The sequence below is a fragment of the Eubalaena glacialis genome, chromosome 3 (genome assembly GCF_028564815.1).
Source record: "Eubalaena glacialis isolate mEubGla1 chromosome 3, mEubGla1.1.hap2.+ XY, whole genome shotgun sequence".
NCBI classification, from domain to species: Eukaryota; Metazoa; Chordata; class Mammalia; order Artiodactyla; family Balaenidae; genus Eubalaena; species Eubalaena glacialis.
This window is the reverse complement of record NC_083718.1, coordinates 78,387,739-78,459,827: the sequence shown is the minus strand read 5'-3', so window position 1 is coordinate 78,459,827 and position 72,089 is coordinate 78,387,739. Positions and strand designations below refer to the sequence as shown.

The following is a 72,089-nucleotide window of genomic DNA, read 5'->3' as shown; positions in this document are numbered from 1 at the left end:
CCGTGTGCTACTTCAGCTGCTGACTTTCAACACCCCCCTGAAAGAAGCAGATATGAGGCACCAGTTAAGTGCTACAAGAATAAAATCTAACTTTGTTGATTGCTATTATTAGTAGCATTATAGTTACATGTCTAATATACCTAATAGAACCAAGGAGATGACTCCTAAATCCACAAGAGGAATTCAACAAAGAGCTGAAATCCCAGTCTTAGTTCTGTAGTCACAGTGTCCCTTCAAAAGCCCTGCAACCACTCATAGACCAAGCTGCTTAAAAGTGGTCAGAACCACTTCAGACACTTACTCAGACTTAGTTATCTTTGAGGATTTGAACTCTTCTTCTAATAAAGGGCAAGCAGACCAGAATGTGGTTGTAAACATGATGGTGGGAGAGATGGAAAAGGAATCTTTCTATGAATAAGTAGAATTGTTTAGGATGAATTTGATTAGGAGTTGTCTGCTGGATACAAGAATCCCTGCACCGTATACAAGTTGCCTCTCTCCCTTTCAAATTATTTCCCAGTATTTCCTACTCCTGAATAACAGGAGATCATTGATTCATTCATTAGTTCATCCATCCAGTATTTATTGAGCACCTACTATGTGTTAGATACTTACTGACTATGTGTAGGTACTAGTAAAACTGGCCATTTTTACATAATAAATATTTTCTAATTATTTAAGTTGCGCTTGAGAAGAGGTTATAAATGTTGGATTCAAAACATCATAGGTCAAATAAAGTTTAAGTTGTTAACTGTGTTAGTCAGTCTTCTGAATCTTAATCATAACTATTTTTTTTAGCCTTGTTTCAACAATTGAGAGAGATATGATGAAATCTCCAGCTGTAATGGTAGTTTTGTCAATTTCTCATTGTAGTTCTTTTGAATTCTTCCATATATTTTTATATAGTTTACATATATACAGGTTTCCCCCACTATCTGAGATGTTGCTATGAAACCTTTCATAAGCCAAAATGGCGTAAAGCAAAGACCGTCTCCCACTTTCCAAAAGTTTGCCTTTCACCACTGCACTTTTACCAAAGACCTATATTAGTACCTTTTTTGCTAACTGAAAAAAATCCAAAGAGGATTTTCACTTTTACAAAAAAAGCCGTTACCGCACTAATGTAGGTCTTTGGTAAAAGTGAAGTGGCATAATGTGAACTTTTGGAAAGCAGAGGATACCTGTAAATACAAGTATATATACTATGTAAATAAAGGGAAAGAAAAATTACTATATGTTGCCATATTGAGCAATGTAAAGTAATAACAAGTTTTGTATATGTGTGTGTATATATATATACACACATATATATATAATGTAAATACATAAATTATATTTTCTCAAGGGTTGAATATGTTGTCATTATGTAGTGAAACTCTATCTGTACTGATATTTTTGTCTAAAAATCTATTTAAAGCTACACTATTATATCTAGTTATTCAACTTTTAAGTGACTGTGCTTTATGTTTATTTTGTCAACAACATATAGCTAGATTTATTTTTAATCCAAATTGAAAAAATTTGTCTCTTGTCCATTTATGTACCTACTTTATGTATATATTTTAACTTAATTCTTCCATCAGAGTTTATTAAAATTTGTAACACTTATCCTATGCTTTTTTCTTCTCCTTTCTTGTCAAGTTTCTTTAAAAGCGTTTATCTTCTTGGGCTTCCCTGGTGGCGCAGTGGTTGAGAATCTGCCTGCCAATGCAGGGGACACGGGTTTGAGCCCTGGTCTGGGAAGATCCCACATGCCGCAGAGCAACTAGGCCCGTGAGCCACAACTACTGAGCCTGCGCGTCTGGAGCCTGTGCTCTGCAACAAGAGAGGCCACGATAGTGAGAGGCCCGCGCACCGCGATGAAGAGTGGCCCCCGCTTGCCGCAACTAGAGAAAGCCCTAGCACAGAAACGAAGACCCAACATAGCAATCAATCAATCAATCAATCAATCTTTAAAAAAAAAAAAAAGTGTTTATCTTCTTTTTAAGGACAAGTGTCTTAGAGAATTCTCATATCCTCTGGTCCCCCAACCTCCAAACCTACCATGTTGACATACTTCCTGTTTTCTTCTCTTTTGTTCTGGCTTTACTTATTTGTAAGACATCTAATGAAGACATTTGCTTACCCTTACTTTTCTTTTGGCTGCCAACATTTCTTTTCTTATTGAATAGTTCTTCCCAAAGGGTTGTTGATGAGGGTCTTTGTGTTGCAAAACTTGGGAAGCTTTGAATATGAGAACAGTTTTGCTTTGTTTAATTGTGTTAAGATACACATACTATAAAATTTACCATTTTAACCATTTTTAAATACAGGCATATCTCATTTTATTGTGCTTCACTTTACTGCACTTGGAAGATATTGTGTTTTTACAAATTGCAGGTTTGTGGCGACCCCGTATCCAGCAAGTCTAATCAGCACCATTTCTCAATAACATTATATTTAAATTAATGTATGTACACTGTTTTTTTAAAGATATAATGCTATTGTATACAATAGACTACAGTATAGTAAACATAACTCTTATATGCACTGGGAAACCAAAAAAAATCATGTGACTTGCTTTGTTGCAATATTTGCTCGCAGTGGTCTGAAACCAAACACACGATATCTTTGGGGTACGCCTGTACATAATTCAACAGTGTTAAGTACATTTACATTGTTGTACAGCCAATCTCCAGAACTCTTTTCATCTTGCAAAAGTGAAACTCTGTACCCATTAAACAACAATTTCGCCATTCTCCCTCCCCCCATCTTCTGGCAAACACCAGAAACACTACTTTCTGTCTCTATGAATTTGAATACTCTAAGTACCTCATATAAGTATAATCATACAGTATTTGTCTTTTTGTGACTGACTTATATCACTTAACATAATGCTTTCAAAGTTCATCCATGCTGTAGCGTGTATCAGAATTTCCTTTCTTTTTAAGGTAAAATAATTTTCCATTGTATGTGTATACCACATTTTGCTTATTAATTCATCTATCGATGGACACTTTATTACTTTAACCTTTTGGTTATTGTGAATAATACATCAATGAATGTGGGTGTGTAAATATTTCTTTAAGATCCTGTTTTTACTTTTTGTGATATATACCTAGAAGTGGAATTACTGGATCATAATATTATTTTTAATTTTTTTGAGGAATCCCTATATTGTTTTCCATAACAACTGTACATTTTTACATTCCCACTGACAGTGCACAAGTGTTCCAATTTCTCCACATCCTCACCAAACTTGTTATCTTCTGTTTCCTTTATTTATATATATATAATAGCCAACCTAATGGATGTAATGTGGTATTTCATTGTGTTTTATTTGAATTTCCATAATGATTATTGATATTAAATACTTTCTCATGTGCTTATTGATCATTCATATATCAACTTTGGAGAAATGTCTACTTCAAATTTTTCATATATTTTCTAATTAAGTTGTTTGACTTTGTTTTTCATTGAGTTGTAGAAATTTTTACATATCATAGATATTAATCCCTTTGCAGATATATAATTTGCAAATGATTTTTTAGTCCATATGTTTCCTTTTCACTCTGTTGATTGTTTACTTTGAACCATAGAAGTTATTAATTTTGATGTCCTCCGATGTATCTATTTTGTTGTTGTTGACTATACATTGGATGTCACATCAAAGAAACCATTGCCAAATCCAATGTCATGAAGTTTCCCCTGATGTTTTCTTCTGAGAGTTTTATAGATTTAGCTCATATGTTTAGATCTTTGATCAGTTTGAGTTAATTTTTGTATATGATGCAGGTAAGGGTTCAATTTAATTCTTTTGCATGTGAATATCCTTATTACTCAACACCATTTTAAAAAACTATCCTTTCTTAATTCAATGGTCTTGATACCTGTGTCAAAAATAATTTGACCATATATGTGAGGATTTTATTTTTGTGCCCTCTATTCTATTCCATTGGCCTTTTCCATGTCTGTCTTTATGCCAGTACCACACTGTTTTGATTGAAATCAGGAAGTTTGAGACCTCCAAATTTGTTATTCCTTTCCAAAATTGTCTTGGTTACTTGGAGTCTGTTGATATTTCATATAAATCTTAGGACGAATATTTCTGTATCTGCAAAAAAAAAAATGGCATTGGGATTTTGATAGGGATTACACTGACTCTGTAGATCACTTTGGGTAGTATTGACACGTTAACAATATGAAGTCTTCCAATCAATGAATACATGATGTCTTTCCATGTATTTGTGTCTTTGATTCCTTTTTAGAAACATTTTGTAGCTATCATTATATAAGTCTTTTGCCTTCTAGGCTAAGTTTATTTCTAAGTATTTCATTATTTTTTAAGCCATCATAAATTGAATTGTTTCTGAATTTACTTTTCAGATTGTTAGTGTATAAAACATAACTGATTCATGTGTGTTGACTTTCTTGTCCTGCAAATTTGCTGAATTCATTTATTAATTCTAACAGGAAAATCTTTAGGGTTTTCTGCATATAAGATCATATTGCTTTGAGTTGATTTTTGTGTATGGTGTAAGGTAGTGTCCACTTTCATTTTTTTGCATGTGGGTGTGTAGAATCCCCAACACAATTTGTTAAAGAGTCTATGCTTTACCCAGTGCTTATTCTTGGCACTCTTGTCAAAAGTCAGTTGACTGTATATTCATGGGTTTATTTCTGTGTTCTCTATTCTGTTCCATTGTTCTTTATGTCTGTTTTATGCCAGTACCATACTGTTTTAATTAGTATAGCTTTGTAATATATTTTGAAATCTGACAGAGTGATGCTTCCAGCTTTATTCTTCTTTTTCAAAATATTTTTTTAAAAACTATAGGTTTTGTTTGTTTGTTTGTTTGTTTGTTTCAAAACTATCTCTGGGTCTTTTGAGATTCATATACATTTTAGGATTTTTTTTCAATTTTTGTAAAAGATGCCATTGAGATTTTGATGTAGATATCATTGAATCTGTAGGTAATTTTGAGTAGTATGGACATTTTAACAGTATTAAATATTTCAATCCATGAACACAGGATATCTTTCCCACTGTTTCTCCTTTAATTTCTTTCTTCAATGTTTTGCAGTTTTTCGTGTACAAGTCTTTTGTATACTTGGTTAAGTTTATTCCTAAGTATTTTATTCTTTTTGATGCTATTGTACTGAGATTGTTTTCTTAATTTCCTTTTGGGATGGTTCATTGTTAGTGTATAAAAAAGCAACTAATATTTGTATGTTAATTTTGTATCCTTCAACTTTACTGAATTTGTTTATTAGTGCTAAGTTTTGGTGGAGTCTTTAAGTTTCCTACGTATAGCATCATGTCATCTGAAAACACAAGTAATCTTCTGTCTTCCTTTTCAATATTCATGTCTTCTATTTCTCTTTCTGGCTAGGACTTCCAGTAATATATTGAAGGGAAATGGTAAGAATGGTCAGCCTTCTCTTGTTCCTGAACTTATAGACATGCTTTCAGCTTTTGAACATTGAGTATGACATTAGCTGTGGGATGGTAATATATGCCTTTATTGTATTGAAGTAGTTTTCTTCCATACCCAGTTTGTTGAGAGTTCATGAAGGGTGTTTAATTTTATCAAATGCTTTTCTGTATCTATTGAGATGATGATATGATTTTTGTCCTTTTTTCTGTTAATGCAGGTTATCACATTTATTGATTTTCATATGGTAAAACTTCCTTGCATTCTTGGCATAAATCCCACTTAGTCATGGTGTATCCTACTTTCAATGTGCTATTGTATTCTGTTTACTATATTATTGAGGATTTTTGCATCAATATTTATCAGAGATATTGATGTGTTGTTTTCTTTTCTGGTAGTGTCTCTGTCTGGCTTTTGTATCAGGGTAATACTGGCTTCCAAATTCCTAAAGAATTTGGAAGTATTCTCTCCTCTTCAATTCTTTGGAAATGGATTGTTGTTAATTCTTTAAATGTCTGGTGGATTTCACTAGTAAAAGCATCTGGCCCTGGGCTTTCTTTATTAAGAGATTTTTATTTTTGATTCAATCTCCTTATCTGTCATTGATCTGTTCAGATTTTCTAATTTTTCATGATTCAGTCTGGGATGGTTATATACTTCTAGGAATTTATCCTTTCACCTATGTTATCCAATTTGTTGGTGTACAATTGTTTATATTAGTCTCATAATCTTTTTTATTTCTGTGACATTGGTTGTAATGTCCCTTTTTCATTGATAGTTTTATTTATTTGTGTCTTCTCTCATTTTTTCTTAGTCTAGCTAAAGTTTTGTGGATTTTATCTTTTCAGAAATATAACTTATTTTCATTAATTTTGTCTATTTTTTCTAATATTTATTTTATTTATCTTAATCATTTTTTTTCTCTTCTGTTAGCTTTGGATTTTGGATAGTTTATTCTTCTTTTTCTAGTTCCTTGAGGTGTAAAGTTAGGTTGTTGATTTGAGAGGTTTCTTATTTCTAAATGGTAAGGGTTTACAGATATAATTTTTTCTCTTAGAACTGCTTTCATTGCATCCAGTGAAATGATATTTTGTGCTTTCATTTCATTTCTCTAAATATTTTATAATTTTTCCAGTGATTTCTTTTCTGACTGATTGCTTGTTTGAAAGCATGCTCTTTAATTCTATGTAGTCATGGATCTTCCAATTTTCTTTCTGCTACTGAATTCTAGTTTTATTCCCTTTTGATTGGAAACTATACTTTATATGACTTCAAACTTTTAAAGTTTATTAATACTTATTTTGTGGTCTAATTTATGGTATATTCTGGACAGTGTTCTATGTATACTTGAGAAAAATGTTTATTCTGCTGTTGTTGGGAGGAGTGTTCTGTGTATATTTCTTAGGTCTAATTTGTCTATAGTGTTGTTCAAGATCTCTATTTCCTTAATGATCTTCTGTCTGGTGGTGTAATTAATTATTGAAAGTGCGGTATTAAAATCTGGTACTATTATTGTAGAGCAGTCTATTGCTCTCTTCCATTCTGTCAACGTTTGCTCCCTATGTTTAAGAATTCTGATGTTTGGAGCATACATTTTATAATTGTTACATCTTCTTGGTGAATTGACCCGTTTATCACTATACAATGTCTTTCTTTATCTCTTGTAACAGTTTTTTTCTTAAACTTTATCTTTTCTGATATTAATATAGCTCTTCTCTTTTTTGCTTATTATTGCATGGAATATCTTTTTCCATCCTTTCAATTTTGACCTATGCATGCCCTCAGATCTAAATTGGATCTCTTGTAGACTGCATAGTTGAATCCTCATTTATAAAAATTCATTCTGCCAATAATGCCTTTTAATTATTTAAAGAATTTAATTTAATCCATTAGTTTAATATATTTATATTTAAAGAAATCACTTATAAAGAAGGACTTAAAATTGTCATTTTGTTATTTGCTTTCTGTATGTCTTAAAATTTCTTTGAACCTCATTTAGTACTCCCTTGTCACTTTCCTTTGTGTTTAGATGATTTTTCATAGTGACATATTTTGATTCTTTTCTCATTTCCTTTTGTGTATATTCAATAGTTATTTTCTTTATAGTCATCATGTGGATTACATAAAACAACCCCAAAGTTATAACAATATATTTTTAACTGATAACACCTTAACTTCAATCACATACAAAATCTCTGCACTTTTAGAGCTCCACCTCACTCATATATTTATGTAATTGATGTCACAAATTACATCTTTATATACTGTGTGCATATTAATACAGATTTGTAATTTTTATGCTTCTATCTTTTAAATCCTAAAAATAATAAAATATAGAGTTATAGACTTAAATTGTTATAACACAAGTTTTTATATTTGTCCATATAGTTACCTTCAGCAGAGAACTTTATATTTTTGTATGGGTTTGAGTAACTGTGTAGCACCCTATGTTTCAATTTGAAGAACTCCCTTTTGCATTTTTTTGTAAGGTAGGTCTAGTGGTAATGAATTCCTTCAGCTTACATTTATCCGGATATGCCTTAATTTCTCCATCATTTATGACGGACCAACTTGTAAGACATAGTATTCTTGAGTGACAGATTTTTCCTTCAGCACTTTAAATATATCATCTCACTACCATCTGGCCTGCAAGGCTTGTGCTGAGAAATCTGCTGATGATAATTTTATTTAAGCTCTCTGTAAGTGATAAGTTGCTTTTTGCTTGCTGCTATCAAGATTCTCTTTGTCATTGACTTTTTTATTATATGTTTCAGTTGTACAGATTGTAATTCAAAATTTATATCTACCACAAAGTGATCACAGCCACAGATCTACTTACCATCATCACAGTACAGTTGACTCCCAATTTTACCCACCCCACAATCCATTTTCCCTCTGGTAACCACTAAACTCTTCTCCTTATTTATATGTTTGTTTTTGTTTTTTTTTGTTTAGATTTCACATATGAGTGAGATCATACAATATTTCTCTTTTTCAGTCTGATGTAATGCACTTAGAATAATACCTTCAAGATTCATCCTTGTTGTCACAAATGGCAGGATTCTATTCTTTTTATGGCTGAGTAGAATTCCACTGTGTATATATAACACATCTTTTTATTTTTATCCATACATCATTAGAAACCTAAATTGTTTCATATCTTGGCTTTTGTAAATAATGCTGCAGTGAACATAGGATTGCATATATCTTTTCAAATTAGCTTTTTGATTGTCCTTTGGATTATACCAAGAAGTGGAATACCTGGGTCATGTGGTTGCTCTGTTCTTATATTTTGAGGAATTTTCACAATGTTTTCCAGAGTATATGCACCATTTACAGAGCCAACAACAGTGTATTAGGATTCTCTTTTCTCCCCACACTCTCCAATATTATTTAACTCATCTTTTTTATAATAGTTATTCTAACAAATAACTGTGAAGTGATAAGTTATTGTGGTTTTGATTTGCATTTCTCTTATAATTAGTGATGTGGAACATCTTTTCACATGCCTGATGGCCATCTGTATGTCTTCTTTTGAAAAATGTCCATTCAGATTCTTTGCCTGTTCTTTAATCAAGTTGTTTGCTTTTTTGTTGTTGAGCTGTATGAGTTCATTAAATATTTGGGATATTAACTGCTTATTGGTTATATGATTTACAAATATCTTCTCCCACTCAGTATGTGGCCTTTTTGTTGTGATGATGATTTCTTTCACTGTGCAGAAACATTTTAGTGTTGTGTAGTCCCATTTGTTTATTTTTGTTTTTATTTCCCTTGCCTTTCCAGTCAGATGCATAAAAACATTGCTAAGACCAATGTCAATGAGGTTACTTCCTATATTTTCTTCTAGGATTTTTATGGTTTCAGGTCTTACACTTAAGTCTTTAATCCATATTGAGTTGATTTTTATATATAGTGTGAGAAAATAGTCCAGTTTGATTCTTTTGCATGTAGCTGTCCAGTTTTCCCAACACCACTTGTTAAAGAGGTTATCTTTACACCATTGTACATTCTTGCCTCCTTTGTCACAGATTAAATGACCATATAAGTGTGGATTTATTTCTTGGCTCTCTATTCTGTTTCGTTGATCTATGTGTCTCTGTTTGTGCCAGTACCATTCTGTTTTGATTAGTGTAGCTTTGCAGTATAATCTGAAGTCAGGGCACATAATACCTCCAGGTCCCCCTGGATATTTTAACTCTCAGATTTGTCCACACTGAGCGTCCAGCAATTGGTCAATTATAGTTCAGGCTTTTCTACCCAAGTACTGGTTCTTATAACAGTTGCCACCCCTGGGAGCCTTACTTGCCAGGCAGCAAGCTGTGACTCCCTGTATTTTGTATTTCTGTCTCTTCAGTCTTGGGGGCAATAGTTTGCCCTGTATCCTCATCTCTTAGGGATCCTAGAAGAGTTGTTGATTTTCAGTCTGTTCAGCCTTTTACTTGTTGTTAGGATGGAGTGGTGACTTTCAAGCTCCTTACATGCAGAAGCAGAAGCATAAAATCCCAATTACTTTATTCTCATTTGAATAATGAATTCCCATCCAAGCTTGGGTTATGGTTAGGACATCATCAGAGTAAGAAATTGATTGGTTGCTATTTGCTGGGATAGAAATACATTCAAAAGTTATGCATATGATTTAAACATTATTTCTACCTACTTTTGTTAGAACAAGGTTTTTAACTCCATTAAACCATCTACATGTTGCTATGAACTCAAGTAACTTCTTATATGACCAAAACTTTGTAACTCCATTATATTTGTCTTCTAGGATAGCCCCTTAATTTTATCTCTATTACGTTCCTACACTCTCTTTGAGAAGCTTTATTTACAAATTCAATTGTAGAACTGATGAGAGATAGCCTTGCTTTGCAAAGAAAACTGAAGAATTTTAGCTGGCAAACCAGAGTCCAGGAAAGAAACAGATATTGGGGAAGACTCCATACATTGAGATAGAATGAAAAATTAGTTGGTTACTAGAAGCATGCATGTTACACAGATTTTTCATAGTTTATTGAATGAATAGTTGTAGCAGGTATCAACTCTTTCTGACATAAATCCCTTCCAAGACATTTGATATCTTTGTATCCAAGTACTCTAACAAGCTCAGCTGCCCTGGGCGCGGAAGCAGGAGAAAACAGGAACATATCTCATTGCTCCAGAAATGTCAAGCAAAGAACTACCTAGTACAAGAGAAGCTTAAATATTGTTTCCTAAAAGGAGGGCTCTGTAAGAAGAGTTAGCCTAAGATACATGTATATCTGTACCTGTAATTGTTGTCCTATATCTTCTATTTATACTTTCACAAACATCTTTCCTTATAAGAGGTAGTTATTATTTTCTCAAAATATGTAAAAATGTATGTGGGTCTTCTGTTGCAGAAACAATGAATAGGAAGGCCACAATCTCTGAAATTAAGGATAATATACAAAACATAAATATAGTGTGGAATGGAAAATGACACAATATCATATCATTAAGGATAATATACAAAACATAAATATAGTGTGGAAGGAGATGAATTTTGTTTCCCTGGTTCAACTGAGAACAACAGACAAGAGGTCAAAGCTGATACCTGAAATTTTATAATTTCACTGAGGTAGAAAATGGATAGACAGTTTACTTTAGATAGGTTAGCTTTTCAGAAAGGCAAATAATTTGGTTTAGACTTTGGGAAACTAGATTCCTGTTTTACACATACATCATACACCAGGAAGCATAAGAATTTAAACAATTCTATAGTACTCATGTTTTAAGTGGGATTTTTTTTTTATTTTTTGGCCATGCAGCATAGCATGTGGGATCTTAGTTCCCTGACCAGGGATTGAACCCATGTACCCTGCACAGAGTCTTAACCACTGGACCACTAGGGAAGTCCCAGTGGGAGATTTTTTTTAAATAAATTAAGAAAATCACATTCATATAAGCTTTAAAGGATATTAAACCTTTGTTAAATGAGAAAAGATTTGTAGAAATTAGCATGACAAGGAAGTGATGTCACCTAGTGTTCAAAAGTGAAGGCATGGAGTAAATCAGACCTGGTTTGATTCTCAGCTTTTGCTCACTAGTCACATGATATTGAGGAAATAGTTTAAAAGGATCTCTCTAAAATAGGGGAACTCTCTACTTCATAGAGATTATTTGAGAGTTAAATGAGATAATGTATATACATTACTTATTACAGTTCTGGAACATTTTGAGAAGTCAATCTATGGTAGACAGTATTATTCTTAACAAAATAAAGAAATTGAGAGACTCTACAAAGAGGAAATATCACATGTAAATACTCAAAAGTGTGAAACAGCCTAATGAGCTCTGTACAAATTAAATTTTGGTAGGTAGAGAAGTGTGCAGAAAAATGAGGCTAGAGAGGAATAAATGGAGCCAACATACCCAGAGCTCCACTTCTCTGAGATTCTGGAGAGAAGGAAGGTATACAGAGGTGGTGCATTCATTGGCTGAGTCCTTGGTTGTATGGATGTGGGTGAGACAACTTGAGACTTACAAGAAAGCAGCTGCTATGGGGTTTGAAACATAATATCAGTACAAGAGATACTCATTTTGGCAACACATATACTAAAATTGAATGATAAAAGGATTAGCATGGCTGCTATGCAAGAATGGCATGCAAATTTATGAATTGTTTCATATTTTTTCATCAGAAACCTTACAGGCCAAGAGAGTGGGATGATATATTCAAAGTGCTGAAAGAAAAACATTGCCAACCAAAAATACTCTATCTGGAAAAGTTACACTTCAAAAATGAAGGAGAGGCCTCAGAAGCTCAAGATGGTGGAGTAGAAAAACATGCAGTTACCTCATCTTCTGAGAACACTGGAATCACAACTAACTGCTGAACAACCATCAAAAAAAAAACAAAACGCTGGAACTTACCAAAAGAGATACCCTACATCCAAAATCAAAGAAGCCACATCGAGACTGTAGGAAAGGCACAATCACAATAAAATCAAATACCATAGATGCCAGATGCGTGACCCACACATTGGAAAACAATTATACCACTGACGTTCTCCCACTGGAGTGAAAGTTCTAAGCCCCACATCAGTCTTCCCAGCCTGGCGGCCCAGAAATGGAACTAGGAATCCCCAGGGAATCTGACTTTGAAGGCCAGCAGGATTTGATCTCAGGAATTACACAGGACTGAGGGAAACAGATATTCCACTCTTGGAGGGTGTGCACAAGGACCTGTGTACACCAGGACCCAGGGGAAAAAAGCAGTGACTCCCTAGGAGACTGGGCCAGACCTACCTGCTAGTATTGGAGGGTCTCCTGTGGAGATGGGGAATGGCTGGGGCTCACTGTGAGGACAAAGACACGGTAGCAACAATTCTGGAGGGTACTCATTGGCTGGAGCCCTCTTAATGGCTACCATTAACACAACCAACAGCTTATAGGCTCCAGTGCTGGGAAACCTCAGGCCAAACAACAAACAGAGCAGGAACACAGCCCCACCCAACAGCAGAAAAGTGACGTAAAGTCTTCCTAAGCATGGCCCTGCCCAGCAAAAGGACAAGACCCAGCTCCACCCATCACTAGTCCCTCCCATCAGGAAGCCTGCACAAGCTTCTTAGCTAACTTCATCCACCAGAGGGCAGACAGCAGAAGCAAGAAGAACTACAGTCCTGCAGCTTGCAGAATGAAAACAAAAGTCACAGAAAGACAAAATGAAGTGGCAGAGGAATATGTCACAGATGAAGGAACAAGATAAAATCCCAGAAGAACAACTAAGTGAAGTGGAGATAGGCAATATTCTGGAAAAAGAATTCAGAATAATGATAGTGAAGATGAGCCAAGATCTTGGAACAACAGAGCACAATCACAGGAGAACAGCCCCAGAAGAGGAATAATCAGACACTTCTCTCCCAATGGAAGTTCTCCAATCCCACCTACCTTGCACCGCAGATCAGAAACACAGTTAAGAAACAGATCTTGAGTCCTCTACTTCCACAACTAGGGAGCACACTATGCCCCTCACGGGGTAGTGACAACCACAGAGCAAAGGGGAAGCCCTGCTCAATATCCATCTCACCCACCAGAGGGCAGACACCAGAAGCAAAAGGAGCTATGATCCTGTAGCCAGCAGAAAGGAGACCACAAACACAATGAGTTAGACAAAATGAGACAGTAGAGAAATCTGTGGCAGAAAAAGGAGCAAGATTAAAACCTACAAAAACAACTAAAAGAAGGGGAAGTAGGCAATCTACCTGAAAAAGAATTCATAATAATGATAATAAAGATGAGCAAAGATCTAGGAAAAAGATGGAGGCATGGATTGAGAAGATGCAAGAAATGTTTAACAAAGACCTGAAAAAACTAAAGAACAAACAAACAGAGGTGAACAATACAATAACTGAAATGAAAAATACCCTAGAAAGAATCAATAGCAGAATAACTGAGGGAGAAGAATGGATACGTGACCTGGAAGACAGAATGGTAGAAATCACTGCCACTGAACAGAATAAAGAAAAAGAATGAAAAGAAATGAGGACAGTCTCAGAGACCTCTGGGACAAAAATTAAATGCCCCAATATTTGAATTATAGGGGTCCAAGAAGAAGAGAAAGAGAAAGGGTCTGAGAAAATATTTGAAGAGATTATAGTCGAAAACTTCCCTAACATGGGAAAGGAAATAGCCACCCAAGTCCAGGAAGTGCAGAAAGTCCCAGGCAGAATAAACCCAAGGAGGAACACACCGAGACACATAGTAATCAAACTGACAAAAATTAAAGACAAAGTAGTACAAGCAACAAGGGAAAAGCAACAAATAACATGTAAGGGAACTCCCATAAGGTTATCAGCTGATTTCTCAGCAGAAACTCTGCAGGCCAGAAGGGAGTGGCACAATATATTTAAAGTGATGAAAGGGAATAACCTACAACCAAGAATACTCTACCCAGCGAGGCTGTCATTGAGTTTTGACAAAAAAATCAAAAGCTTTACAAACAAGCAAAAGCTAAGAGAATTCAGCACCACTAGACCAGCTTTGCAACAAATGCTGAAGGACTTTCTCTAAGCAGAAAAGAAAAGGCCACAACTAGAAACAAAATTACAAATGAAAAAGCTCACTGGTAAAGGCAAACAGACAGTAAAGGTAGGAAATTATCCACAGACAAATATGATATCAAAACTAACAATTGTGAGAAGGGGAGATCACAAATGCAGGATACTGGAATCACATTTGAAATTAAAAGACCAGCAACTTAAAACAATCTTGTTTATATAGAGACTGCTAAATCAAAGTCTCATGGTAACCATAAAATGAAAATCTACAATAGATACACACACACAAAAAGAAAAAGGAATTGAAACACAGCACTAAAGTCAGTCATCAAATCACAAAATGAGCTAACAAAAGAGTGAGGGAAGAAAAAACACCTACAAAAATAAATCCAAAACAAGTAACAAAATGGCAATAAGAACAGGCATATAGATAATTACCTTAAATGTAAATGGATTAAATGCTTCAACCAAAAGTCATAGACTGGCTGAATGAATACAAAAACAAGACCCATATATGCTGTGTACAAGAGACCCAATTCAGATCTATGGACACATACATACTGAAAGTGAGAAAAAGAAAAAAGATATTCCATGCAAATGGAAATCAAAAGAAAGCTGGAGTAGCAATACTCATATCAGACAAAATAGACTTTAAAATAAAGACTGTTACAAGAAACAACGAAGGACACTACATAATGATGAAGGGACCAATCCAAGAAGATATAACTATTGTAAATATATATGCACTTAACATAGGAGCACCTCAATATATAAGGGAAATACTGACAGCCATAAAGGGAGAAATTGGCAGTAACACAATAATAGTGGGGGATTTTAACACCCCACTTTCATCAAAGGATGGATCATCCAGAGAGAAGATTGACAAAGAAACACAGGCCTTAAATGACACATTAGACCAGATGGACTTAACTGATATTTATGGAGCATTCCATTCCAAAGCAGCAGAATACATATTCTTCTCAGGTGCACATGGAACATTCTCCAGGATTGACCACATGCTGAGCCACAAAGCAAGCCTTGGTAAATTTAAGAAAATTGAAATCATATCAAGCATCTTTTCTGACCACAACACTATGAGATTAGAAATCAATTACAGGTTAAAAAAAAAAAAAAAAAAAAAACTCGTGGAGGTTAAACAATATGCTACTAAAGAACAAATGGATCACTGAAGAAATCAAAGGGGAAATCAAAAAATACCTTGAGACAAGTGGAAATTAAAGCACAACCATCCAAACCTATGGGATGCTGCAAAAGCAGTTCTAAGAGGGAAGTTTACAGTAATACAATCTTACCTCAGGAAACAAGAAAAATCTCAAATAAACAACCTAAACTTACACCTAAAGCAACTAGAGAGAGAAGAACAAACAAAACCCAAAGTTAGCAGAAGGAAAGAAATCATAAAGATCAGAGCAGAAATAAGTGAAATAGAAATGAAGAAAAAATAGAAGTGATCAATGAAATTAAAAGATGGTTCTTGGAAAAGATAAACAAAATTGATAAACATTTAGCCAGACTCACTGGGAAAAAAAGGGAGAGAGGTCAAATCAATAAAATCAGAAATGAAAAAGGAGAAATTACAACAAGAGCACAGAAATACAAAGGATCAAGTATCATAAGAGACTACTACAAGCAACTATATGTCAATAAATTGGACAACCTGGAAGAAATGGACAAATTCTTAGAAAGGTACAACCTCCCAAGACAAAACCAGGAAGAAATAGAAAACATGAACAGACCAATCACAAGTACTGAATTTGAAAGGGTGATTAAAAAACTCTCAACAAACAAGTGTCCTGGACCAGATGGCTTCACAGGGGAATTCTACCAAACATTTAGAGAAGAGTTAACACCTCTCCTTGTGAAACTAATCCAAAAAATTACAGAGGAAGGAATATTCCCAAACTTATTCTATGAGACCACCATCCTGATACCAAAACCAGACAAAGATACCACACACAAAAAAGAAAATTACAAGCGAATATCACTGATGAATACAGACGCAAAAATCCTCAACAAAATACTAGCAATCTAAATCCAACAATACATTAAAAGTATCATACACCATGATCAAGTGGGATTTATCCCAGGGATGCAAGGATTTTTCAATATCCACAAATCAATCAGTGTGATACACCACATTAATAAATTGAAGAATAAAAACCATATGATCATTTCAATAGATGCAGAAAAAGCTTTTGACAAAATTCAACAGCCATTTATAATAAAAACTCTCCAGGAAGTTGGCATAGAAGCCCATATATGACAAACCTACCGCTAACATACTCAATGGTGAAAAGCTGAAAACATTTCCTCTAAGATCAGGAACAAGACAAGGATGTCCACTCTTACCACTTTTATTCAGCATAGTTTCGGAAGCCCTAGCCACAGCATTCAGAGAAGAAAAGGAAATAAAAGAAGTCCACATTGGAAAAGAATAAGTAAAACTGTCATTGTTTGCAGACTACATGATACTATACACAGAAAATCCTATAGATGCTACCAGAAAACTACTAGAACTCATCAAATGAATTCAGTAAAGTATTGTAACAGGATACAAAATTAATAAACAGAAATTTGTTGCATTTCTATACACTAACAACAAAAGACCAGAAAGAGAAATTAAACAACTACATTTCCATAGCATCAAAAAGAATAAAATTCCTAGGAATAAACCTACCTAAGGTGACAAAAGACCTATACTCTGAAAACTATAAGATGCTGATGAAAGAAATTGAAGATGACACAAATGGAAAAATATACCATGTTCTTGGATTGAAAGAATCAGTATTGTGAAAATGACTATACTATCCAAGGCAATCTACAGATTCAGTGCAGTCTCTATCAAATTACCAATGACATTTTTCACAGAACTAGAACAAAAAAAATCTTAAAATTTGTATGGAGACACAAAAGCAATGATAAAGAAAAATGAAGCTGGAGGAATCAGGCTCCCTGACTTCAGACTACACTACAAAGCTACAGTCATCAAAACAGTATGGCACTGACACAAAAACAGAAATTTAGATCAATGGAACAAAATAGAAAGCCCTGAAATGAACCCACACACCTATGGTCAATTGATCTGTGACAAAGGAGGCAAGACTATACAACGGAGGAAAGACAGTCACTTCAATAAATGTTGTTAGGAAAACTGGACAACTATATATAAAAAAATAAAATTAGAACACTCTTTAAAACCACACACCATATGCTAACATATATATATGGAATCTAAAAAAAAAAAAAAAAATGGTTCTGATGAACCTAGGGGCAAGACAGGAATAAAGACGCAGATGTAGAGAATGGACTTGAGGACATGGTGAGAGGGAAGGGTAAGCTAGGACAAAGTGAGACAGTAGGAATGACATATATACACTACCAAATGTAAAATAGATAGCTAATGGGAAGCAGCTGTATCACACAGGGAGATCAGCTCAGTGCTTTGTGACCACCTAGAGCGGTGGGATAGGGAGGGTGGGAGGGAAGCGCAAGAGGGAGGGGATATGAGGATATATGTATACATATAGCTGATTCACTTTTTTATACAGCAGAAACTAACACAACATGGTAAATCAATTATACTCTAATAAAGATGTTTAAACACACGTAAAAATAAATAAATAAATAAATAAAAATTGGCATTCAAAAAAAAAATGTTTAAACACACACACACACACAGACAAATAAGCTCAAAATGGATTAAAGACCTAAATGTAAGACCAGATACTATAAAACTCTTAGAGGAAAACATAAGCAGAACACTCTATGACATAAATCACATCAATATCTTTTTCAATCCATCTCCCAGAGTAATGGAAATAAAAACAAAAATAAACAAATGGGACCTAATTAAACTCAAAAGCTTTTGCACAGCAACGGAAACCATAAACAAAACAAAAAGACAAACCACAGAATGGGAGAAAATATTTGCAAATGATGAGACTGACAAAGGATTAGTCTCTAAAATTTACGAACAGCTCAAGCAACTCAATATCATAAAGACAAACAACCCCATCAAAAAATGGGCAGAAGACCTAAATAGACATTTCTCCAAAGAAGACATACAGATGGCCAAGAGGCACATGAAAAGATGTTCAACACTGCTTATTATTAGAGAAATGGAAATCAAAACTATACAGTGAGGTATCACTTCACACCAGTCAGATTGGCCATCATCAAAAAATCTACAAACAATAAATGCTGAAGAGGGTGTGGAGAAAAGGGAACCCTCTTGCACTGTTGGTGGAAATGTAAATTGGTACAGCCACTATGGAGAACAGTATGGAGGTTCCTTAAAAAACTAAAAATAGAGCTACCGTATGATCCAGCAATCCCACTCTTGGGCATATATCTGGAGAAAAACTTGGTTTGAAAGTAAACATGCACTCCAATATTCATTGCAGCACTGTTTACAATAGCCAAGAAATGGAAACAACCTAAATGTCCATCAAGAGATGAATAAAGATGTGGTATATGTATACAATGGAATATTATTCGGCCATAAAAAAATGAAATATTGTCTTTTGCAGCAACATGGATGGACCTGGAGATTACCATACTAAGTGAAGTAGGTCAGACAGAGAAAGACAAATATCATATGATATCACTTATATGCAGAATATTTTAAAAATGATACAAATGAACTTATCTACAAAACAGAAACAGACTCACAGACTTAGAGAATGAACTTATGGTTACCAGGGTGGAAGGGGGGAGGAGAGGGATAGACTGGGAGTTTGGGATTGACATGTACACACTGCTCTATTTAAAATAAATAACCAACAAGGACTTACTGTAAAACATAATAAGATAAAAAAAATTATACACATTATTAAAAAAATGAAGGAGAAATAAAGACTTTCCAGACAAACAAAAGCTAAAGGAATTTGTCAACACTAGACCTGCCTTACAAGAAAGATTGAAGGAGTTCTTCAAGATATATTTAAAGGATGCTAATTAGTAACATGAAAATACACAACACACTGGAAAAAATAAATATTTAGTCAAAAGCAGACTACTCAAGTACTGTAATATGGTGGTATCTTAACTGTAATATTGTGTCTTATAGTATAAATGTTAAAAGACAAGAGTAGTAAAAAAAATTATAGCTACTATATTAACAAATATACAACATAAAAAGAGGTAAATAGATGAATGGATAAAGAAGATGTCATATATATATATATATATATATATATATATATATATATATATATATATATATATGATGATTGAATATTACCCAGCCATAAAAACGAATGAAATCTTGCCATTTGCAGAAACATAAATGGAACTATAAGGCATTATGCTAAGTGAAATAAGTCAGACAGAGAAAGACAAACACTGGATGATCTCACTTATATATGAAATCTAAAAAATTTAAACTCATAGATACAGAGAATAAGCTGGTGATTGCCAGAGACTGAGGTGGTGGGGGAAATGGGAAAATATTGGCTAAAGGGTACAAACTTCCACATATATGATGAATAAGTTCTAGGGTTCTAATACACAGTATTGTGATAACAGTTAAAATAATGTATCATATATTTGAAAGTTAAGAGAGTAGATCTCGAATGTTCTCATCACAAGAAAGTAATGACAATTATGTGACATGATGGAGGTATTACCTAAAGATATGCAATCATTTTGCAATATATACGTGTATCAAATCAACACATCGTACATCTTAAATTTCTACAATGTTATATGTCAATTATATCTCAGTAAAGTTGGAATAGAAAAATACAGGTACTGCACACAATGTTGAGGACATCAGAGAATTCTAAAATAGAGATATATGTATTTACCACCTTTGCCATCCAGGTTGACCACAGAAAGATTGAGCCTCAGAAGGAAGGACCAAGCACTAGTGTAGGGACTATTATATAACCTACTCTAACAAAGCCTAAAACCCATCTCTGACATGAGTCAGAGTCTGAGTCACACCAGTTCATTAGGCTAGGGGAACATCTTGGGATTTACACAGATCTGCCTTGACAAAGCCTAAAACCAAGCCATGACATGAGTCAGAGAAAAGTCAAGCTCTGACCAAAAAAAAGGCACTTGGGAAATATCTTGGCCAATCTACCAGAAAGTCCTAACAATTCCCTAAATGCACCTAATTACAGAGTTTCAAAATTATAAAACAAGTACCAATAGCAAAATCAAATCAACAATCATAGTTAGATATTTAAAATATCTGATTCAATAATTGATAGACAAGAAGAAAAATATCAGAAAAAAAACCGGAAAAATTTAATATCACATGTAACTAATATGACCTAATTTCCATAAAATATGATCTAATTTAATACCATTAAAACAACTGGAGTCTACATGTTTTCTTCAAGTGTGTCAAAGTAAAATAAAATGCAAGGACTTACAGTGTCTCAGTAAAATTCATGTCTGAAATCTTAGAGTATATTTCATGACCACACAGGGCTAATCAGAAATCAGCAATAAGATATCTAGAAAATTCTCAAATATCTCAAAATTATATAATACATTTTAAAATAAGCCATTAGTTAATACATGCCAAGGGTTACTAGAGACAGTAAAATACATCCCACAAAACCTAGGGGAACAAAGCAAAAGAAATACTTAGAGGAAACATATTTTTAGTTTAAGTGTTTATATTAAAAAAGAAAAAGTAGTAATGTAATTGATATAAATTTACATCTTACAACACTAGGAAAAAAAAGAGAGTGAAGAAAGCAACAGTATAAGGAAGTAAAGCTATAAGCAGAAATCAAAACACAAATTTATTTTGTGTATTGTGAAACACAAGTAAACAGACAAAACAAACAGTAAACAGAAAAACAATAAAACAGACAAAAAACATAAAGAAAATTAATAGAGCCAAATGTTGGTTCTTATAAAGGATTAACTCAAGTGGTTGATAACTTGGTAAATATATAAATCAACTTGGCCAGCTCAGGCTCACACACTAATAGGTTTTGTTCTGGCCCTTAGGCATAAGAGGTAAAGAGTTTTGATTTACTATACCCAACACCCTTTTCCCCTCCATTTTCTTCTCTGAAACTACAGATCTTTCATGTGTATCTTTATCCCAAGGTCTAATATGGAATTTTGAGTTGCATGTTATTTCTTGGTGCAATTACTCTTCTGCTTGCTCTGACACGTCTTCTTAGAAGGCTTCTGGTATCTGCTAGACATATGGCATTGACCTGGTGGGGACTCTACACTGAGGAATTTGAATGATCTTCTGTAATAATACTTGAGATGATAGGAGGTCACACAGGTTTTTCCAGGCATTTTTTCCCATATTAAGAGTTCTCTCGCTTTCCACCTAGCTCATTTCCCATTTAGCTCATCTCATTATAACAATGAATCCTTGCACATTCTAGAAAAACACTGATCCTCTAGAAGTGTTGAGAGCCTGACAAATCACTTTGTATCTCTATGATGGCCCTAACCATCAACCACTTGGCCACTAAGAATCAGAAAAAGGTCACATTTTTTTTTCCATTTCTTTGGTCCATCTTTTAAAATTTCAACTGCACAATATGGATTTAAGAGCATTGTTCTGACTTCCTCTTATTTGGGCCAATAATGTGTGTGCTTTCTGTTGCTGAAATTCAGCCCCTGTTCACTGGTGCCAAATAGAAACATAGAGACAGAGTTTTGGTTGAAGTAAAAAAGAATAGTTTTATTGCTTTGTCAGGCAAAGGGGACCACAGTGGGCTAATGCCTTCAAGACTGACCCACCCTGAAGCGGGTAGTAAGGAGTTTTATAGTGGTTAAGGAGCAGGGTATGATCAGCTCTTGGAAATTCTCAGACTGGTTGGCATCAAGGTGAAGTTTTAAGCATCATCAACCTTCTGGTTTCAACCAGTCTAGGGTCTATGTTCTTGTGGTCAGCAGTTTTCATCTGGAGGGGGTCTGCTCCCTGTAAAAACAACTTAGGAATGTGTGTCAGGCCTTTATCTATATCTTTCAGGGAACTGGGAGTTTGGTGATTCTGCTGTGTGGTGGATTTATAGTCTAAATTGCTACCAGTTGTCCAGCCCAATAGCTATTCTTTATTTCTACATCTTCACATTTCCTGATCATTAACTCTTTTTTTCTTTTTTGGTAGAGAGATTTTTAATTTTTATTTATTTTGTTTTTACATCTTTATTGGAGTATAATTGCTGTACAACAAAGTGAATCAGCTATATGTATACATATATCCCCATATCCTCTCTCTCTTGCGCCTCCCTCCCACCCTCCCTCTCCCACCCCTCTAGGTCATCACAAGGCACCGAGCTGATCTCCCTGTGCTATGCAGCAGTTTCCCACTAGCCATCTACGTTACATTTGGTAGTGTATATATGTCAATGTTTCTCTCTCACTTCGTCCCAGCCTCCCCTTCCCCCACTGCATCCTCAAGTCTGTTCTGTATGTCTGTGTCTTTATTCCTGCCCTGCCACTAGGTCCATCAGTACCATTTTTCTAGATTCCATATATATGCATTAACATACAGTATTTGTTTTTCTCTTTCTTACTTACTTCACTCTGTATGACAGACTCTAGGTCCATCCACCTCACTACAAATAACTCAATTTTGTTCCTTTTTATGGCTGAGTAATATTCCATTGTATATATGTACCACATTTTCTTTACTCATTCCTATGTTGATGAACATTTAGGTTGCTTCTATATCCTGGTTATTGTAAATAGAGCTGCAATGAATATTGTGGTACATGACTCTTTTTGAATTATGGTTTTCTCAGGGTATATGCCCAGTAGTGGGATTGCTGGGTCATATAGTAGTTCTATTTTTCATATTTTAAGGAACCTCCATACTGTTCTCCATAGTGGCTGTATCAATTTACATTCCCACCAACAGTGTAGGAGGGTTCGCTTTTCTCCACACCCTCACCAGCATTTATGTTTCTAGTTTTTTCAATGATGGCCATTCTGACTGGTGTGAGGTGATACCTCATTGTGGTTTTGATTTGCATTTCTCTAATGATTAGAGATGTTGAGCATCTTTTCATGTGTTTGTTGACAATCTGTATGTCTTCTTTAGAGAAATGTCTATTTAGGTCTTCAGCCCATTTTTGGATTGGGTTGTTTGTTTTTTTGATATTGAGCTGTATGAGCTGCTTGTATATTTTGGAGATTGATCCTTTGTCAGTTGCTTCATGTGCAAATATTTTCTCCCATTCTGAGGGTTGTCTTTTCATCTTGTTTATGGTTTCCTTTGTTGTGAAAAAGCTTTTAAGTTTTATTAGGTCCCATTTGTTTTTTTGTTTGTTTGTTTTTAGTTCCATTACTCTAGGAGGTGAATGATCATTAACTCTTGAGTCAGCCTTTTACTTCAAAAAGCGAGGACATTGGGGCTTGCATATGGTTTCATTTCTGCTGCAGAAACAACCGAGGAGTTTCTATTAACAGGAGAAGAGAATGTCCTGACTCATGGTCGTTCCTGTCACGTGTCCTCTGACTCCTGGTCTGTAGATTGGGACCTTCTGAAGTGCCTAAAGTCCCTCTCTCCCCTTTACATTTAGACAACGCAACACATCCACATAAGCAGCACTAAAGTCTGTCATGGAAATGCATGAAAACCTACTGGTTATTGTGGTGCTCTTGCCAAATCCTCCTTGATTTTCCCTGACTTACTCCTGCATATTCAGATTTTTTTTTTTTTTTTAATCTAGACTTCAACTCTCTACTCCACAAACCTAGTTTGAATTAACCCAATCAGTTTTATTGTCCCTTCAGGAGACCTCAAATCATCTACTAAACGTACCAGGTCTTTGGGGTCATTTTTCATTTCATGGTGTCATCCTTTTTACAGATCAGATAGTGGGCTACCACAATGTTATCTACTGATTGGTTTCATTTATTTGACCTCTTAAGATTATTTTTCAAATTATTTCCATTGTACTATATGGGAAAAAATGTAGAAAAAGTATTTATTAAGTCCTCAACCCTTCTAGAAGCTCATTGCTCTTCCAGAATTTGAAGGATTCATTGCAGTGATGATATGAGCCCATTACTCACTTGTGATTCTGTGAATAATTCTGAAAGGCAAGTGTAATCATGAAAGTGAATCATGGAAGTAGTGGATCCTTGTCATAGTCAAGAGGATAACTAGGGCAAAATTTATTTCCAAATACTCTAGGAAGAAATTACATGTAAATAATGATTTTATGCCTCTGGTATGTCAACTATTAATAACTAAGTAAATATTTCACATAGTATTGAAACTGGAGGCAACTTCACAGGCAATCTTTCTCCATCCAGGAAGTACAGTCAAGTATTGGTAGTGATAGATGCTTCTAATCAAGATCTGCCACTGCCACTGTGTGAACAGAAAAGGAGGAATAAGTAGCTGGTGACTTTCCTTTCCCCTTTGAGGTAAGAGCCTTGATTAAGGGGCTTTGGTATCTACTGATCCACATTTAAGTCTGCTGGATAAAAAACTTTTAATGTTGTAACTCTTCAGACATTTGTAAAATAAATAAATAAATAAACAATAATTTATCTCTAATGTTTCATTGTGACTAGGATGTTTACAGAAGAAAACCATTTGGTTTCTTTGACTAAGGAAATACAAATCTAAGGACATTGACGAGATGAGTCTCAACGTTGTTTCACAACCTCTTTATCTCTGGGTATATCCCATGGTGTGAGGTAACCAGCACTAGTCAAGTTACTAAGTGACTCTAACCAGTGACATTTTTCCACGTTATCTTTGAGAAAACTTCATTTTCTTCATTTCAGGATATCATAACATCCTGCACTTCAGTTTCTGAGAGCTTTCCTGATTTATCTTCCTACTTAAACAAAACAATTATTGAGTGCTGCATTTATGAAGAACTCTAAATTTGGACTACTGTGGAAGAATTTTCAGTGAGGTGAGTTCTGTCAGGGTTTTAGCAGAGAAGATCTGGGTACCTCATTCAGTAATTAAAATATGTTAACATCTCAACTATAATCATGATTTTGTCAAATTTTCCTTATAGTTCTCTCAATATCTAATATAAACGTTATATGTATATGTGTATATATAGTGAAAGAAAGAGAAATATGCTACATAATACTATGAATAATAATATGAATGAATATAAATTAATAATAATGTATACTTATTACTATTAGGTAAATACAGAATTTAAACTGTTCCAGGTAAGTTCTTTCTGGAACTTAAACCTTTTATCATTGTGTACTAGAACTCCATTTCTGATGAGTCTTTATCTTAAGGTCTATTTAAAGCTACACAAATACAGATACACTGCTTTCTTTAATGTTTGCATGATAAAAGTTTTTGTAACTATATTTAAAAACCTTTAAATGACCTTTAGTCAATAACACATAGTTAGATTTTTGAAAACTTTGTTTTTTAATGGGTTTAACACTCCCAGGACTGGTTAATTAAACTTCATTGCTGGTCATCTCTCTCTCCTCTGTGTGTGTGTGTGTATATATATGAAACACATTAGGTAAAATGCTGTATTTTGGTTAGCTTATAGTACTTTTTGTAATTCTTATTCTATGTTTCCTTCTTTTTCTTTGTCTATTTATACATCTAACTTCTCCTTAAGAACAAGTAACTTGGGCTTCCCTGGTGGCGCAGTGGTTAAGAATCTGCCCACCAATGCAGGGAACACAGGTTAGAGCCCTGGTCCAGGAAGATCTCACATGCCACGGAGCAACTAATTCCGTGTGCCACAACTACTGAGCCTGTGCTCTAGAGCCCAGAGCCCACAAGCCACAACTACTGAAGCCCGCGCGCCTAGAGCCCGTGCTCTGCAACAAGAGAAGCCACTACAATGAGAAGCCATGCACCGTAACGAAGAGTAGCCCCCACTTGCCGCAACTAGAGAAAGCCTGCACAGCAACGAAGACCCAGCGCAGCCAAAAATAAATAAATAAAATAAATAAATTTAAAAAAAAAAGAACAAGTAACTTAGTGGACACTCATATAATCATTTCTCCCTACCATCGTGTCAACATGTTGACCTACTTCCTGTTTTGTTTCTCTTCAGACAAGACTGCATTTATTTTTAAAACATTAAAATACTTAATATCTTGTTCCCTTTTGATTTTTAGCCTGCAGCATTTTTTACCCCATTTCTTTACTTTCTTGTTTAATACTATTCCCAAAAGAGTGCTTGGTAGGTGTCTTTGTGTTGCAAATCTTCTGATTAATTGTGTTGGTCATTTTCAGAGGATCATCTATAGACCATCACATTTAAAGTGCTGTTTTAGCTAAATATAAAATTCCTGTTTCAAAATTATTTTTCCTCAATTTATGCTCGCAACACATCTCTGAAACCCTTGAGGTCACCAGGGTTTGGAGTTCAGAACTCGAGTGACTTAAGAAAGACTATTTAAGGCACACACCATACGTAGTGTATTCCATACATGGCCCAGTCAGGCCTAAGTCCTGCCTCTCATCTCAAATGCACTACTATTTCAGGAGGAAGACATATGAACATTCACACTAAAGTGGAATTTTAAAAAAATATTACACAGACTCCTGCCATCTCACATCAGGTACTTTTCTAATAAATTTTGTCACCAGATTTACACATACAATTTTGGTTTCACGTTTTTGGGAGGTTTCAAAAGTACAGATATGGATTGGTTACAGACACTATACTCCATGCAGTTTTGCTGCCGAGAATCTAATTTTGAACCTTTGTGAGTGATCTACACTTTTTCTCTGAAAGCTGTCAAATTGATCTTGTTTTTGGATATTCTTCAGTTTCTCTATGGCATGTCTTGGTGTGGATTTTTCCCTTCACTCTCCTATTCAATATTCTATTGGCCTGATCAATCCAAAGATGTTCATGTTATTTTAATTCCAAGATGTTTATTCCATTATGTCTTCAAATACTTCCTCATTTTCTTTTTAGTTTTCACTCTTTCTGCAACTAATAACATGGGGATTTCAACCTGTATTCTGACATGTTTTACATTTTCTTTTCTATTTTCTATTTCTTAATCTCAACCTATCTCCTGTGGGAGAGTTTTCAATCTGATCTTACAAATCAATCATTTATATTCTAATTGTATTCATTGAACTATATAGCCAAACTATTATGTTCCAGGAGCCAAATCTCCTGAACTCCAAAGTCTGAGGTCTTAACACTCATATTCTATTTCCTGAGTCAATGTGTTGAGGGAAGGTATTGGAGAAAAAATGATAGAAGTGTCATTTTTCACAAATAGTGATTCTCATAAGCTGTATTATACCAGAGTTTAGGACACTATATGTAAAATATCCTATGTATGTAAGGGTTTCCAGATGATTGGATTCAGGCTGAGTACCTCTGCATATTGTATAAATTGGCAGACTTTTAAATTTGAATAGTTTCATGAAGACCATGTACTCCCTAGATCTACTTTTCAAAAAAAAACATCGGAAATATATTTCATGAGAGGGTCTGGAACAGCAAGATGTGCTATAAAGTTCTGGAGCTTAAATATGAAAAATGGAAAGTGGGAAACGTAAGAAAGAGTCAGATTTTTCAAGGCCTTCCTAGCTAGGCTAAGGATAAGGAATTGTTCATAAAGAAAATGGGGAACTATTGAAGGATTTCAAGTGGGGTAGAAATGTAGTTTATAGAGATAACTTGATCTATGAAAATAACTGATTAGAGAGATTAAGTCTGGAAGGAAGAAATTCAAGCCAACTATTAAATAACCCCAGACAATAAATGCTGTGATTCTGCATTAGAGAGCAGGTAAAAGTCCAGCAAGTCATACAGAGTGAAGTAAGTCAGAAAGAAAAAAAAAAAACAAATATTGTGTATTAACGCATATATGTGGAATCTAAAAAAATGATACTGATGAACCTATTTGCAGGGCAGGAATAGAGACACACGTAGAGAATGGATGTGTGGACACAGTGGGGGGAAAGGGGGGTCAGATGAATTGGGAGATTGGGATTGACATATATACAATACCATGTGTAAAGCAGATAACTAATGGGAACCTGTTGTATAGCGCAGGAGTTCAGCTGGTGCTCTGTGGTGACCTAGATGGGTGGGATGGGGGTGGGGGAGGGCCAAGAGGGAGGGGCTATATGTATACGTATAGCTGATTCACTTCGTTTTACAGCAGAAACTAACACAACATTGTAAAACAACTATACCCCAATTTAAAAAAAGTCCAGCAAAGGGACAGTGATATGCGCACAAAGGACGTGGTCCAAGCCCCAAGGAGAGATGATGCTAATGAGAACGAACTAAAGGAAGAGCAAAGTGGACAAAGGCAGGTACCCAGCATGCAACTGTAGTGCTGTGGCAGAAGGATATTTATATAAGGTGAGAGGCTGCAGCCTATTTTGCACATCAGTCTCTTCAGTCACAGTGGGTGTGGGAGGAGTCAGGACCCAACCACAGACCTTCACGGCCAGACTCTAGCCCTAATAAAGGATGGGAGGAGCACCAGGGACTTTGACACTATACAGCCCATATTTTAAACACTGTAAAAATGTCCTGTTTCCAGGCATCCTTCTACCATACCCACCCCTGATCCAACTCAGCTAGCATCATTAATAAGGAAAAAAAATTTAAGTCTTCTTAAAGCAGCAGCTTTCAGCACATTTTCCAAATGACACACTTGGTAATGAAGTTCCTCTTTGTCACATACACTCAAGGGCAGCACTTTCACATGGCCCACTCACTCACATAGACACAACCAGTCTTTTAAATTGTCTGTATAAATGTGTCACACTGAATGTTATTTTTCTCTTGTAGGGTCATCCATAACTTGAGACATGGTGAATGAATACAAGAAAATTGTTTCGGTGAAAGGATTACAGAACATGAATGATTATCAGCTTAGCATGACTAAGTCTTTACTGGCCCAGGATTTAAAACTGACTAGAAAAAAGCAAGATAAATACAACAAAATTCAGATTGCTGATGTGATGGGGAAAAAAATTCCCAGGTGCTACCTCTGTCAACAAACTAATAGATGTGTTGGAAGGCATAGAAACATTTAAAGACCTTGTAAAAGAACTTAGAAAGGAGAAGCTAAAAGGTAATAAGGAAGATCCCACCCACACTCGCTCTTCTCTGGCCCTCCCCAGTCTTAACTAGGACACCACCTTAGTCATAGTTAGTATATTATTTTCCCAATTTTTGACTCATTGGCCATGAAAGTGTTAGTACTGCAGCAGCCAACAGGTTTGACAATGTAGGGCAACCCCTTTCCTATAAAGGAAAGTGGCTGTATGTTGGAGGTTGTATTTAGTGTAAGGATAAAGAATGAAAGAAAGAGGAAATGGATGAGAAGCTGAAACTTGCAGTACATTAGAAATGTTAGAAAATGACAAAATAATAATTTAAGATTTGTGGTTTATTTAAAAAACATTTACCTTTAACCAATTAATGTGTCTGTTCTATTAAGACTATTTGCTCCATGGTTATTATTCCTTCTAGTAATAAAGATGGAGCAGTACTTAACATAAAAAACTACCTCTCTGAGATGTGAAGAACTTTTGTAAAATCACCAGGCAAAATGAAAATTTTTTAAATTCCAAAGACCAATATCACCATTTTGTCACCTCACCAACTTGTATCATAGTTGCTTTCACTGGCTTCTGTAATTTTAGTAGATCTTTTAAATAACATGATCAAGCAGTCAGCATCATGGAAACCTTGGGTTTTATTAAAGGACATGATAGGAGAACAGGGTAGGGAAAGGGTTTAACTGAGGTACATGGGAATCCAGAGGACAGGAGGAACACTGCACAGGGAGTCAGTACAAAAACGATTGAGGAAGCAGGAGACAGTCTCCCTGCCTGTGTTATTACTATTGGCCCCCTTGCAGCCAGGATGGTGAATGCAGTAGAGGTAGACAAAAGCACACCTAGACCCACAGCAGGAGCTGAGGAGAAATAACACTGAAACTGCTTCAACTCTCTTCAAACAGCTCCTCTGGGTTTATTGAGTCTCTGTTTTTATATCAGTTGCAAACTAAGACAAAAAAGGAAAAATTCAGCAAAAAAGAGAAATAAGAAAGAAACAAGCTCTGCTACACCGGCACTTACCACAAGTAGTGCTCTGACACCTAGAAGAGTAGAGAAGAATCCTATGGTTCAGGTAAGCTTGTAGTCCCACAGAAGGAACTCTGCTAAGGCACTTGGTTCTTTATTAATATTCCAACAGTTCAGATTTACCAAATTGAGGAATTATGGATCATCTTTTTGACAGGAAAAGAGTGAGGCACTATCAAAATACAGTAAAAATTTAAGTGACGTAGATATGGTAACATCATCCTCATTATAAAGATGATGTTAACTGTTGGATTGAAAACACATCTTGCTCGTGCTTACATAAACCTAGATTTTCTAATTCTAAGAACTCTTCCCATTATGACACAGAGGTGATTGGAGTAGTAACATGTCTGTGTGAATCAACCATCCCTTTTATAATGCAACTATATGCGCATTCTTATCTACCGGCCATCTTTTTTTTTGTATATATAAATTTATTTTATCTTTGGCTGCGTTGGGTCTTCATTGCTGCATGTGGGCTTTCTCTAGTTGCAGCGAGCAGGGGCTACTCTTCATTGCGGTACATGGGCTTCTTATTGCGGTAGCTTCTCTTCTTGCGGAGCACAGGCTCTAGGTGCGGGGGCTTCAGTAGTTGTGGCTCGCAGGCTCTAGAGCACAAGCTCTAGAGCGCAGGCTCAGTAGGCGCACAGGCTTAGTTGCTCTGCTATATGTAGGATCTTCCCAGGGCTCGAACCCGTGTCCCTTGCATTGGCAGGCAGATTCCTAACCATTGCGCCACCAGGGAAGTCCCCGGCCATCTCTTTTGGTGGTGGGTTGGAACGACTTGGAGTTTTCAACGACATCATATTGCATATAAATAGAACCTACTACAATGTAATGAAAATATGTTCTGCTTCTTTTAATACTGAAAACCATTAACAGAGAAATTAAGCTACTTTCAGAAAAGAAAAACAAACTGAAGAAGAGACTGGAACAAAAAGGAATAAGGCATCTCAGGAGCAGATTCAGTCTCTGTACCCTTTAGTAACCAACACACCCACAACCGTCGGCCTTCCTCCACCTCCCCAGGCCTGATCATCAACTTCATCCTCCACTCACCTACCTGAGGTACACATTTCCTGTTTCTCTTTTCCAAGTTTTCCTCAAGTCAGTAACAGGTGCATTTCACAGTGACTATTGTTAGTCTGTATATAACTATTGTTATTGATTAACTTGCTTTGGCAAAGATGTTTTCTTTGTCATGGTAAATTGGTCACATTGATGAGAAGCCATATCCAGGTAAAGTCCAATCATTTACAAGTGATCACCATGTGTAATATCCCAGGTCAGACCACTCTGAGAACTTCTGGTCTGTGGAGGTAGATAGCTTGACTCCATCTTTCATGAATACATGACACCCTCCTCGCCCCCCCCCCCCCCAGCTTGCCTCGCATACTTCCTATTACAGATCAGGCAACTTTCCCATTATGAAAGTATTCTGCTGCAACTCAATCAAATCAGGCCACTGTGGAGAGAGGAGATTAGAGGTAAACAAACCTGTCCTCTGTTTTTCTGTTAGCATCCAAGCCACTGAGAAATACTGTGGATACACCGAAGAGGACATGGTTCTAATCAGATATCTTTTATTTGAGCCAGTTTAGAACAGGGAATTCTGAGCCACTGCATGTCTTTCTCACTACTTGTAGCAGACTATTATTTCTTCGGAAGAGGCAATATTTTGAATCCTCACAATGGCCCCGGGTGCTCTAGTGATACTTGAAAACCCTTAATGTTTGTGGTTTGTAGTAGGCACCGTTCTCTGTTTGCAATGCTATCTTAGTTATTTTTTTACTCTTTTTATTTTCTTTAGTCGTTTAAGTGAGTAGAGGACATATTTGAATTTATTATTATATTTTAATCTATCCCTCAAATGTTTCATGACAATGTTCTCATCCTCCGTGGCTCTGTGTTGCTCTTGCTGAGGATCATGCTTTAATTCAGAAAGATTATTCTGTTTATAATGGATAGTCTAACTTCTATTCCTGTTGTCTGCTACCTTATACTAAGCTTTACCAGTTCATTACTGTTTCCTTTCCATTAAGCACTTCCTTTCTAGCCTGACTCCAGTTCCAAATATCTAGGAAGGTTGTGTGGCCCAATGTTATGACTGAGGTTTCACTCAGAGAAAGAGACTTTGTGTTCCCTGCTCAAAACTTGTAAGTTTATTTTCCTGTTTCTGTCCAACACAGAACCAGAAAACGCAGGTCCAAAGTAAAGTAGCTGCCAGGAGAAGTGTTCTACAAAAGGGCCCAATGACAGTAATGGTACTGAAAGCAGCAGAGCCATTTGAATATGAGTCACCAGAAGGGGGGAAAAACACAATGTTTCATGCTACAGTGGTTACTGCAAGTCAGTTTTTCCAAGTGAAGGTTTTTAACACCAACCTTAAAGAGAAATTCACAAAGCAGAAGGTCATTACCATATCAGATTACTTTGAATGCAGAGGAATCCTGGAGATAAACAAAGCATCATCTGTGTCTGAAGTTGGTCTTGATCAAAAGTCTGAAGTTCCAAACAGCATTGTCAAAAGAGCTAAAGAAACTCCCAAGATGGATAGTCTTTGCAAGCAAGCGTCGGGAACATTTATGTATGAGTTGTTTATGTTATATCAGGTAATCTCTTAAAATTGTTTTTCATTTTCTCGATCAGTGCCTGAAATTGAATGTCTTCACTTGCCAAGCTCTGCTTACTGACTGAATATTGGAACTCAGTTCTCAGTTCTCTTTCTTGACTAGAGATAGGTGGTCAAGTCTGCCACATAACAGGAAATGGGATTGGGTGGCCTGTGAACATTCTTCTACCCAAGATACCTCCAAGCAAGTCCTTGAAAAGATTCACCAAGAAACCTTGTCATTTCTCCAGTTATAATTACCGGGTTTCAGACACCATGAACAAGGACTGTGCAGGGTATAAATCAATATGCACATTCTAATAATTTTATCTCAGAACTCCACCACAAATTCATCACTTTCTTTTTACTTTGAAGAATGGATTGCCTTACTCAGATTGAATTCTGGTTGCGACATGCATCCAGAGTAATAAAGAGATTGGCTTGTATTCTCCTGAATGCATATATATTCAACAGTTTGGCAAATGATATAACAATTCAGTGCTGTCTCCTCTAGACTATTCATCCATTTAATCAGTTATTCATGAACAACTAATTGAAGAAATATTGTATTGCATGGTATTTGGAAAATATGGTAATCTAATTCCCTTATTTATCAAAAACAAAGGCATAGAGAGTTTTACTGATATGTCCATTTCCAAATTCAGGGTACTAGAGAGTATGATACCTTAAATCCCCCCTAAAATTTACAGACTTCTATGAACTCACCTTACATCTTATATAATTAACTGCTTCATAAACCTGTATAAGTGTCTCCTAAGATAGCCCCTTAATTTACCTCCATTACTTTCTTACACTATCTTTAAGACCATGCCTATAAATGCAATTATAGAATTGATGAGTCATAGCTTACATGAGTGAGACATATAGAGTGTGAACTGTGAGACCTACATCAATGGAAATAAAATATTGGAGAAGAGTGAGTAAATGGAGAAGGTAGAGAAAAAAATTAGTGAGTTACCAGAGCCTAACCTGTTATATATATTTTTTATAATCTATTAAATGAAAAGTTATAGTCAATGTTCATTCATTTCTGCATAAGGAGAGGAGCCAAAAATGTCCATCAGGGATTTCTGATTCCCCTGATTCCAGTTGTTTTAAGGAAACAAAGCTGCCCTTAAGGTGGAAGCAGTCGAAAATAGGAAGAAAACTCACTGTTCTAAAATTGCCAGATAGAAAACATCTAGAAAAAGAAAGGCAAAAATAAAAAATCAAGATAATAAAAGGAAAGTTCTCAGAGAAGACCTTTCCAAAGCCATATGCATACCTGTGCCTATAACTTCTTTTTTATATCTTGTGTTTATTGTGTCACAAGGGTCTTTCTCATACATATGGAGGTTACTATATTTTCAGGCACTGAATATTAAATTTCTGTTGCAGAAAAAAGTAAATAAGAAGAACATAATCTATGAAATACAGGATAATACAGGAAAGATGGATGTTGTGGGGAATGGAAAATGGCACAATATCAAGTGTGAGGAAGGAGACAAACTTCGACTTTTCTGCTTTCAACTGAGAACAATTGACCAGAAACTGAAATTCACGTGTGGAAATCACAGCTTCATCCAGGTGGGAACTGGATGGAGAAACATTAGTTTTCCAGAAAGGCGAATAATTTTGTCTGGGTTTTGAGAGCACCAGTTTCTATATTCTTACATATAGAGTCTAGCAGGTGGGAGGAAAACACAATGTTCTTGTGTTCGTTTGTAAGTGGAGGATTTTTTAAAGGATGTGAGGAAATGACATATACATTTCAAAAGGATTTGATGCTAATGCTAAATAATAAAATATTTGAAGACATTAGGAGGGCAGGGGAATAATTTCACATAGTGGTCAAGAGCAGGGCTTTGAATGAGACTGACCTGATTTGAATCCTGGCTTCAGCACTCACTAGTTGGCTGGTATTGGAGAAACAGCTTAATTGGTCCTCCAAAAGGGTCAAAGTCTCTATCACATAGGGTTGGTTAAAAGCTAAGTGAGACAATACATATACATTATCTCACTGCCCGACACAAAGTGAGAAATTAATCTGCATTAGATACTATTTTTTCTCAGCAAAGTAAAGACATTGGAAAGAGTTCTAAGCCAAGAAAATGACACATGCATGTCCTCAAAAGTGTGAAACAGCATAATGAGTTCTGAAATTCAGTAGATGTGAAAGATTATGAGAGATGAGACTATGGGAGACTATTAGGACATGAAGTGTGGGTGAAGGGAGAAAAATGAGCAGAACTTAATGTCAACTGCTAGGATCTCATTGTGTCTTTCTTATCTCTCCTTCAAGGTCATCAAGACTAAGAAGATAGGAAGGACCAACCAGTTTTCATTTAATTCTGAAAGTTGAAGAAGAGAGCCTCCCCCTTTAAATCTTCAGGTGGCTATAATACTGATATTCTTAAAGTTGAGACTTATATTTAAACAATAGATTCAGTAGACATAGCCCAGCACATTAAGAGCTTTTTATACCTGAGCTGTGGATTAGGTTACTTTCTTTTATAAAATTTACTTATTATCTAAAATGTTCATCATGTAAAAAAATAAAATTTTCTTTTTTAAAGGTCATCGTTCTCCAAAAGTACTGGATATGGTCTCTTTATTGCAGAAGTGAGCCGCTTGGGGGTAGCTGATTTGTGCCATACGAGCCATACAGGGTGGGGCACACAGAGACTCATCAACATTAGGGTCTACATTCTGAATGTGATTTCCAAAGGACAAGGCCCTAACCAGGGCCAGCCTAAGGTGATGCAGTTTGGTCCCACAGCCCATGTTCAAATCTATAAGCCCTGCGCCCTGGGGCAAGGTTTATTTGGTCCAGACAAAGAGTTACTTTCTGCAACTAAATCCCCCAGAAGGGGAACATTTGTGTAATTGGTTTCTCCGGAGGAGACACCACTGGTGATTGACACAAAGGTACCAATATTTGCAAGAAGCTTCCCTATCCCTAGCTGGTGTGGAATATCTAGTCCCATTTCTCTGATTTGTAGGTACACTCATTATTAGTTTTCCAACTCTATCTAATTATTCTCACATCTTAAATGTGTGGATTCCAGATCCCACATAGGGACATGCAATGAGCAAAAAGTAATGAATAGTGAATTAAATCTATTCTAAGTGACAGTAAATATCACCTAAAAAATTAAATATCTAAAATCAATATTTGAAATATAACTATCGACTTCTGTTTCTGATGATTGCAGAGTAGCTTACCACCATAAGCAGCAATATTACTCAATAAAATAACATGAGGTGAGAGTTTTCAGTCTTCACACAACCGGCGGCACAAGAATAAAATCCCTGAGAGTAGGAAAACTCAGAACATAAGCTTTATAATTGCCCAAGATCTCTACCTTGGAGGATTTCCTGACTGCAGGCCAGTGAGCAGGTGTCAAAGTAGAGCATGACAGTCACACCGGGTGAAGGGGTAAATATTAGTTTTCATGGTACCTAACTAGCTGGAATCTGGAGGGAAGAGAGCTATACAGAGGGCTCATTGACTGAGTCCTGGGTTGCACATAAAGAGGGTGAGATAAAATGAGGTCCACCACAGAGCAGCCTCTAGGAGTTTGAGAACAGAACAGAAGAACAAGAGAGCAAACAGTGCAGGCAACGTTGAATGCTGCCAAAATAGAGACACATATTTAGCACCTGGGCATCAAACTAACAAAATTGAGAAGTTGTTAATTAAGAGCGAACTTTATACAGTAGACTAGCAACTATTCTAGAACCTTCCTAACAAAGCCAAAAACCAAGTCTCAACCTACTTCAGGAAAAAGATAGTATCTGAGTTGTTGGTTTTTTCCAGCTTTGTTGAGATATAATTGACATATAGCATTGTGTTATATATGAGTTATGTACAATGGGATTATCTGATACCATTGTATCTTGAGAAATGATCACCATAATAAGATTAGTTAACACTTTCATCACATCACATAATTACCTTTTTTTGGTGATGGTATTTAAGAGACACTCTCTTAAAAACTTTCAAGTATATGATATAGTATTGTTAACTATAGTCACCATGCAGCACATTAGATATCCAGAATTTATTCCTCTTATACATGGAACGTCATACCCTTTGACTAACATTTTCCCATTTTTCCCAAGCCCTTGTCCATGGCAGCTACCAATCTATCCTGTGAGTTTGTTTACTTTAGATTCCACCTTTAAGTGAGATCATACAGTGTTTGTCTTTCTCTGTCTGACTTATTTCACTAAGCATAATCCCTTTAAGGTCTATCCACCTTGTCACAAATGGCAGGATTTTCTTCTTTCTCATTTCATGACTGAATAATATTTCATTGTGTGTGTGTGTGTGTGTGTATGTGTATACATACCCATATATGGATGGGCAATTGTATTGCTTCAACCCTTTCGACTACAGGGAATAATAATGCAATGAACATAGGAGTGCAGATATATCTTTGAGAAAGTGATTTCACTTCCTTCAGATATATACCCAGAAGTAGGATTGCTGGATCATACTGTACTTTTATTTTTAATTTTTTGAGAAACATCCATACTGTTTTCCAAAGTGGCTGAAGTAATTTAAATTCCTACTAACAGTGCACTTTTCTCCAAATACTCCCAGCACTTACCTCTTGTCTTTTTTTAAACTTACTTTTATTGAAGTCAGGGAGAGTGATTCCTTCAGCCCTATTCTTTCTCAAGATTGTTTCAGCTATTCAGGGTCTTTTTTGTTTCCATACAAATTTTAAAACTTTTTGTTCTAGTTCTGTGAAAAATGTCGCTGGTATTTTGATAAGAATTTCATAGAATCTGTAGATTACCTTGGGTAGTATGGTCATTTTAACAATATTGATTCTTCCAATCCAAGAATACAGTATATCTTTCCATCTCTTTGTGTCACCTTCAATTTCTTTCATCAGTGTCTTATAGTTATCAGAGTACAGGTCTTTTGCCTCCTTAGGTAGGTTTATTCTTAGGTATTTTATTCTTTTTGATGCAATGGTAAATGGGATTGTTTCCTTAATTTCTCTTTCTGATATTTTGTTCTTAGTGTAGAGAAATGCAACATATCTGTGTATATTAATTTCATATCCTGCAACTTTACCAAATTCACTGATGAGCTCTAGTAGTTTTCTGGTAGTGTCCTTAGGATTTTCTATATACAGTACCATGTCATCTGCAAACAATGACAGTTTTACTTCTTTTTTTTTTTTCCAGTTTGGATTCCCTTTATTTCTTTTTCTTCTCTGATTGCTGTGGCTAGGACTTCCAAAACTATGTTGAATAAAAGTGGTGAAAGTGGGCATCATTTTCTTGTTCCTGATCTTAGAGGAAATGCTTTCAGCTTTTCACCATTGAGTATGATGTTAGCTGTGAGTTTGTCATATATGGCCTTTATTATGTTAAGTTATATTCCTTCTATGCCCACCTTCTGGAGAGTTTTTATTATATATGGATGTTGAATTTTATCAAAAGCTTTTTCTGCCTCTATTGAGATGATCATATGGTTTTTATTCTTCAGTGTGTTAATGTGGTGTATCACATTGATTTGTGGATATTGAAAAATCCTTGCATCCTTGGGATAAATCCCACTTGATCATGGTATATGATCCTTTTAATGTATTGTTGAATGTGGTTTGCTATTATTTTGTTGAGAATTTTTTCATCTATGTTCATCAGTGATATTGGCCTGTAATTTTCTTTTTTTATGATATCTTTGTCTGGCTTTGGTATCAGGGTGATGTTGGCCTCATAGAATGAGTTTGGAAATGTTCCTTCATCTGCAATTTTTTGGATTAGCTTCATAAAGATAGGTGTTAACTCTTCTCTAAATGTTTGGTAGAATTTGCCTGTGAAGCCTTCTGGTTCTGGACTTTTGTTTGTTGGGAGTTTTTAAATTACTGATTCAATTTCATTACTGTAAATTAGTCTGTTCATCCTATATTATAAAGGTAGAGTAATCAAAACAGTATGGTACTTGCACAAAAACAGACACATAGATCAATGGAACAGGATAGAGACCCCAGAAATAAACCCACACAAATTTAGTCAATTAATCTATAACAAAGGAGGCAAGACTATACAATGGAGAAAAGACAGTCTCTTCAATAAGTGGTGCTGGGAAAACTGGACAGCTACGTGTAAAAGAATGAAATTAGAATATTTTTTAACATAGTATACAAAAAAATTCAAAATGAATTAAAGACCTAAATGTAAGACTGGATACTATAAAACTCCTAGAAGAAAACATAGGTAGAACACTCTTTGGCTTAAATCACAGGAATATTTTTGTGGTTCTGTCTCCTAAAATAAAGGAAATAAAAGCAAAAATAAACAAATGAAACCTAATTAAACTTAAAGGCTTTTGCACAGCAAAGGAAACCATCAACAAAACAAACGGACAGCCTACTGAATGGGAGGAAATATTTGCAAGTGATATGACCAATAAGGGAATAGTATCCAACGTATATAAACAGCTCATACAACTCAACATCAAAAAAACCCAAACAACCCAATTAAAAAAATTTTAAATGGGCAGAAGAACTGAATAGACATTTTTCTAAAGAGGAAATGCAGATGGCCAACAGGCACATGAGAAGATGCTCAACATCACTAATGATCAGGGAAATGCAAAACCACAAGATATCACCTCACACATGTCAGAATGGCTATCATCAAAAAGAACACAAATAACAAATGTTGGAGAGGATGTGGAGAAAAGGGAACCCTTATACACTGTTGGTGGGAATGTAAATTGATACAGCCACTGTGGAAACAGTATGGAGGTTTCTCAAAAAAAAAAAAAAAAACAAAAATAGAATTATCATATGACCCAGAAATTTCAACCCTGGGTACATATCCAAAAAAAAAAAAAACAAAAACACTTATTCAAAAAGATACACGAACTCCAACGCTCATAGAAGTATTATTTACAATAGCCAAGACATGGAAACAACCTAAATGTCCATCAACAGATGAATAGATAAAGAAGATGTGGTACATATATAAAATGGAATACTACTCAGCCATAAAAAAGATGAATTTTTGCCATTCACAGCAACATGGATGCTTTTTTTCTTGTGGTCTTACAGGATCTCCTCCTGCCACTGCCACTCTGAGAACAGTGAAGGAGGGAGAAGTAGCTGGATGACTCACCTTTTTATTTGAGCCCAATTTAAGGAACTTTGGTTTTTACTGAACCACATTTAAGTTCACTGGATAAGAAAGTTTTAATGTGGGAACTTCTTTCATCTATGAATTTGTTATGAAAGACTAAATGAAAGTATGCCTGCTACCATTCTTCATTTTGAATAAAATATTCACAGGAGGAAATTGTGCAGTTTCCTGACTGCACAAAAGCTACAAACATATTTTGGGCAGAATTTCAAAATCACTTTATAACTTCAAAACCTCTCTCCCTGAGAGGAAAGAAATTGAGGGAGGAAATTATCTCATGGCACAGCATGACATAGCCAGCACTAGTCAGCTTTTTAAATGATTTAAACTAGCACCATTTTTCATTGTAATCCTTCCAAATACATTATTTTCTTGGTCTTTTTCAAGATTACAGCATTCTGCATTTTAGTCTCCAGAGATTTTTACTAATTTATCTTTCTCCTCTTACAAGACAGTGATTTCTGCATTTCTAAAATATTTCAAGATCAAGACTACAGTGGAGGTTCATTCCACAACCTCCACAGTAGTCTTGAGTTTGGTTTCGGCACCAAAAAACAAAACAAACAAAAAAGGACTATTGTGGAAGAAGTCTAGTGAGGTTAACCTGTGGGGATTTCTGTAGTGAAGATCTGGGCACCTAATTAGTAATCACATGTTCACAAGGGCATTTTTTCTTAGTAAATTTTATTTTTCTTGTTTTTCTTTTGCTCCATTTTCTTTAATCCATATTATTGTGCTTGAACCTCAAAATTGTGTCTCATTTCATCTTTTACAAAACATAACTCCAATTATGACTTAATCAAAGGCATATTGAAAATTAACTACACTTTAATCTTTTGCTTCTACCGGGGATACTTGGTGAATTTGACACTATTTCTTGCCTCAAGAAATTTTCTGTCTTTTGTTTTCCTGGGAGGGAGTAGGGAGAGAAATATGAATCATCCATAAGAATACAGGTGACGACAGCAATGGGTTCATTGTCTGCTAATTGAGTCTCCTTCACACTTCTTCCCTTTGCTTACTACTCAAAGTTTCTTCAATACACTGTGTTTCCTTCTGCTTCAGGATTTTCACAAACCAAACTTGGTCAAACCTTTTCATTGTTTGAGTTCCAATTTAATGTCTCCTCCTCAGGAAATCCTCCTTTAGATCTCCTCTTTGGCTAGAAGTCTTCTTGGTGTTTACTTGTATAGGATCTTATTTATTTTTCTTTTGTACAAATTGCAACTACTGTAATTAATATGTGTCATTTCACCCACACTGTAAGTCACAAGAGTAGAGCTATGGAGGAACTTAATTGACTTGTGCACAGGGCTGGTGGTAACTTTGTGCAATTATGTATAATTACTGCCACCTTGAGGACAACTCTAAGAGCTACACCTCCTCACTTCAAATAGCTGAGGAAAATACAATGCAAGACAGACACAATCAGTCCCTTATCTAAAGTTCTGTAGACACCACATAACAGTTTATAACTGTATAGCACTATGTGCGTACATCATCACTTACATGGTTCCCTTTAGCCTTCATAGAAAACATGTTAGAGAAGCCATGTGTTTTTTCATTGTATTTTTTAAAAAATTGTGTTAACTGGCTTATAACAAGTTTTATGTGTACAACATTATGTTTCTACTCCTTTACATGCTACAGCCTGCTTACCACCAAAAATTTAGTTTCCATCCATCACCATACTGTTGGTATAATTGATCCCTTTTAACCATTTCACCCTTCCACACCATTCCTCTCTGGTAACCATTATTCTATTCTCTATATCTATGTGTTTGTTTTTGTTTGGTTTGGTTTGTTCATTTTTTTTGGTTTTTTGTTTGTTTGTTTTTTATATTCCACATATGAATGAGATCATACAGTATTTGTCTTTCTCTGTCTGACTTATTTCACTTAACGTAATACCCTCAAGGTCCATCCATGTTATTGCAAATGGCAAGACTTCATCTTTTTTATAACTGGGTAGAATTCCATTGTGTATGTGTGTGTGTGTGTGTGTGTATACATATGTATATATACCACATCTCTTGTTATCCATTCATCCCTTTATGGGCACTTAGGTTGTGTTCACATCTTGGCTATTGTAAGTAATGCTGTGAAGAAAATGCAGATGCATGTATCTTTTCAAAATAGTGCTTTTGTGTTCTTTGGATAAATACTCTGAAATGGAATAGCTGGATCATATGATAGTTCTATTCTTAATTTTTTGAGGAATCGCCATACTGTTTTCCACAGTGGCTGCACCAATTTACATTCTCACCAACAGTGTATGAGGGTTCCCTTTTCTCCACATCCTTGCCAACACTTGTTATTTCTTGCCTTTTTGATAATAGCCATTCTGACAGGTGTGTGGAGAGCTCTCATTGTGGTTTTAATTGCATCTCCCTCATGATTAGTGATGTTGAGCATCTTTTCATGTGTACTCTGGCCATCTGTATGTCTTCTTTGGAAAAATGTCTATTCAGCTCCTCCTCTCAGTTTTTTAATTGAGCTGTTTTTTGTTGTTGAGTTGTATGATTTCTTTATATATTTTTATTTTTTATTTTTTATTTTTTTTATATTTGCATGAAAAATAACTATTTTCTAAGACAAAAATCTTTAGTGGCATTGTTTTACATTTTTGCAAATGTCTTCCAACGTCTGGCTTGATAGAAGACAGCTGAATCCTCGTATCTGCTTCTGTGTTCAGTCTGTTGCCACGTGTTGTGTTGGTTGAAGTATGAGACGAAAATCCAGCTACGCATAGATGACAAGGGTGAAAAGGGGAGGAGCCTCTGAAAGTGCCAGGGAGACTGCCAAGGGACCCTCAAACCACACTTTGAGAACCACCATTGGACACTTCACAGGGCTGTTGAGGAGGCTATGGATTATATTAGTGAAGGGTAGCCAGGGTTGGAGGAACAACCTCCACCAGAACCACATGGCCGGAAAGGTAGGGAAGGAACAGTTTTCCAGCAGAGTGGGGCGCTGTTCCGGAAGGAGAGAGGGATGCGGAGCAGACAAGATACAGAGACAAGTCTGTGAGGTCTCCTCCTGCAGGGCTTGGCACACGTTCATACAGTGTATTTCCTGCTGCTCAGGCTCTTGGTTTGCTTGAAACAAGAGATCCAGCCAGAAGTGTCCTGAGGTAAGAGGGGGAGGGCTCCTGAAGTGTCCCTGGTGCCTGGGGACAGGACGCAGCTGGGTCTGGGATCATGCACCATTGAGGACTCTACTTCTCCATCCCCACACCTCTCCTTCCTGCTCCTTCCTCACTGCAAGCCATTTCCCTCCATTTCCACAGGCTGAGAATAGTTCTGCCAGCAGTGCCCAGTCTGCATGTTCCATGCCAGCGACCCAGAGAAAGATGAACCTCATCTGCCTTAGTTCCAGTCACACGTTTCTTGGGAAGAAATCTAACTTGTCTAGCTGGGGTCCAGAGGCCATCCCTGGACCCATCAGCTGTTGCTGTGGCCTAAGATCACGTGGTTCACACAGGGCAACTCCCGTTGTTAAAATGTGGATGGTGGGGCTAGGGGAGATGGGCAGTTTCTGAAAAAACAAGGTTGGGAGCAGAGTCTGGCAGACTGTCATCATAATGCACAGAAATCTCTTGCATTCCTATACACTAATGATGAAAAATCTGAAAGAGAAATTAAGGAAACACTCCCATTTATCATTGCAACAAAAAGAATAAAATACCTAGGGATAAACCTACCTAAGGAGACAAAAGACCTGTATGCAGAAAACTATAAGACACTGATGAAAGAAATTAAAGATGATACAAACAGATAGAGAGATATACCATGTTCTTGGATTGGAAGAATCAACATTGTGAAAATGACTATACTACCCAAAGCAATCTACAGATTCAATGCAATCCGTTTCAAACCACCAATGGCATTTTTCACAGAACTAGAACAAAATTTCACAATTTGTTTGGAAACACAAAAGACCCTGAATAGCCAAAGCAATCTTGAGAAAGAAAAATGGAGCTGGAGGAATCAGGCTCCCTGACTTCAGACTATACTACAAAGCTACAGTAATCAAGACAGTATGGTACTTGCACAGAAAGAGAAATATAGATCAAGGGAACAGGTTAGAAAGCCCAGAGATAAACCAACGCACATATGGACAACTTATCTTTGATAAAGGAGGCAAGAATATGCAACGGAAAAAAGACAGCCTCTTCAATAAATGGTGCTGGAAAACTGGACAGCTACATGTAAAAGAATGAAATTAGAACACTTCCCAACACCATACATAAAAATAAACTCAAAATGGATTAAAGACCTAAATATAAGCCCAGACAGTATAAAACTCTTAGAGAAAAACATAAGAAGAACACCCTTTGACATAAATCACAGCAAGATCCTTTTTGACCTACCTCCTAGAGAAATGGAAATAAAAACACAAATAAACAAATGAGACCTTTTTAAACTTAAAAGCTTTTGCACAGCAAAGGAAACCATAAACAAGACATAAAGACAACCCTCAGAATGGGAGAAAATATTTGCAAATGAAGCAACTGACAAAGGATTTATCTACAAAAAATACAAGCAGCTCATGCAGCTCAATATCAAAAAAACAAACAACCCAATCCAGAAATGGGCAGATGATCTAAATAGACATTTCTCCAAAGAAGATATACAGATTGCCAACAAACCCATGAAAGGATGGTCAACATCACTAATCATTAGAGAATTGTAAATCAAAACTACAATGAGGTATCACCTCACACTGGTCAGAATGGCCATCAACAAAAAATCTACAAACAATAAATGCTGGAGAGGATGTGGAGAAAAGGGAATCCTCTTGTACTGTTGGTGGGAATGTAAATTGATACAGCCACTATGGAGAACAGTATGGAGGTTCCTTAAAAAACTAAAAATAGAACTACCGTACGACACAGCAATCCCACTACTGGGCATATACCGTGAGAAAACCATAATTCAAAAAGAGACATGTACCACAATGTTCACTGCAGCACTATTTACAATAGCTAGAACCTGGAAGCAACCTAAGTGTCCATCAACAGATGAATGGATAAAGAAGATGTGGCGGAGGGAGGGGCAAGATGGCGGAAGAGTAAGACGCGGAGATCACCTTCCTCCCCACAGATACATGAGAAATACATCTACACGTGGAACTGCTCCTACAGAACACCCACTGAACGCTGGCAGAAGACGTCAGACCTCCCAAAAGGCAAGAAAATCCCCACGTACTTGGGTAGGGCAAAAGAAAAAAGAAATAACAGAGACAAAAGAATAGGGACGGGACCTGCACCAGTGGGAGGGAGCTGTGAAGGAGGAAAGGTTTCCACACACTAGGAAGCCCCTTCGTGGGCAGAGACTGCGGGTAGCAGAGGGGGGAAGCTTCAGAGCCACGGAGGAGAGCGCAGCCACATTGGTGCGGAGGGCAAAGCGGAGATTCCCGCACAGAGGAGCGGTGCCGACCAGCACTCACCAGCCCGAGAGGCTTGTCTGCTCAGCCGCCGGGGAGAGCGGGGGCTGGGAGCTGGGGCTCGGGCTTCGGTGCTAGCCGGGAGGGAGTCCGGGAAAAAGACTGCAGCTGCCGAAGAGGCAAGAGACTTTTTCTTGCCTCTTTGTTTTGCGGCGCGCAAGGAGAGGGGATTCAGAGCACCGCCTAAACGAGCTCCAGAGACGGGCGCGAGCCGCGGCTATCAGCGCGGATCCCACAGCAACAGGGACGCAGAGGGAAAAACGGAGAGATTCCCGCACAGAGGCTCGGCGCCGAGCAGCACTCACCAGCCCGAGAGGCTTGTCTGCTCACCCGCCGGGGCGGGCGGGGGCTGGGAGCTGAGGCTCCGGCTTCGGTCGGATCCCAGGGAGAGGACTGGGGTTGGCTGCGTGAACACAGCCTGAAGGGTCTAGCGCACGACAACTAGCCGGGAGGGTGCCCGAGAAAAAGTGTGGAGCTGCCGAAGAGGCAAGAGACTTTTTCTTGCCTCTTTGTTTCACGGCGTGCAAGGAGAGGGGATTCAGAGCGCCACTTAAACGAACTCCAGAGACAGGCGCGAGCCGCGGCTGTCAGCGCGGACCCCAGAGACGGGCATGAGACGCTAAGGCTGCTGCTGCCGCCACCAAACAGCCTGTGGGCGAGCACAGGTCATTCTCCACACCGCCCCTCCCGGGAGCCTGTGCAGCCCGCCACGGCCAGGCTCCCGTAATCCGGGGACAACTTGCCCGGGAGAGCGCACGGCGCGCCTCAGGCTGCTGCAACGTCACACCGGCCTCTACCGCCGCAGGCTCGCCCCGCCTCCTCCGTACCGCTCCCTCCCCCCGGCATGACTGAGCCAGAGCCCCCGAATCAGCTGCTCCTTTAACCCCGTTCTGTCTGGGTGGGGAACAGACGCCCTCAGGCGACCTACATGCAGAGGCGGGTCCAAATCCAAAGCTGAACCCTGGGAGCTGTACGAACAAAGAAGAGAAAGGGAAATCTCTCCCAGCAGCCTCAGAAGCAGCGGATTAAAGCTCCACAAACAACTTGATGTGCCTGCATCTGTTGAATACCTGAATAGACAACGAATCATCCCAAATTTAGGAGGTGGACTTTGGGAGCAGGATATATTAACTTTTCCCCTTTTCCTTTTTTTGTGAGTGTATATGTGTATGCTTCTGGGTGAGATTTTGTCTGTATAGCTTTGCTCTCACCGTTAGTCCTAGGGTTAGGTCCGTCCGTTTTTTTGTTTTTTTTGTTTTTTTGTTTTTTTTTTTGCTTAAAAAATATTTTTTTCCCTAATAAATGTTTTCTTAATAATTTTTTCTTATTTTCTATTTTTAAAAATTTTAAAAAAATTTTAAAAAGTTTTTTCATATTTTTTATTTTAAAAAATTAAAAAATTTTTTTCTTAATAAATTTTTTCTAAATAATTTTTTTCGTATTTTTAGTATAAAAAATTAATAAATCTATTTTTAAAAATTAAAAAAAATTTTTTTCTTAATAAATTTATTCTTAATAATTTTTTTCTTATTTTTTATTATAATTGCTTTATTTTATTTTATTTTATCCTCTTTTTTTCTTTCTTTCCATTTTTTCTCCCTTTTATTCTGAGCCGTGTGGATGAAAGGCTCTTGGTGCTCCAGCCAGGCATCAGGGCTGTGCCTCTGAGGTGGGAGAGCCAACTTCAGGACACTGGTCCACAAGAGAACTCCCAGCTCCACGTAATACCAAATGGTGAAAATCTCTCAGACATCTCCATCTCAACATCAAGACCCAGCTTCACTCAACGACCAGCAAGCTACAGTGCTGGACACCCTATGCCAAACAACTAGCAAGACAGGAACACAGCCCCATCCATTAACAGAGAGGCTGCCTTAAATCATAATAAGGCCACAGACACCCCAAAACACACCACCAGACGTGGACGAGCCCACCAGAAAGACAAGATCCAGCCTCATCCACCAGAACACAGGCACTAGTTCCCTCCACCTGGAAACCTACACAACCCACTGAACCAACCTTAGCCACTGGGGACAGATACCAAAAACAACGGGAACTACGAACCTGCAGCCTGTGAAAAGGAGACCCCAAACACAGTAAGATAAGCAAAATGAGAAGACAGAAAAACACACAGCAGATGAAGGAGCAGGGTCAAAACACACCAGACCTAACAAATGAAGAGGAAATAGGTAGTCTACCTGAAAAAGAATTCAGAATAATGATAGTAAGGATGATCCAAAGTCTTGGAAATAGAATAGACAAAATGCAAGAAACATTTAACAAGGACGTAGAAGAACTAAAGAGGAACCAAGCAACGATGAAAAGCACAATAAATGAAATTAAAAATACTCTAGATGGGATCAATAGCAGAATAACTGAGGCAGAAGAACGGATAAGTGACCTGGAAGATAAAATGGTGGAAATAACTACTGCAGAGCAGAATAAAGAAAAAAGAATGAAAAGAACTGAGGACGGTCTCAGAGACCTCTGGGACAACATTAAAAGCACCAACATTCGAATTTTAGGGGTCCCAGAAGAAGAAGAGAAAAAGAAAGGGACTGAGAAAATATTTGAAGAGATTATAGTTGAAAACTTCCCTAATATGGGAAAGGAAATAGTTAATCAAGTCCTGGAAGCACAGAGAGTCCCATACAGGATAAATCCAAGGAGAAACACACCAAGACACATATTAATCAAACTATCAAAAATTAAATATAAAGAAAACATATTAAAAGCAGCAAGGGAAAAACAACAAATAACACACAAGGGCATCCCCATCAGGTTAACAGCTGATCTTTCAGCAGAAACTCTGCAAGCCAGAAGGGAGTGGCAGGATATACTTAAAGTGATGAAGGAGAAAAACCTACAACCAAGATTACTCTACCCAGCAAGGATCTCATTCAGATTTGATGGAGAAATTAAAACCTTTACAGACAAGCAAAAGCTGAGAGAGTTCAGCACCACCAAACCAGCTTTACAACAAATGCTAAAGGAACTTCTCTAGGCAAGAAACACAAAAGAAGGAAAACACCTACAATAACAAACCCAAAACATTTAAGAAAATGGGAATAGGAACATACATATCGATAATTACCTTAAATGTAAATGGATTAAATGCTCCCACCAAAAGACACAGACTGGCTGAATGGATACAAAAACAAGACCCATATATATGCTGTCTACAAGAGACCCACTTCAGACCTAGAGACACATACAGACTGAAAGTGAGGGGATGGAAAAAGATATTCCATGCAAATGGAAATCAAAAGAAAGCTGGAGTAGCAATTCTCATATCAGACAAAATAGACATTAAAATAAAGACTATTATAAGAGACAAAGACGGACACTATATAATGATCAAGGGATCAATCCAAGAGGAAGGTATAACAATTGTAAATATTTATGCACCCAACATAGGAGCACCTCAATACATAAGGCAAATACTAACAGCCATAAAAGGGGAAATCGACAGTAACACAATCATAGTAGGGGACTTTAACACCCCACTTTCACCAATGGACAGATCATCCAAAATGAAAATAAATAAGGAAACACAAGCTTTAAATGATACATTAAACAAGATGGACTTAATTGATATTTATAGGACATTCCACCCCAAAACAACAGAATACACATTTTTCTCAAGTGCTCATGGAACATTCTCCAGGATAGATCATATCTTGGGTCACAAATCAAGCCTTGGTAAATTTAAGCAAATTGAAATCGTATCAAGTATCTTTTCCGACCACAACGCTATGAGACTAGATATCAATTACAGGAAAAGATCTGTAAAAAATACAAACACATGGAGGCTACACAATACACTACTTAATAACGAAGTGATCACTGAAGAAATCAAAGGGGAAATCAAAAAATACCTAGAAACAAATGACAATGGAGACACGACGATCCAAAACCTATGGGATGCAGCAAAAGCAGTTCTAAGAGGGAAGTTTATAGCAATACAAGCCTACATCAAGAAACAGGAAACATCTCGAATAAACAACCTAACCTTGCACCTAAAGCAATTAGAGAAAGAAGAACAAAAAAACCCCAAAGCTAGCAGAAGGAAAGAAATCATAAAGATCAGATCAGAAATAAATGAAAAAGAAATGAAGGAAACAATAGCAAAAATCAATGAAACTAAAAGCTGGTTCTTTGAGAAGATAAACAAAATTGATAAACCATTAGCCAGACTCATCAAGAGAAAAAGGGAGAAGACTCAAATTAATAGAATTAGAAATGAAAAAGGAGAAGTAACCACTGACACTGCAGAAATACAAACGATCATAAGAGATTACTACAAGCAACTCTATGCCAATAAAATGGACAACCTGGAAGAAATGGACAAATTCTTAGAAATGCACAACCTGCCGAGACTGAACCAGGAAGAAATAGAAAATATGAACAGACCAATCACAAGCACTGAAATTGAAACTGTGATTAAAAATCTTCCAACACACAAAAGCCCAGGACCAGATGGCTTCACAGGCGAATTCTATCAAATATTTAGAGAAGAGCTAACACCTATCCTTCTCAAACTCTTCCAAAATATTGCAGAGGGAGGAACACTCCAAAACTCATTCTACGAGGCCACCATCACCCTGATACCAAAACCAGGCAAAGATGTCACAAAGAAAGAAAACTACAGGCCAATATCACTGATGAACATAGATGCAAAAATCCTCAACAAAATACTAGCAAACAGAATCCAACAGCACATTAAAAGGATCATACACCATGATCAAGTGGGGTTTATTCCAGGAATGCAAGGATTCTTCAATATACGCAAATCAATCAACGTGATACATCATATTAACAAATTGAAGGAGAAAAACCATATGATCATCTCAATAGATGCAGAGAAAGCTTTTGACAAAATTCAACACCCATTTATGATAAAAGTCCTGCAGAAAGTAGGCATAGAGGGAACTTTCCTCAACATAATAAAGGCCATATATGACAAACCCACAGCCAACATTGTCCTCAATGGTGAAAAACTGAAACCATTTCCACTAAGATCAGGAACAAGACAAGGTTGCCCACTCTCACCACTATTATTCAACATAGTTTTGGAAGTGTTAGCCACAGCAATCAGAGACGAAAAAGAAATAAAAGGAATCCAAATCGGAAAAGAAGAAGTAAAGCTGTCACTGTTTGCAGATGACATGATACTATACATAGAGAATCCAAAAGATGCTACCAGAAAACTACTAGAGCTAATCAATGAATTTGGTAAAGTAGCAGGATACAAAATTAATGCACAGAAATCTCTTGCATTCCTGTATACTAATGATGAAAAATCTGAAAGTGAAATTAAGAAAACACTCCCGTTTACCATTGCAACAAAAAGAATAAAATACCTAGGAATAAACCTACCTAAGGAGACAAAAGACCTGTATGCAGAAAATTATAGGACACTGATGAAAGAAATTAAAGAGGATACAAATAGATGGAGAGATATACCATGTTCTTGGATTGGAAGAATCAACATTGTGAAAATGACTCTGCTACCCAAAGCAATCTACAGATTCAATGCAATCCCTATCAAACTACCAATGGCATTTTTCACAGAACTAGAACAAAAAATTTCACAATTTGTATGGAAACACAAAAGACCCCGAATAGCCAAAGCAATCTACAGATTCAATGCAATCCCTATCAAACTACCACTGGCATTTTTCACAGAACTAGAACAAAAAATTTCACAATTTGTATGGAAACACAAAAGACCCCGAATAGCCAAAGCAATCTTGAGAACAAAAAATGGAGCCGGAAGAATCAGGCTCCCTGACTTCAGACTATATTACAAAGCTACAGTAATCAAGACAGTTTGGTACTGGCACAAAAACAGAAATATAGATCAATGGAACAGGATAGAAAGCCCAGAGATAAACCCACGCACATATGGTCACCTTATCTTTGATAAAGGAGGCAAGCATATACAGTGGAGAAAAGACAGCCTCTTCAATAAGTGGTGCTGGGAAAATTGGACAGGTACATGTAAAAGTATGAAATTAGAACACTCCCTGACACCATACACAAAAATAAACTCAAAATGGATTAAAGACCTAAGTGTAAGGCCAGACACTATCAAACTCTTAGAGGAAAACATAGGCAGAACACTCTATGACATAAATCACAGCAAGATCCTTTTTGACCCACCTCCTAAAGAAATGGAAATAAAAACACAAATAAACAAATGGGACCTAATGAAACTTAAAAGCTTTTGCACAGCAAAGGAAACCATAAACAAGACCAAAAGACAACCCTCAGAATGGGAGAAAATATTTGCAAATGAAGCAACTGACAAAGGATTGATCTCCAAGATTTACAAGCAGCTCATGCAGCTCAATAACAAAAAAACAAACAACCCAATCCAAAAATCGGCAGAAGACCTAAATAGACATTTCTCCAAAGAAGATATACAGATTGCCAACAGACACATGAAAGAATGCTCAACATCATTAATCATTAGAGAAATGCAAATCAAAACTACAATGAGGTATCATCTCACACCGGTCAGAATGGCCATCATCAAAAAATCTAGAAACAATAAATGCTGGAGAGGGTGTGGAGAAAAGGGAACACTCTTGCACTGTTGGTGGGAATGTAAATTGATACAGCCACTATGGAGAACAGTATGGAGGTTCCTTAAAAAACTAAAAATAGAACTACCATATGACCCAGCAATCCCACTACTGGGCATATACCCTGAGAAAACCATAATTCAGAAAGAGTCATGTAGCAAAATATTCATTGCAGCTCTGTTTACAATAGCCAGGATATGGAAGCAACCTAGGTGTCCATCATCTGATGAATGGATAAAGAAGATGTGGCACATATATACAATGGAATATTACTCAGCCATAAAAAGAAATGAAATGGAGGTGTTTGTAATGAGGTGGATGGAGTTAGAGTCTGTCATACAGAGTGAAGTAAGTCAGAAAGAGAAAAACAAATACAGTATGCTAACACATATATACGGAATCTAAGGAAAAAAAAGAAGAGGTCATGAAGAACCTAGTGGCAAGATGGGAATAAAGACACAGACCTACTAGAGAATGGACTTGAGGATATGGGGAGGGGGAGGGGTGAGATGTGACAGGGTGAGAGAGTGTCATGGACATATATACACTACCAAATGTAAAATAGATAGCTAGTGGGAAGCAGCCGCATAGCACAGGGAGATCAGCTCGGTGCTTTGTGACCACCTAGAGGGGTGGGATAGGGAGGGTGGGAGGGAGGGAGATGCAAGAGGGAAGAGATATGGGAACATATGTATATGTGTAACTGATTCACTTTGTTGTAAAGCAGAAGCTAGCACACCATTGTAAAGCAATTATACTTCAATAAAGATGTTTAAAAAAAAAAAAAAAGAAGATGTGGCACATATATACAATGGAATATTACTCAGCCATAAAAAGAAACGAAATTGAGTTATTTGTAGTGAGGTGGATGGACCTAGAGTCTGTTATACAGAGTGAAGTAAGTCAAAAAAAGAAATACAAATACCATATGCTAGCACATACATATGGAATCTTAAAAAAAAAACTAACACACCATTGTAAAGCAATTATACTCCAATAAAGATGTTAAGAATAATATATAGTTCTGATCAACCTAGGGGCAGGAGAGGAATAAAGACACCGACGTAGAGAATGGACTTGAGGACAATGGGAGGGGGAAGGGTAAGCTGGGAGGAAGTGAGAGAGTAGCACTGACATATATACACTACGAAATGTAAAGTAAATAGCTAGTGGCAAGCAGCTGCATCACACAGGGAGATCAGCTCGGTGCTTTGTGACCACCTAGAGCAGTGGGTAGGGAGGGTGAGAGGGAAGTGCATGAAGGAGGGGATAAGGGGTTATATGTATACATACAGCTGATTCAGTTTGTTATGATGCAGAAACTAACACAACATTGTAAAGCAATTATACTCCAATAAAGATGTTAAAGAATATTTTTATACAGAAAAAACTAAAATTAACCTCCCCAACCTCAAGAGCTGTAGAGTGGATGTTCTAAAACTGAAATACATTAAAAGTGTTTTTATTTTCAAGATGCTGTCGCAATCCTGTTTCAAGTTCCCTTTATCCTTGTAGCTTCTGAAAAATGGATTACTTCATATGCACATAATGTTTGCCTTTTAGGTTATTTTTATATTTATACTCATGATCTTTATTCTAAGTGCCTCTTGTTATAAATACAAAATTACTACATTTGAGTGATAAACTAGACTTGGGAGACCAATAAGTAGGGTGGGGTGAAAGAACTGTGCTTAAAAGAAGCAAATAGAAGACAGAGTTAGTATGAGGTGACTTATTAGAGGGGAGAAATAATAATATATTTTGACTCTGAGCCTCTGGGAACTAGCCCTGTGTGACTGCTTCTGGTCTAGGCTAGCACCAAGAGCCCTGGCGAGGGAACCTGCGGACTCTGCCTCCAGGAGCTTAAGGCTAAACTCTTCTGTCCTGGCTTTAATGCAGAGGAACTGACAGGGAGAATCTGTCCTCCTGAATAATTCAAGCCAAAATTAACCTTGGATAAGAAGACCATGGTCTTTACCCTAGTTTTGAGCTTTCAATTTGTATATATATATTTATTGAGCCCATTAAATTAAGCCTAAAATACTATCAATCTTCTCGGTAACTGATCAGTTAACTAGAATTGTAAACAATCCAATTGTTCCTCACTTGGGGAATGAATAAACAAACTCTGGTGGGTCCACACATTGAATTCTACACAGCAATATAAAGAATAAACTGATACACACAACTATATGAATGAATCCTAAACCACAATACTAAGTGCCAGAAGCCAGATTCAAATTGATATATATATTTAAATTTGCATTTTAGGAAACTCTGGAAAAGTGAAAAGTTTAAGTTAAGAAACTATATTAGTGGCTGCCGGGAGCTTGGATTGAAGGAAGAATTAACAATAAAGTGGCATGAAGGAAATTCTTGTTATGATGGAATTGTTCTAATTATTCAGAGCGTGATCTTGCCTTTCTGTCCCTTATTTTTCTCATCAGGAGGGTAAAAAGAACACCGTCAAGCCTCTAGAGCTATTATAAGATTAAGTGACACAAAATAATTGCAAAACACCAGATGCCAAATATGCAATCAAGAAATACACTGTAAGGGAATTATATTCAATATCCTGTAATAAAACAAAATGAAAAGAATATGAAAAAGAATATATTTATATGTATAACTGAATCACTTTTCTGTACAGCAGAAATAATACATTATAATGTTACAAGGTTGTAAATCAACTATATTTCTATAAAATAAAAAAAATACACTGTAAAATCAGTGTTAGATATCTACTTTCTGCTGTTGTACCCTAAAGTAAATGAATTATTCTTCAGTGTTTGCCTAATGCAAGTCTTTGCCTGGAGCAACTTTCTCATAGGATCCACATATATGAGGACCAGGAAATATATCTGGAGAGCTACTGACCTGTTGGTACCTGAGTAAATAAGTGGAACCAGCTATTTCACATCAGACAGGGCTAGAATTACTTCCAACATATACTAGTGACTTCATGCAAATCACCAGAAGCTGCCTTATATGGTACACAAATTACCCAATTATGGCCCCTCCAGGAGACCAATTCTGAAAAAATATCATTGTTTTGGACTAAAGCAACTCCACCCTAAGGTAAGGGTTGGCAATTGAAGCATAGACTGGATTTCAGCTGGTCTGGCTCCCTCTTGGGTTTCTTTGAACAGGGCACAGCTTGTTCAACCTGTCATTCTTTTTTTTAGAATAAAAGACAATTTTATTTTAATACAACTCCATAGAAAAAGTGGGTACCATGGTCTAAATAAGACTCATTTGATATCAGAAGTATACATTATGTAAAACTTGGAATCTCAAGGAAACTAAACATTCTGCTGCCTTTTTGTTTACATAAGTTCACCTAGCAAATGTTCTTCCTTCACCATGAAGATAGGCAGCGGCTCAGTTCCAGTCAGTGTCTGGCTAATTTTGACTCAGTCAAAATAGAAGGAAACCTGGACATTGGCTACGGACTCTGTCCTGTTACATCATGAGATAAACTTGCAGTGAGTGTGAGCACGGCCATCTGCTTTGGAAGGCCTCAGCTTGGGCGTTAGCCCGCTAAAGCACCAATTCTGGTGGAGCATCAACCTGTTCATTCTTGACCAGAGTTATATCCTGTAAAGATCACACCCGAAGTATAAATTCAAATGTTGCTTGGGGCTTAGGTGTCCCTATCTGATTTGCAGGCCACAGACTATTTGCTTTTAAGCAACAAACCAATGAATTAGATTCCTAGGGAAGCATGCCTATAGGAAAAAACTTGATGCTTATTATTTTTTCCAAATTATAAAAGTTATAGATGCAAAATATGGCATTGAGATAGTGTAGAAAAGTATAAAAAAGAAGGTGAAAAGCACCCCTAACACCCCATTCCTAAGAATTAATAGCTACTATACATATTGCTGTATTTCAAACGTATGTATATATATTTATATATATATATATTTATATATATATACTTTAAAAATATATATATTTTTTTCTGTACTTAGATCTTAGCTCCATAAACATCAATATTAATGACATCCAGGTTTTTAGAAGAACAGCTCAAGTCAGGTTTCCATATATGATTCAGGATTGAATGGTTGTTCCTTGCTTTTCCTGGCCTTGGTGACCTTGAAGAAGAAAGAGGTAAAGATAAACAATGAGATGACCCTGATTATACATTTCTCCCTTCACTCACACTGTGTCACCTTGCTATGGGCTGCATCCCTTTTTCTCTTCCCATCTGAGGGGTTCTTCTCCCACTCTCACCTATCTTTTTTAGTGAATTCCTGTCTTTTGAGTCACCACCCCCAATTCTTGGCTGGGACCCTGAAATGAGATATGCACTCACACCCAGCATGAGTGCATGTGGACGGGCAGGAGTTGTTGGAGAACAAGAGAGAGGAAGGAGCAGGTGTACTCAATGCCAAGCGTTGAAGGGAAAGTTCTTACTGGAAAGAAAGGTGGAAGGAAGGGGCAAAAGTTATTCCTGGCGCCATGCTGTGAAGGAAGGATTGGGGTCTCTCACTGAGAGCCTGAGCACTGGCAAGATCGAAGAGCATGTGCATTTCTGAGTGCCTGATATGTCAGCCTTTGTATTTGATCTGTTTGCATTCCAGGGCAGGCATACCTTGGAGATATTAGGGGTTCAGTTCCAGACCACTGTGATAAAGTGAATATTGCAATAAAATGACACACAACTTTTTTGCTTTCCCAGTGTATATAAAAGCTATGTTTACACTATACTGTATCCGATTAAGTGTGCAAGAGCATTAATGTATATACCTTAATCAAAAAATACATTTTGCTAAAAACAGCTGACCATCATCTATCTCTCAGCCTTCATAGAATTGAAGAGTGTTAGGGCCTTACCCTGGGAATGTTGTGGCTGGTTTGACCTTCTATCCAGACCACTAAAACTTTTTCCATATCAACAATAAGGCTATTTTGCTTTCTTATCATTCATGTGTTCACTGGGATAACATTTTTAATTTCCTTTAAAAACTTTTCTTGTGCATTCACAACTTGTCTATTTGGTGCAAGAGGCCTAACTTTTGGCCTCTTTTTTTGCCTTCCTCACTAAGCTTAATCATGTCTAGTTTTTGATTTAACATGAGGGATATGTGACTCTTCCTTTCACTTGAACACTTAGAGGCATCTGTAGGTTATTAATTGGCCTAATTTCAATATTGTTTTGTCTCAGGGAATAGGGAGGCCCTACGAGAGGGACAGAGATGGGGGAATGGCCCATCAGTGGAGCAGTCAGGACACACATAACATTTATCAAAGAAATTCACCATCTTATATGGGTGTGTGGTTCATGGCTCCAAAACAATTTCAATAGTAACATCAAAGATCACAGACCTCTCAGGCTGGTGAGTGCTTGTCGGTGCTGATCTTCTGTGCGGGAATCTCTCCCACTTTGCCCTCTGCACCCTTGTTGCTGTGCTCTCCTCCGTGACTCCAAAGCTTCCCCCTCTGCCACCCCCCATCTCCACCAGTGAAGGGGCTTCCTAGTGTGTGGAAACTTTTCCTCCTTCACAGCTCCCTCCCAGAGGTGCAGGTCTTGTCCCTATTCTTTTTTCTCTGTTTTTCCTTTTTTCCTTTGCCCTACCAAGGTACGTGGGGAGTTTCTTGCCTTTTGGGAAGTCTGAGGGCTTCTGCCAGCGTTCAGTAGGTGTTCTGTAGGAGTTGTTCCACATGTAGATGTAGTTGTGGTGTATTTGTGGGGAGGAAGGTGATCTCCACATCTTACTTCTCCGCCATCTTGAAGGCACCCCCAAGAATTTTTAACTTCATTTATTGTGTTGTTCATCATTGTTTGTTTGCTCTTTAGTTCTTCTAAGTTCTTGTTAAACGTTTCTTATATTTTCTCCATTCTATTTCCAAGATTTTGGATCATCTTTACTATCATTACTCTGAATTCTTTTTCAGGTAGACTATTTCCTCTTCATTTGCTTGGTCTGGTGGGTTTTTACCTTACTCCTTCATCTGCTGCATATTTCTCTGTCTTCTCATTTTGCTTAACTTACTGTGTTTGGGGTCTCCTTTTCACAGGCTGCAGGTTCATAGTTCCCATTGTTTTTGTTCCCCAGTCAGTAAGTTTGGTTCAGTGACTTGTGTAGGCTTCCTGGTGGAGGGAACTGGTGCCTGTGTTCTGGTAGATGAGGCTGGATCTTGTCCTTCTGGTGGGCAGGACCACGTCCAGTGGTGTGTTTTGGGGTGTCTGTGACCTTATTATGATTTTAGTCAGACTCTCTGCTAATGGGTGGGTTTGTGTTCCTGTCTTGCTAGTTGTTTGGCATGGGGCGTCCAGCACTGGAGCTTGCTGGCTATTGGGTGGAGCTGGGTCTTAGAGTTGAGACGGTGATCCCTGGGAGAGCTCTTGCCAATTGATATTACGTGTGGCCAGGAGGTCTCTGGTGCTCCAATGTCCTGAACTTGGCTCTCCCACCTCAGAGGCTCAGGCCTGACACCAGGCCAGAGCAGCAAGACCCTGTCAGCCACATGACTCAGAAGAAAAGGGAGAAAAAAAGAAAGAAAAAATAATAATTTAAGAAAAATAAAATAAAAAAATAAAATAAAATAAAATGTAGTAAAAGAAAATTATTAAAATAAAAAATATAAATGTAAAAAAAAAGAAGAGAGCAACCAAGCCAATAAACAAATCCACCAATGATAAGAAGCTCTAAAAACTATACTAAGATAAACATAAAAATCAGAAACAAGTCAGTCGCAGACAGCAAATCCCAAGTCTACAGTTGCTCCCCAAATCCACCACCTCAATTTTAGGTTGATTTGTTGTCTATTCATGTATTCCACAGATTAAGGGTACCCCAAGTTGATTGTGGGGATTTAAGCCGCTGCTCCTGAGACTGCACAGAGAGATTTCCCTTTCTCTTCTTTGTTTGCACAGCTCCTGGGGTTCAGCTTTGGTTTTGGTCCCACCTCTGCATGTAGGTTGCCCTCAGGCTCTGTTCCCACCCAGACAGGATGGGGTTAAAGCAGCGGCTGATTAGGGGGCTCTGGCTCACTCATGCATGGGGGAGTAGTTATAATTGGAATGCAGGGCGAGCCTGCAGTGGCACAGGTCAGCGTGACGTTGCAACAGCCTGAGGCACACTGTGTGTTCTCCCCGGGAAGTTGTCCCTGGATTATGGGACCCTGGCAGTGGCAGGCTGCACAGGCTCCTGGGGGGGGGGGGTGTGGATAGTGACCTGTGCTTGCACACAGGATTCTTGGTGGCTGCAACAGCAGCATTAGCGTTTCATGCCCGTCTCTGCTGTCTGCGCTGATAGTTGCAGCTCACGCCCATCTCTGGAGCTTGTTTAGGTGGTGCTCTGACTTCTGTGGGAAGACAGGGAAGGAATCCTCTCACCTCACACACCCCAAAACAATGGTCTCTTGCCTCTTAGGCAGCTCCAGACTTTTTCCCAGACTCCCTCCCAGCTAGCTGTGGCACAGTAGCCCCCTTCAGGCTGTGTTCATGCAGCCAACCCCAGTCCTCTCCCTGGAGTCTGACCTCCGAAGCCCGAGCCTCAGCTCCCAGTCCCCGCCCTCCCTGGCGGGTGAGCAGACAAGCCTCTCAGGCTGGTGAGTGCTGCTCAACACCGATCCTCTGTGTGGGAATCTCTTCACTTTGCCCTCTGCACCCCTGTTGCTGCATTCTACTCGGTGGCTCTGAAGCTTCCCCCCCGGAATCCACCCCCTATATCCGCTAGTGAAGGGGCTTCCTAGTGTGTGGAAACTTTTCCTCCTTCACATCTCCCTCTCAGAGGTGCGGGTCCCATCCCTATTCTTTTGTCTCTGTTTTTCCTTTTTTCTTTTGCCCTACCCAGGTATGTGGGGATTTTCTTGTCTTTTGGGAAGTCTGAGGTCTTCTGCCAGCATTCAGTAGGTGTTCTGTAGGAGTTGTTCCACATGCACATGTATTTTTGATGTATTTGTGGGGAGGAAGGTGATCTCCATGTCTTACTCCTCTGCCATCTTCAAAGTCCACTCTATGAAAATACTTTGAAATGAATAATTTCTAAAGTCTCTCCAAGCTTATAGAGGAGAATAAACGATTCCTATTAATCAACATAAAATTATACATAATTACTTTCTGGACTACAAACAGCCTATTCACAATTGTTTTATGGGGCTGAGTTTGAAGCTTACGATCTTTGGGGTTTCACCAGGTTTTCTGATGATGTGCTGTGGGACACTGATCTGTTGGTCAGATTCAACATCACACACAAGGGAGGCACTATTTGTTTCCAGGAAACACCTGTGCCAATAATATTTTGATATCATAATTTTTTTTGGAGTGAATTTGTCCTTCAGCTATTTATTGAAAACTTTTACATAAAAGAACGCACTCTCCATAGCCACTGCAGTGTGAAACATCTATTGTTTTCCTTCTTGGGTCTCAAATTCAAACGGCTTCATTGCTTTCAGCACCATGATTGTCACAGGCCTTTCTGCAATGCTCTTGCCTGATGGATTCCTGCTGGGCCACCATCTTTTTCCACTCAGGCTGAAGGCAACAGAAGAAAGACTTCAGCTTGAGTAAAGAAGGTACTATTGAGGAAACATTATTTCATTCATGATATTAAACCTCCGAAAGCCAGCCAAGGTAGATGGAGTCAAAGAAGAGATATAGAGGGGTTAGGAAGAGATATGAGATCTAGAATTATCTAGATAGACAAGAGAGTTCATAGGCAAGATTTCATGTCCTACTTTCAGATGAGACCATATTACCAGCTTTGGAGGCAGACCCCCTGAACTGCATCCTTGCTTTTCTACTGTATGTGAAGAGCCCATCAGATCTCTGAGACATTGCTTACAAGGCAAAGGGGTGAATCTGGTCCTTCTATTGACTCCATTAGGACACAAGATGTCCTCATTCCTCCACCCAATACTGTCCTGAATATACATTTTACCCTGGTATAAAAGTAAGGGAGTTCAATTATCTGCACAAACCTTCCCAAATTTTTAGAGATGCTCCTGTGCTTGATAAAATGACAGATTAAGTTAGATGTGAGTAAAGGGAGTGACCTAGGTCTGAGATCCTACAAATGAGTTAAAAAGAGAATTAAAAAGAAGAATCAACTCTACTTTTATGAATTTACCCTTAGAAATAATGAACTAGCCGCTAAGATTTATATAAAAGAAGTATATCTTGTTATTTGTAATTCTAAAAAATTGAAATAATTTAAATATAAAAAACAGGGATTTGATTAAATTAAATATGTGATAGTCAGATGAGAGAATACTATATAAATATTAAAACTGTTTTAGAGGAATAGTATGATAAATTGATTCAAAAAAGGTAAAGGTCCCAAACAAAATATACAGTGTGTTTCTTATTAGATAAATAAACATTAAGTCACACACACAATCACACTAGAGAGATATTTACCAATATCAAATATGGTTTTTTCTAGGTGATAAGATTATAGGTAATTATTTTCTTTGTGCTTTTCCAAATTAACAGAGATAGGAGATCGGGGTGTTGTTTTAAAAGCAAATGTTACTTTTGAAAAGCAAGTTGCTGTCCAAACTCAAAGGGGAATAGAGAAAAACAGAGGCATATAAGGCCAAGTGTAGGACCTCCTGAGTGGAATCTCCAGTAGGACCTGGAGTGCAGGAAATGTCTATCCATTAGAGGACACTGATGGACCATGAAACAGACTCTATTTGAACCAATTCAGGAAAGTGTCAGCTTCACTTAGGTCTACTCCAAGATTTCTTCTCTTTGTACCACGTACCTATAGCTGGATAATGTATATTTCTATTACTGATGACTGGAAGGCACTGCTTACACCTGAATCTTGTCTCCCTGCCCAGAGAAAGTGGTTGCTCTAGACGAAAGGAAGAGAGTATGTATAATCAGTTTCCAGAGTTCATGCATCTATAAAATGATATGATACCTGCCTCACAGGGAATGACATTGCACGCTTGTGGTGAATTCTGTGGTGAGTCTCCCATATGTTGTCTGCTGCTCCTCTTTAGGAAAGGTAATCATTCTTACAGAAGCCAAGACCCTCTCCAGGGATCACTCTTGCCTGAAGAGGGCTACCTCATCTTAGTGCAGGTGCATAAATGTCTTCCTTCCTGTATCCAAATTATGACAACTCTGAAAGGTATTCCCATCTCCTGAGCTCCCTGTGGGATTTGCTGGGGTCTTTGCTGCAATGCATTGGAGCTGAAATTTTGCCTCTTTATCTATGTCATTCCCTTGCAGGTATTAATCCCGAGAACACTCTCACATATACTGCCTGAAAACAACTGTCTATTCCAGAGTTTTCTTCTTATAGAATCCACCCCGTAACAATGTGTTAAGATGCCCAGAGCCTGGCAGAGATTAGGAGCTCAATAGGTGTTTAATCTGATGAATCTCAAGCAATTTCCCTTTTTGTTACCCAGACATACCTTTCATATTATAGCCTTGCTCTCTTTACTTGCATGCTGTGTGATAAAGAACAGGGGGCTCCAATGTGGGACGTGACAAGGACAGTGACTGGAGGATGCTCTTACAAGGACTGAGGCCCCTCCACTTGCCCATCACACCTAATATGAGGAGAGACTTCGAGTGGGGCATGTTCATGACATCATTTCTGGGAGCTGCAGAAACAACAGGAATCACTTCAGCTTGACTTCTCTCTTTCACTAGCTTTGCTCCTTTTTTCCATTTGTATTTCTTATCAATGGGTTAAAAGTAAATAAATGCACATTCACCCAGAAGAGATAAACATAGGTAGCTGAGAAAAATGTAAATATTTCCTCTCGGGAATACAAGAAAATTATCTTGAGTCAAAACTTGCGCTGGGATCACACACACCTGCAGCTGCTTCAGCATATTGTAGCAGTAGGTAAATACCTTCAGAGATATAGGTACAGGAATATAATGATACACAGACATTCTGCCTCTGATATAGATGTTGTCAGACCAAATCCAGGAGAATGTATTGATCAGAAATCTACTGTAAGAAATAACAATGGAAAATTTTCAGGCTAGGAGAAAGAAATGTCACACAGAAACAGGAACTTACTGAAATAATGAAGAACACTTTAAAAGGCAAATACATGGGTAAATATGAAGAGTATTGACAGTTTAATACCACAACAATGATGAGGACAGTGATGGTGATAATGATGACACTGTATGTGATTATAACATGTAGAGATAAAATATATAATAATAATAATCATAATATTAGCACAAAAGATGGGGGGAGAGCATAAGTTAACTTTTACTGCATAATAAACCACCCCAAAGCTTAGTGGCTTAAAAAAACAAACATTACTATCTCTTATAATTCTGTAGATTGTCTGAGCAGTTCTTCCAATCTTGGCTGGCTCAGTGAAGCTGAATGAGCAGATGACTTCTCATACACACAAGTCTGGGACTTCAGCTGAGATGCTGGGAAGACTGTGATAACTGGAGCTTCACCCCTTGTGGTGTCTCATCACCTAAATGCTAAGCAAGGTTTGTTCACAGTAGGGCAGAATGGTTCCCAGAAACAAGAGAAGGCAAGCTCCAATGTACACATGGTTTTCACATCTGTTCTTCATGTTTCCTAATGCCCCATGGGCTAAAGCAAGTCACATGCCTACACCCAGATTCAGAGGTTAAGATATGGAATCTTCACCTCCTGATGAGTATCTGCATGATCACAATGCAAGGTGTGATAGCGTGTTTACAGCTTACCACAGCATCAATTCATCCAATTCCCCAAAACGTACCATTAAGAGTGTGAAAACCAAGCCACAAAGTGAGAGAATAGATACATTTCCATTTATTGACTGAGATAGTAGTGTACCCAGGGGGTTCATTTTTTGATACTTTATGTGTATATATAAAACAAAGTACTGGTATCCAGAATATAAATAACTCATCCACACATGTTTAAAAGGTAGACACACCACCAGATAAGTAGGCAAAAAAAAATGTATTGTCGCTTTGCTAAATAAGATATACAAATGGTCAATAACCATATAAACATAAACAACACTCAACCTCAAAAGTTATCAGAGAAATGCATATTAAAATACTCTTTAAAAAATGGCAAATTTTTTTAAGTAAACAAGATTTTTTTAAAAAAACTGTGAACTAAGTAGAATTCTCAAATTGCTACACCACTTCAGAAAATAGTTGGGCACTGTTTGCTAAAATTCAATATATACTAGCCTTACTATCCAGTAATTGCATTCACAGGTGTACAGCCAAGAGAAAGATTCACACACATACACAATATCATATATATACTTATATAATTGCATACATATGGGTATATTTAAATGAAAAGACATACTTAATATTCATAATATTTATAACGAACCTAAGTGATCATAGCAGCACTATTCATAATGGCCCCAAATAACAATCAACAGTAGACTCTCTCTCTCATATATATGTATAAAACTATATGTATAAAAGTAAAAGGTGAAATGTTATACAGAAATTAAAATAAACAAACTACTGCTACAAACTACATCATGGATGAAATTATACTAATGTCATTTGAAAAAAGAAAGACACAAAATAATTTGCACTGTAAAATTCCTTTTATATTCAAAAACAGGCAAAACTAGTCTCTGGTGTTAGAATTCAAGATAATGGCTATCTGTTAGTGTGAGTCTTAGAGGGAGCACAAAAGAGACTTCAGGGGTGCTAATAAAATTTACTGACCAAGATGGTATATCACCTTGCATTTACTTTTTGATAATTTATTGAGCTGTATTCTTAAGATCTGTGTACCTTCTATATTTGTGATATAATACGGTAAAAAGTAGTATATATATACACATATATACCAAAATGTATATATATATATATATATTTACATGTATAAGGTGTATATATATTTATATATAAATGTATATTTCACCTGGTAACTTAAATTATTTGAATAAAACTAAAGTATCCTCCCTGACAACACCTATTCACTAACCTTTCATTTCCAATCTATCACCAATTCTTAATACTTCTCAAATCTCTCTAAATTCAGTATATTTTCCTCCATTTCCATTTTATAAGCAAATCAAAGTTACTCTTATCTCTTCCAGACCTATGGTAATAGTTGTTCTCCCCAAAGTCAAACTGGCTACTCATTTTTTCCCAAATAGTATCCAGAAGTTTCACTATAAAATGAAATCTAGTAACACTTTATGGCCCAAAACCTTTTGATCAATCACATCTGATAAAAACAAAGAATTCTAATCATGTTCCACAGGCCTTACATTGTCTTCTCTCAAAGGGCATCATACCACCCTTCAGAGATTCTCTGTACTTCAGCCACACTGGTTTTCTTTCAAGCCCTCAAGCAAGTCAAACTCCTGCCACAAGCCTTTTTCACACTGTGTTTCCTCTGGCTGAAGATACTTTTCATTCCTGTTCATTTTCAGAGTTTAGCACAAAAGTCACTTCTCAAGAGAAGCCTCAGCTGACCAACTCCCACTCTAACTCCCGGCTCTTGTTAGGTTTCTTTAACAAACACATGCTCTGCAATGACCATCGTCCTTACAGTTGGAACTCTTACCTCAGCTTATTAATTCATTAATTTGTGGTCAAGAAAAAGATCTACCTCTCTCAGTAGAATGTAAGCTCTGTAAAACTTGGATTTGTTTTTAACTCCCTGTTTTATCACCAGAACCTAAAAGAGTTCCTGTCACCTATTAGATAACTCAAGGGATATTTACTGAATGGGTAAGTGGATGGATGGGTGGATGACCTGCTGGCCCCTCACCAGTGACACCACAGTGCAGCTGTATCATCTGCCTTGGGTGCCCTACGTCTATGGCCAAGTTATATTTCTTCATGAAAAGCCAACTTCTAGCCTTGGTTTTTAAAATACCATGTCTCAAGATGTCCTTTTCCAATTATTTGGTGGGGGGGTGAGGGGGTTGCGGTGGAGGGAACAGCATTCTCTGGGTTTTTTTTTTTTTTGTATTTAAGTATAATTTACAATGTCGTGTTAGTTTCAAGCATACAGGAAAGTGATTCAGTTTTATTTTTTTTTTCAGATTCTTTTTCCATTATAGGTTATTACAAGCTATTGAGTATAGTTTCCTCTGCTCTGCTCTGCTCTATGGCACATGAGGAGAGGTTGTGAGAAGAACCTTATACAGCAGTCTGTGTGCAGACATGCCTGGTTATGCAGAAGGAACCTTCAACAAAGGATGGAAGATGAACCCTACAGGAAACAAAACAAAAACTGGTTTCCTACCAGAATAGTTAGGGGTGGCATGGAGCACAAAATAAATTTGCTACATACAAAGTAGAACTAAGAATACTCCAGGATGGAATTTTTAAATAAAATAGGAACCTAACTGACTTCTTATATGGAGTACAGAGCTACCAGCTACCAGTCATTCATAACTTTCCAACCAGATTTTCTTACTGAAATCTTGTCCCATATTGGATCATTTTTACCTAGTCAGGATAATAAAATTCTAGGATCATTACAACAGCAAAAGGAGGAAAGATTGCAGTAGGAGAAATTTGGTGCTATCCTGGACAGAGAGGAATGTATTCTTCAGTTTAGAGAAAAAACAAAAGACATTCCTAAATATCTTCAGCCTATGTTCACCAACACTTCTAGATTCCTGGCTCACCCTCAGAAAAATCACAAAGCTTTGGGTTACTTGGGGCAATTACGTGTAGTTACTGCCACCTTGAGGCCATCTCTAAAACCTACATCTTCTAACTTCGCTGAGCAGAGGAAAATAACAATGCAAGACGCAATCAGTCCCTTCTGTAAAGTGCCTTAGAAACTAGACAACAATTTATATCAGTGTAGCATCATGTGCTTATATCATCATTTACATTCATCATTTACATCATTTACATTTATCTCCTCAGTGCATATTCTCTACCTGGGCTTTCTAAGCCCGGAATAGTGCAGATGAAAGCCAGAATAAATCACAGTTGTCAACTCACATGTCTCCTTATAGAATGATTTCAAAAGGAAGAATGGTTGAGAAGACTTGTTAAAATCTAAGTTTTACGTCAAAATATATTCAAGGTAAGTAACTTGGAAACTTCTATCCCAAAGAAAATAATCCAACTTTCTATTGTACCATTATACCAGCTAACCTAGATTCTAAGAAAGAAGTAAAACATGGTATAGTACAGGGAAATTTAAAGTAATTCAGTTTGTGTAAACTTGTAAGCTGATACCAAATCAATCATGGAGTTTATCTGAATGCATTTCTGCTATTAGTTATTTTAAACCGTATTTTCACTGGTGAATACAATAATAATTGACACCACGGTTGTATTTTTATTCTGGATATATCAATACATTTTGAAACTACAAAATTACACAATCCCTAAATTACTGTCATAACACTAAGAAGCAATAACTTGTCATATTTCAAACCCCTGGAGGAGTTATATCCCTGTTCCCAAAGTCATCCTGTTCTTTACTTTGTTAATTGGTGATCCCAAGACTAGAGTCCCAGAGTGAAGTGCTTACATCAATGTTTGGCTTTATAAGCCTGAGAAGCGGTCTGTCATTTGTCATGGCCGGGGAACAAGACTGGCCAAGTCGGTAAGCATTTCCTCCAATAACTTTCTATCACTTGCATGTCAATAATTCCTTTTTTTTTTTTTTCCTTCTGACACTCATGAGGTGATGGCTTAACCAATTTAAGAATACAGGAACATTTATTTAGGTGCATAAGAGCTTCTTTCTTTGGGCCAAAATTCTTAAGCCCCAATATGAAACTAAAAGGAAAGAAAATTCTGAATCCAAACACCACTACTCCAGTACTTTTAAATTATTTCCCTCATCTCAGTAAGTCAATATATATCAAGTAAAAAAAAATACTATGAAATTTAAGTTCTAATTCATTTTGCCCCCTTTGCTGAGTAAATCTTAGTAAATTATATATTTTAGTAACGAGACAGTCTCAAAATTAGACATTAGGGTGGAGAGTTCAGTGTTTTCAACAGTAAAGCATCTCATCACCAATTTTAGTGTAAAGTAATATCTGAGAAAATCTTGAGAGTAAAAAGAGGAAATCCTGAAATAAAGCAGAGTAAAGGAATTCTTGTTCTAGCAAGGATCATCAGAGAAACCCTCTTGGAGGATGGTCTGTCTCAGACGAAATGATCAAATAGGGGATGAAAATAGCAGAAAAGGCAGAGAGGTTGGAAAGTATGCCTTGTCCACTATTGTAAGGGTCAGAGAACAATAGCTATGATGAACCAGGAACTGCATCCATTCATATACTTTCCCTGTGCCGTGCTATGCAGATGAGATTAATGGCACCAGTTCTAGGTATGTACAGTAGGACAGAACTGAGCTACATCACCCCTGATGTTTTCATAGAGGTTCAGTCTCCTTTCCTGCTCCAGCACTGAGTCTCGTCTTTATTCTACTTAAAATAGGGAGATCATCACAGAGCCACTGATGCCTTTTCTGCCACCAGAATTATCCAAGGTTTACGGTATTAGTTTGGGAAAAAGAAAAAATAAAAGAAAATAAATTTGAGATGCAGATTGCAGAATGGGAGAGAAGAAAGACTATATGGGAGAAGCATTCAAGTTGGAAAGAAAAGAATTCCACCTTATAATTTAACTAAATTCCCACTTGGTGCAAGTGTTCCAACTTCCCTCTCATGCCTAACCTTTCTAACCCTAGCCCTCCTCAGATATACCTTTCACCCTAAATTTTGCACATAACTGCTTGTCACTGCATTTTGGTTTTTGTTTTCTGAATTCTTAACCTATCTTATTTCCTAACCACCGTAATGTTCTACTCCTGATTTTCAATTAAAATTTATTTTCCAGAAATATCCCTTTGCTCTCTCCTGGCAGTTCATTCACTTCACCATGTTCTGGACCCTGGCTAGACAGTTTCCACACTTTATCTCCTAACCAGCCTATAAGCACAGGTGATATTAAGAAATATTTAACAAACTGCATGGCACAAGGATTGACCAACTAGAACAAGTGTCCACTGTAAATGGCCAGTATAGTCATACAAGACAATGATCACTTCACTGACCTTATCTTCCACAATTTTCTCCCTCATTCCACTCCAGTCACACTGGCCTCCTCAGAGTTCCTCAAGCTTCCAGGAACACTCACAGTTCAAAGACATTTGTAACTGTTGGGTTTTTGCCTGCCTAAAAGATCTTTTTCTAGGTGTATTTGGTTTGTACTTATCACTTTCTATTCTATATGTTTTATTCATTTTATTCATGTCTCTACCCACTATAATGTACACTCCATAATGGTAAAGATCCTTTTCTATTTTGTTTCCTGTTTTATTTCCAGCATATGGAAGGGTGACTGGCACAGAGCCTGGGCTCAGTGATTATTTTTGTATAAATTAATTTACTAATTTAATCTACAGAACAGTGCCCTGATATAGATAATTTTATTATCTCCATCTTATAAAAAGGGAAATTGCAAATCAGAGAGACTGTATAATTTGTCCAAGACTACACAGACAGTCAGTGGCAGAGCCTGGATTAATCTCCATCTATTTGATTACAAAAGTCATGCTCTTTCTACTGTGCCATGCTGCCTTTAAGGAGAAAATGGTTCATGGTTGGTGTCCGGTCCAACGCAGATGTAGATGTGTGGATTTTGTGCCCTCTTAAGTTCCCTTCTGGCCAAAGAATTGTATTCCCCATGATGGATCTAAATCGCTCTCAACATGGCTTATATTTTTATGTTTGGATCTTGAGTTTCCAGGATATATACTAGGGCCTTAAGGAATTGCAAAATGGAAACAACAGTGTGGAAGAGGAGGGATTGGAGCTTAGGGAGGTTGATCCACAGGCACTCACCAACAATTAAAGGTAAAAGAGAGAGAGAAAAAGGCAATTATCTCAAGTTTCTAGTTTGGAAAATTGGGTGGTAAGCAAAAATAAGAAAGGAGGAATTCATTTACCATAGATGGAAAGGTATGCATGGGAGAAGTTTTGATACGTCTTTAGGACTTTAGAATTTTAAGGCCGAGGTATCTGAGTATCCAACTGGTTCATGGCCCAACTCATGTCCTTTCCCATGTAATGTGCTCCTCATTTTGATTACCTGTCCTATATCCCTGGTTATGAATTTTCCTGTTTCCCTCATCATGTCGTTAGCTCTGATTTAGCTTCATAACAACTTGGCTGAAATAAAGTGGCTTAAAATTCTGAGCAATGCAGACTGAAGTAGAGGGGAGAGCAAGGTGAGAAGAGTGGAGATGAAGCTGGGGTGCTGACTCAGTAGGAGGGCTTATTCTGCTGGAGGCATCAGCATTCCATGGAACTACATCCAAAGAGACAAGGCAAAACAGAGATTGGCTCAGGATATATCAGTAACTGGAACAATCCAATGTGGCAGGAAAGTGTCTGTAATTTAAACCAGCGGTTCCCAACCTTTTTGGCACCAGGGACCGGTTTCATGGAAGACAATTTTTCCCACGGGCGCGGGTGGGAGATAGTTTCAGGATGATTCAAACACATTACATTTATTATTCCGCGGCTGATCTGATGTGAGGCGGAACTCAGGCAGTCATGAGAGCGATGGGGAGTGGCTGTAAATACAGATAAAGCTTCACTTGCTCACCTGCTGCTCACTTCCTGCTGTGCAGCCGGGTTCCTAACAGGCCAGGGACCACTACCGGTCCCTAGCCCAGGGGTTGGGGACCCCTGATTTAAGCCTTATGGGAGCCCCATAAAAAAATATGAGACTCAAAGAAGTCCAGGCAACTGAGGCTTATATACCATCCTGAGCTAAGCAGAAGGGGGTAGGGGTCTGGGGCTTCAAAGGGGAGGAAGAAAATTCACAGGAAGATAAGAAGAACAGATGTTTGGTAAATAGATGTTTGCCCTACCATGCAGATAAGTCTTTCTGATGTAAAAAGCTACCTTTGGTAATAGCTCTCTTTCTGGTAGAGGCCCCCTACCTAAATTCTTTTAGGTAGGTTTAGGGAGATGTAAAAAGGTTTTCCTGAGTCTGCTGGTTCTTAATTGCCTTTAGCTCAAAATCCACATGTCAAAGTGCCATATTTGGGGGTGACATTGTGCTCCTCCTCATTCCTAACTCTTATTTAGACTCTTCAGTAGGTTTTGCATCATTTTCTCATGTGTCTCTTGGATTTGTTGCTTTAAGCGATTGCCCTCCAACTCTGGGATTTCTTTCCCCTGCCTATTCTGACTACTGGCCCTAACAATTATTGGCGCACATGGCCACCCTAGCCTCCTAAGGGAAGGGAGCTTGGGACTGGAAAGATGGATGTAAGAGGCAATAGGATCTAAGAAAAACATAACTATCTTCTCTACTTGAAGTTGCTAACATCTACTAGCTGTATACGTGCCAGATTCAACCTGTAATTTTTCCCTTATATCTCTTTCTGGAGGCTGTTGCTGGCACTTCTGATGTCTGATTGATGTGGCATTCCTTAATCAGATTACCAAAAGTTGGGTGTTGATTTTATTTTTGCAGAAAGCAGAACAGAAGGATCATATATTATATGACCTAAATGACAACACAGGAAGGATGGAAGTATTGGTGTTTGGAAAAGAGAACAAAATCCAGTGTAAAGAAGGGGATAAACTTCAACTTACATTCTTCAAGCTGTCAAAAGCTGGAGAAAAACTACAGTTGAAATCTGGAGTTCATAGTTTCATTAAGGTGAGAACTTCATGGAGGAAAGTCAACTCTCCAAAAGGATAATGTTTTCTGTTTGCTTTCAGCAAACTGGACAGGTGCTATTGAAGAGGATATGGTGTGGAAGACCCTGATATTTAGTACACTTACAGCTCACAGAACTTAGGAGCTTCCTTTTAGGAAATACACATCCCAGACACACAGTTAAGAAGACATGGACTTCATAAGGC

General features: G+C 37.3%; 1 protein-coding gene and 2 pseudogenes across 1 annotated transcript; 2 read left to right on the top strand and 1 right to left on the bottom strand.

Moving 5' to 3' along the window:
* The first annotated feature begins 11,970 nt into the window (after positions 1 to 11,970).
* LOC133089249 (U6 spliceosomal RNA) lies at positions 11,971 to 12,069 on the top strand (annotated as a pseudogene).
* Positions 12,070 to 29,195: 17,126 nt separating this feature from the next.
* MNDA (myeloid cell nuclear differentiation antigen) lies at positions 29,196 to 35,452 on the top strand. The gene is given in 7 exon segments (XM_061183806.1): positions 29,196 to 29,351; positions 29,353 to 29,461; positions 30,155 to 30,276; positions 31,401 to 31,547; positions 32,669 to 33,091; positions 34,489 to 34,677; positions 35,393 to 35,452. Coding segments are annotated over 7 exon segments (1,206 nt in total).
* A 20,380-nt stretch (positions 35,453 to 55,832) lies between these two features.
* LOC133087037 (interferon-inducible protein AIM2-like) lies at positions 55,833 to 70,341 on the bottom strand (annotated as a pseudogene).
* Positions 70,342 to 72,089: the final 1,748 nt, after the last annotated feature.